This window comes from Balaenoptera ricei, unplaced genomic scaffold, assembly GCF_028023285.1.
Source record: "Balaenoptera ricei isolate mBalRic1 unplaced genomic scaffold, mBalRic1.hap2 scaffold_724, whole genome shotgun sequence".
Classification (NCBI taxonomy): Eukaryota; Metazoa; Chordata; class Mammalia; order Artiodactyla; family Balaenopteridae; genus Balaenoptera; species Balaenoptera ricei.
In genome coordinates this window covers 453-72,541 of record NW_026777911.1, presented here as the reverse complement: position 1 = coordinate 72,541, position 72,089 = coordinate 453, and the positions used below count along the sequence as shown (strand labels likewise).

The window sequence follows — 72,089 nt, the reverse complement described above, 5'->3', positions numbered from 1 at the left end:
AAAGTTTAGGGCTGCTCTGTTGACAAGAACCTCCACTTCATGACACCTTAAATATCCCTGGAAAGAGAAAAATGGATAAAGAAGTGGTGGTCCTTATGTACAATGGAATATCACTCAGCCATGAAATCAATGTCATAAGGCTAGTAGCAGCATGATGAGTAGATGTAGGCACGACGATTCTAACTGAAATAAGTCACACAGAAAAAGACACTTATCATAAGCTATCACTTATAGAGGGAATGTAAAAACCGCTACACTTGAACTGAATTACAAAACAGAACAGAGTCACACGTTTAGAAGACACACTATGGCTGCTTAACGGGAAAGGTGAGGTGGGGTGATGAATAAAACAAGGGTTTCAAATGAGCTCAGCTACCGTTCCATAAACCAAATATGTAATAGAAAGACCTACTCCTTGCTCAGTGAACTGGACTCAACACCCCCTATTCACCGCACAAGAATATATCTGACTAGTAAGAATCTTAAAACCTATGTATTGATATCTCTCTGGAAGTGAGTCAAGTGGGTGTAAAGCGGCATAAACACAGCCGTGAAAAGCAGCTAAACCCCAGTATAAAAATAAATTACTTTTAAAAGCCCGTGAAACAAAGACAGTGAAAGAGAGAGAAATTCTTACAAAATTCGTTCAGGGGCTGTGATGCAACCTGGATTGACCATATCTAGACCCACAGCTGTATGAGACATAAGGGTGGACACTCTCGGGGATGAGAGCTTTGGTGAGTTTGGGGGAGCAAACGCAGAGCCTTTAAAGTAATACTGCCTGTTACCCATCCCATGGGTCCCAAATCTCCAGGTTCAAGGGCATCTTCCTACATCGAAAACATGCATGAGAAACCCAGAAGGTGGTACACTGTGTGATCGGGAAAGCTTTCTAAAACGCACCTCATTTCTCAACTCCTTGTGCTCGGGTTCGCCATTCCAGCCGCTTTACTAGCAATCTCCCTCCTTGGAGAACCAGCACCTTTAACCTCCTGTTCCGTACAGCTTGCAATTTGTCCTGAGGATGAACGGGAAGAGGGGGAGCCAATGAGAGACTAGCTCTAGGTGTTGGGACAGGCACAGGTCACTCTATTTTCCCATCAGGAAGAAGAATTAACCACAGGCTCAGCCTGCCGCCCGGAACCAGAAGAGGGCATGAGGCAATCCTGCGCTTTTGCGGCCAGCTCCCAAAAAAGCGAGTTGAAAAATGGAGCTCAGGGGCACTGCAATTCACAAACCTGCAGAGTTATAAATGATAACTCTCGTCCACAAATATATTGAGGGAAGGCAACGAAGAGGATTTGAAAGCAAGGCAGAATTGCAGGAAACAGATTTCAGGAGGTCGATTCGAATCGCCTGTAAAGCACATGAAAAGCGGCAAAACGTCGACAATGATGCCCTTGGCCAAAAAGGGCGTATGCGTTTTTTCCTGAATATATTCAGGAAAAAACGCATACGCCCTTTTTGGCCAACCAAGCAACCTGGAAAGGCAAATCAGCGCTACAAAGAAGTCTCGCTGCCCATCGGTCAAAAGGGCCATGCTGAAAAAAGTGTCAAAACCAGAAATGCAGGACAGGCCATGGAGAAATGGGAGCCTTGCTACGCTGATGGGCGGGATGTAAATTGCCAACAGCCACTCTGGAGAAGTGTACGGTGTGTCCTGAAACATCGAAAAAACACAGCTTAGAGCGCATAGGGCACTTCCACTCATGGGCGTATAAATTGGGAAAACTAAAAATCAGCAAGACACAGGCACCCCAAAGTTTAGGGCTGCTCTGTTGACAAGAACCTCCACTTCATGTCACCTTAAATATCCCTGGAAAGAGAAAAATGGATAAAGAAGTGGTGGTCCTTATGTACAATGGAATATCACTCAGCCATGAAATCAATGTCATAAGGCTAGTAGCAGCATGATGAGTGGATTTAGGCACGACGATTCTAAGTGAAATAAGTCACACAGAAAAAGACACTTATCATAAGCTATCACTTATAGAGGGAATGTAAAAACCGTTACACTTGAACTGAATTACAAAACACAACAGAGTCACACGTTTAGAAAACACACTATGGCTGCTTAACGGGAAAGGAGAGGTGGGGTGATACATAAAACAAGGGTTTCAAATTAGCTCAGATACCGTTCCATAAACCCAATATGTAATAGACAAGACCTACTCCTTGCTCAGAGAACTGGACACAACACGCCCTATTCACCGCACAAGAATATATCTGACTAGTAATAATCTTAAAACCTATGTATTGATATCCCTCTGTTACTGTGTCCCGTGGGTGTAAAGTGGCATAAACACAGCAGTGAAAAGCAGCTAAACCCCATTATAAAAATAAATTAATTTGAAAAACAAATGAAACAAAGACAGTGAAAGAGAGAGAAATTCTTACACAATGCGTTCAGGGGCTGTGATGCAACCTGGATTGACCATATCTAGACCCACAGCTGGATGAGACATAAGGGTGGACACTCTTGGGGCTGAGAGGTTTGGTGAGGTTGGGTGAGCAAATGCAGACCCTTTAAAGTAATACTGCGTGGTACCCATCGCATGGGTCCCAAATCTCCAGGTTCAAGGGCATCTTCCTACATCGAAAACATGCATGAGAATCCCCGAAGATGGTACACCGTGTGATGGGGAAAGGTTTCTAAAACGCACCTAATTTCTCATCTCCTTGTGCCCGTGTTCACCATTCCAGCCACTTTACTAGCAATCTCCCTCCTTGGAGAATCAGCACCTTTAACCTCCTGTTCCATACAGCTTGCAATTTGTCCTGAGGATGAACGGGAAGAGGGGGAGCCAATGAGAGACTAGCTCTAGGTGTTGGGACAGGCACAGGTCACTCTATTTTCCCATCAGGAAGAAGAATTAACCACAGGCTCAGCCTGCCCCCCGGAACCAGAACAGGGCCTGAAGCCATCCTGCGCTTTTGCGGCCAGCTCCCAAAAAAGCAGGTTGTAAAATGGAGCTTCAGGGCACTGCAATTCACAAACCTGCAGAGTTATAAATGATAACTCTGGTCCACAAATATATTAAGGGAAGGCAAAGAAGAGGAATTGAAATCAAGGCAGAATTGGAGGAAACAGATTTCAGGAGGAAGATTCGAATCGCCTTTAAAGCACATGAAAAGCGGCAAAACGTTGACAATGATGCCCTTGGCCAAAAAGGGCGTATGCGTTTTTTCCTGAATATATTCAGGAAAAAACGCATACGCCCTTTTTGGCCAACCAAGCAACCTGGAAAGGCAAATCAGCGCTAAAAAGAAGTCTCGCTACCCATTGGTCAAAATGGCCATGCTGAAAAAAGTGTCAAAACCAGAAATGCAGGAAAGGCCATGGAGAAATGGGAGCCTTGCTACACTGATGGGCGGGATGTAAATTGCCAACAGCCACTCTGGAGAAGTGTACGGTGCGTCCTGAAACGTCTAAAAAGCAAAGCTTGGAGAGCATAGGGCACTTCCACTCATGGGGGTATACATTGGGAAAATTAAAAATCAGCAAGACACAAGCACCCCAACGTTTAGGGCTGCTCTGTTGACAAGGACCTCCACTTCATTCCACCTTCAATATCCCAGGAAAGAGAAAAATGGATAAAGAAGTTGTGGTCCTTATGTACAATGGAATATCACTCAGCCATGAAATCAATGTCATAAGGCTAGTAGCAGCATGATGAGTGGATTTAGGTACGACGATTCTAAGTGAAATAAGTCACACAGAAAAGGACACTTCTCATAAGGTATCACTTATAGAGGGAATGTAAAAACCGTTACACTTGAACTGAATTACAAAACAGAACAGAGTCACACATGCAGAAAACACACTATGGCTGCTTAACGGGAAAGGTGAGGCAGGGTGATACATAAAACAAGGGTTTCAAATTAGCTCAGATACCGTTCCATAAACCCAATATGTAATAGACAAGACCTACTCCTTGCTCAAAGTACTGGACTCAACACACCCTATTCACCGCACAAGAATATATCTGACTAGTAATAATCTTAAAACTTATGTATTGATATCTCTCTGTTAGTGTGTCAAGTGGGTGTAAAGCGGCATAAACACAGCAGTGAAAAGCAGCTAAATCCCATTATAAAAATAAATTACTTTGAAAAACACATGAAACAAAGACATTGAAAGAGAGCGAAATTCTTACACAATGCGTTCAGGGGCTGTGATGCAACCTGGATTGACCATATCTAGACCCACAGCTGGATGAGACATAAGGGTGGACACTCTTGGGGCTGAGAGGTTTGGTGAGGTTGGGTGAGCAAACGCAGACCCTTTAAAGTAATACTGCGTGGTACCCATCGCATGGGTCCCAAATCTCCAGGTTCAAGGGCATCTTGCTACATCGAAAACATGCATGAGAAACCCAGAAGATGGTACACCGTGTGATGGGGAAAGGTTTCTAAAACACACCTCATTTCTCATCTCCTTGTGCTCGGGTTCGCCATTCCAGCCAGATTACTAGCAATCTCCCTACTTGGAGCATCACCACCTTTAACCTCCTGTTCCGTACAGGTTGCAATTTGTCCTGAGGATGAACGGGAAGACATGGAACCAATGAGAGACTAGCTCTTGGTGTTGGGACACGCAGAGGTCACTCTATTTTCCCATCAGGAAGAAGAATTAACCACAGCATCAGCCTGCCCCCCAGAACCAGAACAGGGCCTGAAGCCATCCTGCGCTTTTGCGGCCAGCTCCCAAAAAGGCGAGCTGTAAAATGGAGGTTCAGGGCACTGCAATTCACAAACCTGCAGAGTTATAAATGATAACTCTCGTCCACAAATATATTGAGGGAAGGCAAAGAAGACGATTTGAAATCAAGGCAGAATTGCAGGAAACAGATTTCAGGAGGTAGATTCGAATCGCCTTTAAAGCACATGAAAAGCGGCAAAACGTTGACAATGATGCCCTTGGCCAAAAAGGGCGTATGCGTTTTTTCCTGAATATATTCAGGAAAAAACGCATACGCCCTTTTTGGCCAACCAAGCAACCTGGAAAGGCAAATCAGCGCTACAAAGAAGTCTCGCTTCCCATCGGTCAAAAGGGCCATGCTGAAAAAAGTGTCAAAACCAGAAATGCAGGACAGGCCATGCAGAAATGGGAGCCTTGCTACACTGATGAGCGGGATGTAAATTGCCAACAGCCACTCGGGAGAAGTGTACAGTGTGTCCTGAAACATCTAAAAAACACAGCTTAGAGAGCATATGGCACTTCCACTCATGGGGGTATAAATTGGGAAAATGAAAAATCAGCAAGACACAAGCACCCCAAAGTTTAGGGCTGCTCTCTTGACTAGGACCTCCACTTCATTCCACCTTCAATATCCCAGGAAAGAGAAAAATGGATAAAGGAGTTGTGGTCCTTATGTACAATGGAATATCACTCAGCCATGAAATCAATGTCATAAGGCTAGTAGCAGCATGATGAGTGGATTTAGGTACGACGATTCTAAGTGAAATAAGTCACACAGAAAAGGACATTTCTCATAAGGTATCACTTATAGAGGGAATGTAAAAACCATTACACTTGAACTGAATTGCAAAACAGAACAGAGTCACACATGCAGAAAACACACTATGGCTCCTTAACAGGAAAGGTGAGGTTGGGTGATACATAAAACAAGGGTTTCAAATTAGCTCAGATACCATTCCATAAACACAATATGTAATAGACAAGACCTACTCCTTGCTCAGAGAACTGGACTCAACACGCCCTATTCACCGCACAAGAATATATCTGACTAGTCATAATCTAAAAACCTATGTATTGATATCACTCTGTTAGTGTGTCATGTGGGTGTAAAGCGGCATAAACACAGCAGTGAAAAGCAGCTAAACCCCATTATAAAAATAAATTGCTTTTACAAACCCATGAAACAAAGACAGTGAAAGAGAGCGAATTTCTTACACAATGCGTTCAGGGGCTGTGATGCAACCTGGATTGACCATATCTAGACCCACAGCTGGATGAAACATAAGGGTGGACACTCTTGGGGCTGAGAGGTTTGATGAGGTTGGGTGAGCAAACGCAGACCCTTTAAAGTAATAGTGAATGGTGCCCATCCCATGGGCCCCAAATCTCCAGGTTCAAGGGCATCTTCCTACATCGAAAACATGCATGAGAAACCCAGAAGATGGTACACCGTGTGATGTGGAAAGGTTTCTAAAACGCACCTCATTTCTCATCTCCTTGTGCCCGGGTTCGCTATTCCAGCCGCTTTACTAGCAATCTCCCTACTTGGAGCATCAGCACCTTTAACCTCCTGTTCCAAACAGGTTGCAATTTGTCCTGAGGGTGAACGGGAAGACGTGGAACCAATGAGAGACTAGCTCTTGGTGTTGGGACAGGCACAGGTCACTCTATTTTCCCATCAGGAAGAAGAATTAACCACAGGCTCAGCCTTCCACCCGGAACCCGAACACGGCCTGAAGCCATCCAGCGCTTTTGCGGCCAGCTCCCTAAATAGCGAGTTGTAAAATGGAGCTTCAGGGCACTGCAATTCACAAACCTGCAGAGTTATAAATGATAACTCTCGTCCACAAATATATTGAGGGAAGGCAAAGAAGAGGATTTGAAATCAAGGCAGAATTGCAGGAAACAGATTGCAGGAGGTAGATTCGAATCGCCTTTAAAGCACATGAAAAGCGGCAAAACGTTGACAATGATGCCCTTGGCCAAAAAGGGCGTATGCGTTTTTTCCTGAATATATTCAGGGAAAACGCATACGCCCTTTTTGGTCGACCAAGCAACCTGGAAAGGAAAATCAGCGCTACAAAGAAGTCTCGCTTCCCATCGGTTAAAAGGGCCATGCTGAAAGAAGTGTCAAAACCAGAAATGCAGGACAGGCCATGGAGAAATGGGAGCCTTGCTACACTGATGGGCGGGATGTAAATTGCCAACAGCCACTCTGGAGAAGAGTACGGTGTGTCCTGAATCATCTAAAAAACACAGCTTAGAGAGCATAGGGCACTTCCACTCATGGGGGTATAAATTGGGAAAATGAAAAATCAGCAAGACACAAGCACCCCAAAGTTTAGGGCTGCTCTGTTGACAAGGACCTCCACTTCATTCCACCTTCAATATCCCAGGAAAGAGAAAAATGGATAAAGAAGTTGTGGTCCTTATGTACAATGGAATATCACTCAGCCATGAAATCAATGTCATAAGGCTAGTAGCAGCATGATGAGTGGATTTAGGTACGACGATTCTAAGTGAAATAAGTCACACAGAAAAGGACACTTCTCATAAGGTATCACTGATAGAGGGAATGTAAAAACCGTTACACTTGAACTGAATTACAAAACACAACAGAGTCACACATGCAGAAAACACACTATGGCTGCTTAACGGGAAAGGAGAGGTGGGGTGATACATAAAACAAGGGTTTCAAATTAGCTCAGATACCATTCCATAAACCCAATATGTAATAGACAAGACCTACTCCTTGCTCAGAGAACTGGACTCAACACGCCCTATTCACCGGACAAGAATATATCTGACTAGTAATAATCTTAAAACCTATGTATTGATATCCCTCTGTTACTGTGTCACGTGGGTGTAAAGTGGCATAAACACAGCAGTGAAAAGCAGCTAAACCCCATTATAAAAATAAATTACTTTGAAAAACCCTTGAAACAAAGACAGTGAAAGAGAGAAATTCTTACACAGTGCGTTCAGGGTCTGTGATGCAACCTGGATTGACCATATCTAGACCCACAGCTGGATGAGACATAAGGGTGGACACTCTTGGGTCTGAGAGGTTTGGTGAGGTTGGGTGAGCAAACGCAGACCCTTTAAAGTAATACGGCGTGGTACCCATCGCATGGGTCCCAAATCTCCAGGTTCAAGGGCATCTTGCTACATCGAAAACATGCATGAGAAACCCAGAAGATGGTACACCATGTGATGGGGAAAGGTTTCTAAAATGCACCTCATTTCTCATTTCCTTGTGCCTGTGTTCGCCATTCCAGCCACTTTACTAGCAATCTCCCTACTTGGAGCATCAGCACCTTTAACCTCCTGTTCTGTATAGGTTGCAATTTGTCCTGAGGATGAACGGGAAGATGGGGAACCAGTGAGAGACTGGCTCTTGGAGTTGGGACAGGCACAGTTCACTCTATTTTCCCATCAGGAAGAAGAATTAACCACAGGCTCATCCTGCCCCCCAGAAGCAGAACAGGGCCTGAAGCCATCCTGTGCTTTTGCGGCCAGCTCCCAAAAAAGCGAGTTGTAAAATGGAGCTTCAGGGCACTGCAATTCACAAACCTGCAGAGTTATAAATGATAACTCTCGTCCACAAATATATTGAGGGAAGGCAACGAAGAGGATTTGAAATCAAGGCAGAATTGCAGGAAACAGATTTCAGGAGGTCGATTCGAATCGCCTGTAAAGCACATGAAAAGCGGCAAAACGTCGACAATGATGCCCTTGGCCAAAAAGGGCGTATGCGTTTTTTCCTGAATATATTCAGGAAAAAACGCATACGCCCTTTTTGGCCAACCAAGCAACCTGGAAAGGCAAATCAGCGATACAAAGAAGTCTCGCTGCCCATCGGTCAAAAGGGCCATGCTGAAAAAAGTGTCAAAACCAGAAATGCAGGACAGGCCATGGAGAAATGGGAGCCTTGCTACGCTGATGGGCGGGATGTAAATTGCCAACAGCCACTCTGGAGAAGTGTACGGTGTGTCCTGAAACATCAAAAAAACACAGCTTAGAGCGCATAGGGCACTTCCACTCATGGGCGTATAAATTGGGAAAACTAAAAATCAGCAAGACACAGGCACCCCAAAGTTTAGGGCTGCTCTGTTGACAAGAACCTCCACTTCATGACACCTTAAATATCCCTGGAAAGAGAAAAATGGATAAAGAAGTGGTGGTCCTTATGTACAATGGAATATCACTCAGCCATGAAATCAATGTCATAAGGCTAGTAGCAGCATGATGAGTGGATTTAGGCACGACGATTCTAAGTGAAATAAGTCACACAGAAAAAGACACTTATCATAAGCTATCACTTATAGAGGGAATGTAAAAACCGCTACACTTGAACTGAATTACAAAACAGAACAGAGTCACACGTTTAGAAGACACACTATGGCTGCTTAACGGGAAAGGTGAGGTGGGGTGATGAATAAAACAAGGGTTTCAAATGAGCTCAGCTACCGTTCCATAAACCCAAAATGTAATAGAAAGACCTACTCCTTGCTCAGTGAACTGGACTCAACACCCCCTATTCACCGCACCAGAATATATCTGACTAGTAAGAATCTTAAAACCTATGTATTGATATCTCTCTGGAAGTGAGTCAAGTGGGTGTAAAGCGGCATAAACACAGCCGTGAAAAGCAGCTAAACCCCATTATAAAAATAAATTACTTTTAAAAGCCCGTGAAACAAAGACAGTGAAAGAGAGAGAAATTCTTACAAAATTCGTTCAGGCTCTGTGATGCAACCTGGATTGACCATATCTAGACCCACAGCTGGATGAGACATAAGGGTGGACACTCTCGGGGCTGAGAGCTTTGGTGAGGTTGGGGGAGCAAACGCAGAGCCTTTAAAGTAATACTGCCTGTTACCCATCCCATGGGTCCCAAATCTCCAGGTTCAAGGGCATCTTCCTACATCGAAAACATGCATGAGAAACCCAGAAGTTGGTACACTGTGTGATCGGGAAAGCTTTCTAAAACGCACCTCATTTCTCATCTCCTTGTGCTCGGGTTCGCCATTCCAGCCGCTTTACTAGTAATCTCCCTCCTTGGAGAATCAGCACCTTTAACCTCCTGTTCCGTACAGCTTGCAATTTGTCCTGAGGATGAACGGGAAGAGGGGGATCCAATGAGAGACTAGCTCTAGGTGTTGGGACAGGCACAGGTCACTCTATTTTCCCATCAGGAAGAAGAATTAACCACAGGCTCAGCCTGCCGCCCGGAACCAGAAGAGGGCCTGAGGCAATCCTGCGCATTTGCGGCCAGCTCCCAAAAAAGCGAGTTGAAAAATGGAGCTCAGGGGCACTGCAATTCACAAACCTGCAGAGTTATAAATGATAACTCTCGTCCACAAATATATTGAGGGAAGGCAACGAAGAGGATTTGAAAGCAAGGCAGAATTGCAGGAAACAGATTTCAGGAGGTCGATTCGAATCGCCTGTAAAGCACATGAAAAGCGGCAAAACGTCGACAATGATGCCCTTGGCCAAAAAGGGCGTATGCGTTTTTTCCTGAATATATTCAGGAAAAAACGCATACGCCCTTTTTGGCCAACCAAGCAACCTGGAAAGGCAAATCAGCGATACAAAGAAGTCTCGCTGCCCATCGGTCAAAAGGGCCATGCTGAAAAAAGTGTCAAAACCAGAAATGCAGGACAGGCCATGGAGAAATGGGAGCCTTGCTACGCTGATGGGCGGGATGTAAATTGCCAACAGCCACTCTGGAGAAGTGTACGGTGTGTCCTGAAACATCAAAAAAACACAGCTTAGAGCGCATAGGGCACTTCCACTCATGGGCGTATAAATTGGGAAAACTAAAAATCAGCAAGACACAGGCACCCCAAAGTTTAGGGCTGCTCTGTTGACAAGAACCTCCACTTCATGACACCTTAAATATCCCTGGAAAGAGAAAAATGGATAAAGAAGTGGTGGTCCTTATGTACAATGGAATATCACTCAGCCATGAAATCAATGTCATAAGGCTAGTAGCAGCATGATGAGTGGATTTAGGCACGACGATTCTAAGTGAAATAAGTCACACAGAAAAAGACACTTATCATAAGCTATCACTTATAGAGGGAATGTAAAAACCGCTACACTTGAACTGAATTACAAAACAGAACAGAGTCACACGTTTAGAAGACACACTATGGCTGCTTAACGGGAAAGGTGAGGTGGGGTGATGAATAAAACAAGGGTTTCAAATGAGCTCAGCTACCGTTCCATAAACCCAAAATGTAATAGAAAGACCTACTCCTTGCTCAGTGAACTGGACTCAACACCCCCTATTCACCGCACCAGAATATATCTGACTAGTAAGAATCTTAAAACCTATGTATTGATATCTCTCTGGAAGTGAGTCAAGTGGGTGTAAAGCGGCATAAACACAGCCGTGAAAAGCAGCTAAACCCCATTATAAAAATAAATTACTTTTAAAAGCCCGTGAAACAAAGACAGTGAAAGAGAGAGAAATTCTTACAAAATTCGTTCAGGCTCTGTGATGCAACCTGGATTGACCATATCTAGACCCACAGCTGTATGAGACATAAGGGTGGACACTCTCGGGGATGAGAGCTTTGGTGAGTTTGGGGGAGCAAACGCAGAGCCTTTAAAGTAATACTGCCTGTTACCCATCCCATGGGTCCCAAATCTCCAGGTTCAAGGGCATCTTCCTACATCGAAAACATGCATGAGAAACCCAGAAGGTGGTACACTGTGTGATCGGGAAAGCTTTCTAAAACGCACCTCATTTCTCAACTCCTTGTGCTCGGGTTCGCCATTCCAGCCGCTTTACTAGCAATCTCCCTCCTTGGAGAACCAGCACCTTTAACCTCCTGTTCCGTACAGCTTGCAATTTGTCCTGAGGATGAACGGGAAGAGGGGGAGCCAATGAGAGACTAGCTCTAGGTGTTGGGACAGGCACAGGTCACTCTATTTTCCCATCAGGAAGAAGAATTAACCACAGGCTCAGCCTGCCGCCCGGAACCAGAAGAGGGCCTGAGGCAATCCTGCGCTTTTGCGGCCAGCTCCCAAAAAAGCGAGTTGAAAAATGGAGCTCAGGGGCACTGCAATTCACAAACCTGCAGAGTTATAAATGATAACTCTCGTCCACAAATATATTGAGGGAAGGCAACGAAGAGGATTTGAAAGCAAGGCAGAATTGCAGGAAACAGATTTCAGGAGGTCGATTCGAATCGCCTGTAAAGCACATGAAAAGCGGCAAAACGTCGACAATGATGCCCTTGGCCAAAAAGGGCGTATGCGTTTTTTCCTGAATATATTCAGGAAAAAACGCATACGCCCTTTTTGGCCAACCAAGCAACCTGGAAAGGCAAATCAGCGCTACAAAGAAGTCTCGCTGCCCATCGGTCAAAAGGGCCATGCTGAAAAAAGTGTCAAAACCAGAAATGCAGGACAGGCCATGGAGAAATGGGAGCCTTGCTACGCTGATGGGCGGGATGTAAATTGCCAACAGCCACTCTGGAGAAGTGTACGGTGTGTCCTGAAACATCGAAAAAACACAGCTTAGAGCGCATAGGGCACTTCCACTCATGGGCGTATAAATTGGGAAAACTAAAAATCAGCAAGACACAGGCACCCCAAAGTTTAGGGCTGCTCTGTTGACAAGAACCTCCACTTCATGACACCTTAAATATCCCTGGAAAGAGAAAAATGGATAAAGAAGTGGTGGTCCTTATGCACAATGGAATATCACTCAGCCATGAAATCAATGTCATAAGGCTCGTAGCAGCATGATGAGTAGATTTAGGCACGACGATTCTAAGTGAAATAAGTCACACAGAAAAAGACACTTGTCATAAGCTATCACTTATAGAGGGAATGTAAAAACCGCTACACTTGAACTGAATTACAAAACAGAACAGAGTCACACGTTTAGAAGACACACTATGGCTGCTTAACGGGAAAGGTGAGGTGGGGTGATGAATAAAACAAGGGTTTCAAATGAGCTCAGCTACCGTTCCATAAACCCAATATGTAATAGAAAGACCTACTCCTTGCTCAGTGAACTGGACTCAACACCCCCTATTCACCGCACAAGAATATATCTGACTAGTAAGAATCTTAAAACCTATGTATTGATATCTCTCTGGAAGTGAGTCAAGTGGGTGTAAAGCGGCATAAACACAGCCGTGAAAAGCAGCTAAACCCCATTATAAAAATAAATTACTTTTAAAAGCCCGTGAAACAAAGACAGTGAAAGAGAGAGAAATTCTTACAAAATTCGTTCAGGGGCTGTGATGCAACCTGGATTGACCATATCTAGACCCACAGCTGGATGAGACATAAGGGTGGACACTCTCGGGGCTGAGAGCTTTGGTGAGGTTGGGGGAGCAAACGCAGAGCCTTTAAAGTAATACTGCCTGTTACCCATCCCATGGGTCCCAAATCTCCAGGTTCAAGGGCATCTTCCTACATCGAAAACATGCATGAGAAACCCAGAAGGTGGTACACCGTGTGATCGGGAAAGCTTTCTAAAACGCACCTCATTTCTCATCTCCTTGTGCTCGGGTTCTCCATTCCAGCCGCTTTACTAGCAATCTCCCTCCTTGGAGAATCAGCACCTTTAACCTCCTGTTCCGTACAGCTTGCAATTTGTCCTGAGGATGAACGGGAAGCTGGGGATCCAATGAGAGACTAGCTCTAGGTGTTGGGACAGGCACAGGTCACTCTATTTTCCCATCAGGAAGAAGAATTAACCACAGGCTCAGCCTGCCGCCCGGAACCAGAAGAGGGCCTGAGGCAATCCTGCGCATTTGCGGCCAGCTCCCAAAAAAGCGAGTTGAAAAATGGAGCTCAGGGGCACTGCAATTCACAAACCTGCAGAGTTATAAATGATAACTCTCGTCCACAAATATATTGAGGGAAGGCAACGAAGAGGATTTGAAAGCAAGGCAGAATTGCAGGAAACAGATTTCAGGAGGTCGATTCGAATTGCCTGTAAAGCACATGAAAAGCGGCAAAACGTCGACAATGATGCCCTTGGCCAAAAAGGGCGTATGCGTTTTTTCCTGAATATATTCAGGAAAAAACGCATACGCCCTTTTTGGCCAACCAAGCAACCTGGAAAGGCAAATCAGCGCTACAAAGAAGTCTCGCTGCCCATCGGTCAAAAGGGCCATGCTGAAAAAAGTGTCAAAACCAGAAATGCAGGACAGGCCATGGAGAAATGGGAGCCTTGCTACGCTGATGGGCGGGATGTAAATTGCCAACAGCCACTCTGGAGAAGTGTACGGTGTGTCCTGAAACATCGAAAAAACACAGCTTAGAGCGCATAGGGCACTTCCACTCATGGGCGTATAAATTGGGAAAACTAAAAATCAGCAAGACACAGGCACCCCAAAGTTTAGGGCTGCTCTGTTGACAAGAACCTCCACTTCATGACACCTTAAATATCCCTGGAAAGAGAAAAATGGATAAAGAAGTGGTGGTCCTTATGTACAATGGAATATCACTCAGCCATGAAATCAATGTCATAAGGCTCGTAGCAGCATGATGACTAGATTTAGGCACGACGATTCTAAGTGAAATAAGTCACACAGAAAAAGACACTTATCATAAGCTATCACTTATAGAGGGAATGTAAAAACCGCTACACTTGAACTGAATTACAAAACAGAACAGAGTCACACGTTTAGAAGACACACTATGGCTGCTTAACGGGAAAGGTGAGGTGGGGTGATGAATAAAACAAGGGTTTCAAATGAGCTCAGCTACCGTTCCATAAACCCAATATGTAATAGAAAGACCTACTCCTTGCTCAGTGAACTGGACTCAACACCCCCTATTCACCGCACAAGAATATATCTGACTAGTAAGAATCTTAAAACCTATGTATTGATATCTCTCTGGAAGTGAGTCAAGTGGGTGTAAAGCGGCATAAACACAGCCGTGAAAAGCAGCTAAACCCCATTATAAAAATAAATTACTTTTAAATGCCCGTGAAACAAAGACAGTGAAAGAGAGAGAAATTCTTACAAAATTCGTTCAGGGGCTGTGATGCAACCTGGATTGACCATATCTAGACCCACAGCTGGATGAGACATAAGGGTGGACACTCTCGGGGCTGAGAGCTTTGGTGAGGTTGGGGGAGCAAACGCAGAGCCTTTAAAGTAATACTGCCTGTTACCCATCCCATGGGTCCCAAATCTCCAGGTTCAAGGGCATCTTCCTACATCGAAAACATGCATGAGAAACCCAGAAGGTGGTACACCGTGTGATCGGGAAAGCTTTCTAAAACGCACCTCATTTCTCATCTCCTTGTGCTCGGGTTCTCCATTCCAGCCGCTTTACTAGCAATCTCCCTCCTTGGAGAATCAGCACCTTTAACCTCCTGTTCCGTACAGCTTGCAATTTGTCCTGAGGATGAACGGGAAGAGGGGGATCCAATGAGAGACTAGCTCTAGGTGTTGGGACAGGCACAGGTCACTCTATTTTCCCATCAGGAAGAAGAATTAACCACAGGCTCAGCCTGCCGCCCGGAACCAGAAGAGGGCCTGAGGCAATCCTGCGCATTTGCGGCCAGCTCCCAAAAAAGCGAGTTGAAAAATGGAGCTCAGGGGCACTGCAATTCACAAACCTGCAGAGTTATAAATGATAACTCTCGTCCACAAATATATTGAGGGAAGGCAACGAAGAGGATTTGAAAGCAAGGCAGAATTGCAGGAAACAGATTTCAGGAGGTCGATTCGAATCGCCTGTAAAGCACATGAAAAGCGGCAAAACGTCGACAATGATGCCCTTGGCCAAAAAGGGCGTATGCGTTTTTTCCTGAATATATTCAGGAAAAAACGCATACGCCCTTTTTGGCCAACCAAGCAACCTGGAAAGGCAAATCAGCGCTACAAAGAAGTCTCGCTGCCCATCGGTCAAAAGGGCCATGCTGAAAAAAGTGTCAAAACCAGAAATGCAGGACAGGCCATGGAGAAATGGGAGCCTTGCTACGCTGATGGGCGGGATGTAAATTGCCAACAGCCACTCTGGAGAAGTGTACGGTGTGTCCTGAAACATCAAAAAAACACAGCTTAGAGCGCATAGGGCACTTCCACTCATGGGCGTATAAATTGGGAAAACTAAAAATCAGCAAGACACAGGCACCCCAAAGTTTAGGGCTGCTCTGTTGACAAGAACCTCCACTTCATGACACCTTAAATATCCCTGGAAAGAGAAAAATGGATAAAGAAGTGGTGGTCCTTATGTACAATGGAATATCACTCAGCCATGAAATCAATGTCATAAGGCTAGTAGCAGCATGATGAGTGGATTTAGGCACGACGATTCTAAGTGAAATAAGTCACACAGAAAAAGACACTTATCATAAGCTATCACTTATAGAGGGAATGTAAAAACCGCTACACTTGAACTGAATTACAAAACAGAACAGAGTCACACGTTTAGAAGACACACTATGGCTGCTTAACGGGAAAGGTGAGGTGGGGTGATGAATAAAACAAGGGTTTCAAATGAGCTCAGCTACCGTTCCATAAACCCAAAATGTAATAGAAAGACCTACTCCTTGCTCAGTGAACTGGACTCAACACCCCCTATTCACCGCACCAGAATATATCTGACTAGTAAGAATCTTAAAACCTATGTATTGATATCTCTCTGGAAGTGAGTCAAGTGGGTGTAAAGCGGCATAAACACAGCCGTGAAAAGCAGCTAAACCCCATTATAAAAATAAATTACTTTTAAAAGCCCGTGAAACAAAGACAGTGAAAGAGAGAGAAATTCTTACAAAATTCGTTCAGGCTCTGTGATGCAACCTGGATTGACCATATCTAGACCCACAGCTGTATGAGACATAAGGGTGGACACTCTCGGGGATGAGAGCTTTGGTGAGTTTGGGGGAGCAAACGCAGAGCCTTTAAAGTAATACTGCCTGTTACCCATCCCATGGGTCCCAAATCTCCAGGTTCAAGGGCATCTTCCTACATCGAAAACATGCATGAGAAACCCAGAAGGTGGTACACTGTGTGATCGGGAAAGCTTTCTAAAACGCACCTCATTTCTCAACTCCTTGTGCTCGGGTTCGCCATTCCAGCCGCTTTACTAGCAATCTCCCTCCTTGGAGAACCAGCACCTTTAACCTCCTGTTCCGTACAGCTTGCAATTTGTCCTGAGGATGAACGGGAAGAGGGGGAGCCAATGAGAGACTAGCTCTAGGTGTTGGGACAGGCACAGGTCACTCTATTTTCCCATCAGGAAGAAGAATTAACCACAGGCTCAGCCTGCCGCCCGGAACCAGAAGAGGGCATGAGGCAATCCTGCGCTTTTGCGGCCAGCTCCCAAAAAAGCGAGTTGAAAAATGGAGCTCAGGGGCACTGCAATTCACAAACCTGCAGAGTTATAAATGATAACTCTCGTCCACAAATATATTGAGGGAAGGCAACGAAGAGGATTTGAAAGCAAGGCAGAATTGCAGGAAACAGATTTCAGGAGGTCGATTCGAATCGCCTGTAAAGCACATGAAAAGCGGCAAAACGTCGACAATGATGCCCTTGGCCAAAAAGGGCGTATGCGTTTTTTCCTGAATATATTCAGGAAAAAACGCATACGCCCTTTTTGGCCAACCAAGCAACCTGGAAAGGCAAATCAGCGCTACAAAGAAGTCTCGCTGCCCATCGGTCAAAAGGGCCATGCTGAAAAAAGTGTCAAAACCAGAAATGCAGGACAGGCCATGGAGAAATGGGAGCCTTGCTACGCTGATGGGCGGGATGTAAATTGCCAACAGCCACTCTGGAGAAGTGTACGGTGTGTCCTGAAACATCGAAAAAACACAGCTTAGAGCGCATAGGGCACTTCCACTCATGGGCGTATAAATTGGGAAAACTAAAAATCAGCAAGACACAGGCACCCCAAAGTTTAGGGCTGCTCTGTTGACAAGAACCTCCACTTCATGACACCTTAAATATCCCTGGAAAGAGAAAAATGGATAAAGAAGTGGTGGTCCTTATGCACAATGGAATATCACTCAGCCATGAAATCAATGTCATAAGGCTCGTAGCAGCATGATGAGTAGATTTAGGCACGACGATTCTAAGTGAAATAAGTCACACAGAAAAAGACACTTATCATAAGCTATCACTTATAGAGGGAATGTAAAAACCGCTACACTTGAACTGAATTACAAAACAGAACAGAGTCACACGTTTAGAAGACACACTATGGCTGCTTAACGGGAAAGGTGAGGTGGGGTGATGAATAAAACAAGGGTTTCAAATGAGCTCAGCTACCGTTCCATAAACCCAATATGTAATAGAAAGACCTACTCCTTGCTCAGTGAACTGGACTCAACACCCCCTATTCACCGCACAAGAATATATCTGACTAGTAAGAATCTTAAAACCTATGTATTGATATCTCTCTGGAAGTGAGTCAAGTGGGTGTAAAGCGGCATAAACACAGCCGTGAAAAGCAGCTAAACCCCATTATAAAAATAAATTACTTTTAAAAGCCCGTGAAACAAAGACAGTGAAAGAGAGAGAAATTCTTACAAAATTCGTTCAGGGGCTGTGATGCAACCTGGATTGACCATATCTAGACCCACAGCTGGATGAGACATAAGGGTGGACACTCTCGGGGCTGAGAGCTTTGGTGAGGTTGGGGGAGCAAACGCAGAGCCTTTAAAGTAATACTGCCTGTTACCCATCCCATGGGTCCCAAATCTCCAGGTTCAAGGGCATCTTCCTACATCGAAAACATGCATGAGAAACCCAGAAGGTGGTACACCGTGTGATCGGGAAAGCTTTCTAAAACGCACCTCATTTCTCATCTCCTTGTGCTCGGGTTCTCCATTCCAGCCGCTTTACTAGCAATCTCCCTCCTTGGAGAATCAGCACCTTTAACCTCCTGTTCCGTACAGCTTGCAATTTGTCCTGAGGATGAACGGGAAGCTGGGGATCCAATGAGAGACTAGCTCTAGGTGTTGGGACAGGCACAGGTCACTCTATTTTCCCATCAGGAAGAAGAATTAACCACAGGCTCAGCCTGCCGCCCGGAACCAGAAGAGGGCCTGAGGCAATCCTGCGCATTTGCGGCCAGCTCCCAAAAAAGCGAGTTGAAAAATGGAGCTCAGGGGCACTGCAATTCACAAACCTGCAGAGTTATAAATGATAACTCTCGTCCACAAATATATTGAGGGAAGGCAACGAAGAGGATTTGAAAGCAAGGCAGAATTGCAGGAAACAGATTTCAGGAGGTCGATTCGAATTGCCTGTAAAGCACATGAAAAGCGGCAAAACGTCGACAATGATGCCCTTGGCCAAAAAGGGCGTATGCGTTTTTTCCTGAATATATTCAGGAAAAAACGCATACGCCCTTTTTGGCCAACCAAGCAACCTGGAAAGGCAAATCAGCGCTACAAAGAAGTCTCGCTGCCCATCGGTCAAAAGGGCCATGCTGAAAAAAGTGTCAAAACCAGAAATGCAGGACAGGCCATGGAGAAATGGGAGCCTTGCTACGCTGATGGGCGGGATGTAAATTGCCAACAGCCACTCTGGAGAAGTGTACGGTGTGTCCTGAAACATCGAAAAAACACAGCTTAGAGCGCATAGGGCACTTCCACTCATGGGCGTATAAATTGGGAAAACTAAAAATCAGCAAGACACAGGCACCCCAAAGTTTAGGGCTGCTCTGTTGACAAGAACCTCCACTTCATGACACCTTAAATATCCCTGGAAAGAGAAAAATGGATAAAGAAGTGGTGGTCCTTATGTACAATGGAATATCACTCAGCCATGAAATCAATGTCATAAGGCTCGTAGCAGCATGATGAGTAGATTTAGGCACGACGATTCTAAGTGAAATAAGTCACACAGAAAAAGACACTTATCATAAGCTATCACTTATAGAGGGAATGTAAAAACCGCTACACTTGAACTGAATTACAAAACAGAACAGAGTCACACGTTTAGAAGACACACTATGGCTGCTTAACGGGAAAGGTGAGGTGGGGTGATGAATAAAACAAGGGTTTCAAATGAGCTCAGCTACCGTTCCATAAACCCAATATGTAATAGAAAGACCTACTCCTTGCTCAGTGAACTGGACTCAACACCCCCTATTCACCGCACAAGAATATATCTGACTAGTAAGAATCTTAAAACCTATGTATTGATATCTCTCTGGAAGTGAGTCAAGTGGGTGTAAAGCGGCATAAACACAGCCGTGAAAAGCAGCTAAACCCCATTATAAAAATAAATTACTTTTAAATGCCCGTGAAACAAAGACAGTGAAAGAGAGAGAAATTCTTACAAAATTCGTTCAGGGGCTGTGATGCAACCTGGATTGACCATATCTAGACCCACAGCTGGATGAGACATAAGGGTGGACACTCTCGGGGCTGAGAGCTTTGGTGAGGTTGGGGGAGCAAACGCAGAGCCTTTAAAGTAATACTGCCTGTTACCCATCCCATGGGTCCCAAATCTCCAGGTTCAAGGGCATCTTCCTACATCGAAAACATGCATGAGAAACCCAGAAGGTGGTACACTGTGTGATCGGGAAAGCTTTCTAAAACGCACCTCATTTCTCAACTCCTTGTGCTCGGGTTCGCCATTCCAGCCGCTTTACTAGCAATCTCCCTCCTTGGAGAACCAGCACCTTTAACCTCCTGTTCCGTACAGCTTGCAATTTGTCCTGAGGATGAACGGGAAGAGGGGGAGCCAATGAGAGACTAGCTCTAGGTGTTGGGACAGGCACAGGTCACTCTATTTTCCCATCAGGAAGAAGAATTAACCACAGGCTCAGCCTGCCGCCCGGAACCAGAAGAGGGCATGAGGCAATCCTGCGCTTTTGCGGCCAGCTCCCAAAAAAGCGAGTTGAAAAATGGAGCTCAGGGGCACTGCAATTCACAAACCTGCAGAGTTATAAATGATAACTCTCGTCCACAAATATATTGAGGGAAGGCAACGAAGAGGATTTGAAAGCAAGGCAGAATTGCAGGAAACAGATTTCAGGAGGTCGATTCGAATCGCCTGTAAAGCACATGAAAAGCGGCAAAACGTCGACAATGATGCCCTTGGCCAAAAAGGGCGTATGCGTTTTTTCCTGAATATATTCAGGAAAAAACGCATACGCCCTTTTTGGCCAACCAAGCAACCTGGAAAGGCAAATCAGCGCTACAAAGAAGTCTCGCTGCCCATCGGTCAAAAGGGCCATGCTGAAAAAAGTGTCAAAACCAGAAATGCAGGACAGGCCATGGAGAAATGGGAGCCTTGCTACGCTGATGGGCGGGATGTAAATTGCCAACAGCCACTCTGGAGAAGTGTACGGTGTGTCCTGAAACATCGAAAAAACACAGCTTAGAGCGCATAGGGCACTTCCACTCATGGGCGTATAAATTGGGAAAACTAAAAATCAGCAAGACACAGGCACCCCAAAGTTTAGGGCTGCTCTGTTGACAAGAACCTCCACTTCATGACACCTTAAATATCCCTGGAAAGAGAAAAATGGATAAAGAAGTGGTGGTCCTTATGCACAATGGAATATCACTCAGCCATGAAATCAATGTCATAAGGCTCGTAGCAGCATGATGAGTAGATTTAGGCACGACGATTCTAAGTGAAATAAGTCACACAGAAAAAGACACTTATCATAAGCTATCACTTATAGAGGGAATGTAAAAACCGCTACACTTGAACTGAATTACAAAACAGAACAGAGTCACACGTTTAGAAGACACACTATGGCTGCTTAACGGGAAAGGTGAGGTGGGGTGATGAATAAAACAAGGGTTTCAAATGAGCTCAGCTACCGTTCCATAAACCCAATATGTAATAGAAAGACCTACTCCTTGCTCAGTGAACTGGACTCAACACCCCCTATTCACCGCACAAGAATATATCTGACTAGTAAGAATCTTAAAACCTATGTATTGATATCTCTCTGGAAGTGAGTCAAGTGGGTGTAAAGCGGCATAAACACAGCCGTGAAAAGCAGCTAAACCCCATTATAAAAATAAATTACTTTTAAAAGCCCGTGAAACAAAGACAGTGAAAGAGAGAGAAATTCTTACAAAATTCGTTCAGGGGCTGTGATGCAACCTGGATTGACCATATCTAGACCCACAGCTGGATGAGACATAAGGGTGGACACTCTCGGGGCTGAGAGCTTTGGTGAGGTTGGGGGAGCAAACGCAGAGCCTTTAAAGTAATACTGCCTGTTACCCATCCCATGGGTCCCAAATCTCCAGGTTCAAGGGCATCTTCCTACATCGAAAACATGCATGAGAAACCCAGAAGGTGGTACACCGTGTGATCGGGAAAGCTTTCTAAAACGCACCTCATTTCTCATCTCCTTGTGCTCGGGTTCTCCATTCCAGCCGCTTTACTAGCAATCTCCCTCCTTGGAGAATCAGCACCTTTAACCTCCTGTTCCGTACAGCTTGCAATTTGTCCTGAGGATGAACGGGAAGCTGGGGATCCAATGAGAGACTAGCTCTAGGTGTTGGGACAGGCACAGGTCACTCTATTTTCCCATCAGGAAGAAGAATTAACCACAGGCTCAGCCTGCCGCCCGGAACCAGAAGAGGGCCTGAGGCAATCCTGCGCATTTGCGGCCAGCTCCCAAAAAAGCGAGTTGAAAAATGGAGCTCAGGGGCACTGCAATTCACAAACCTGCAGAGTTATAAATGATAACTCTCGTCCACAAATATATTGAGGGAAGGCAACGAAGAGGATTTGAAAGCAAGGCAGAATTGCAGGAAACAGATTTCAGGAGGTCGATTCGAATTGCCTGTAAAGCACATGAAAAGCGGCAAAACGTCGACAATGATGCCCTTGGCCAAAAAGGGCGTATGCGTTTTTTCCTGAATATATTCAGGAAAAAACGCATACGCCCTTTTTGGCCAACCAAGCAACCTGGAAAGGCAAATCAGCGCTACAAAGAAGTCTCGCTGCCCATCGGTCAAAAGGGCCATGCTGAAAAAAGTGTCAAAACCAGAAATGCAGGACAGGCCATGGAGAAATGGGAGCCTTGCTACGCTGATGGGCGGGATGTAAATTGCCAACAGCCACTCTGGAGAAGTGTACGGTGTGTCCTGAAACATCGAAAAAACACAGCTTAGAGCGCATAGGGCACTTCCACTCATGGGCGTATAAATTGGGAAAACTAAAAATCAGCAAGACACAGGCACCCCAAAGTTTAGGGCTGCTCTGTTGACAAGAACCTCCACTTCATGACACCTTAAATATCCCTGGAAAGAGAAAAATGGATAAAGAAGTGGTGGTCCTTATGTACAATGGAATATCACTCAGCCATGAAATCAATGTCATAAGGCTCGTAGCAGCATGATGAGTAGATTTAGGCACGACGATTCTAAGTGAAATAAGTCACACAGAAAAAGACACTTATCATAAGCTATCACTTATAGAGGGAATGTAAAAACCGCTACACTTGAACTGAATTACAAAACAGAACAGAGTCACACGTTTAGAAGACACACTATGGCTGCTTAACGGGAAAGGTGAGGTGGGGTGATGAATAAAACAAGGGTTTCAAATGAGCTCAGCTACCGTTCCATAAACCCAATATGTAATAGAAAGACCTACTCCTTGCTCAGTGAACTGGACTCAACACCCCCTATTCACCGCACAAGAATATATCTGACTAGTAAGAATCTTAAAACCTATGTATTGATATCTCTCTGGAAGTGAGTCAAGTGGGTGTAAAGCGGCATAAACACAGCCGTGAAAAGCAGCTAAACCCCATTATAAAAATAAATTACTTTTAAATGCCCGTGAAACAAAGACAGTGAAAGAGAGAGAAATTCTTACAAAATTCGTTCAGGGGCTGTGATGCAACCTGGATTGACCATATCTAGACCCACAGCTGGATGAGACATAAGGGTGGACACTCTCGGGGCTGAGAGCTTTGGTGAGGTTGGGGGAGCAAACGCAGAGCCTTTAAAGTAATACTGCCTGTTACCCATCCCATGGGTCCCAAATCTCCAGGTTCAAGGGCATCTTCCTACATCGAAAACATGCATGAGAAACCCAGAAGGTGGTACACCGTGTGATCGGGAAAGCTTTCTAAAACGCACCTCATTTCTCATCTCCTTGTGCTCGGGTTCTCCATTCCAGCCGCTTTACTAGCAATCTCCCTCCTTGGAGAATCAGCACCTTTAACCTCCTGTTCCGTACAGCTTGCAATTTGTCCTGAGGATGAACGGGAAGAGGGGGATCCAATGAGAGACTAGCTCTAGGTGTTGGGACAGGCACAGGTCACTCTATTTTCCCATCAGGAAGAAGAATTAACCACAGGCTCAGCCTGCCGCCCGGAACCAGAAGAGGGCATGAGGCAATCCTGCGCATTTGCGGCCAGCTCCCAAAAAAGCGAGTTGAAAAATGGAGCTCAGGGGCACTGCAATTCACAAACCTGCAGAGTTATAAATGATAACTCTCGTCCACAAATATATTGAGGGAAGGCAACGAAGAGGATTTGAAAGCAAGGCAGAATTGCAGGAAACAGATTTCAGGAGGTCGATTCGAATCGCCTGTAAAGCACATGAAAAGCGGCAAAACGTCGACAATGATGCCCTTGGCCAAAAAGGGCGTATGCGTTTTTTCCTGAATATATTCAGGAAAAAACGCATACGCCCTTTTTGGCCAACCAAGCAACCTGGAAAGGCAAATCAGCGCTACAAAGAAGTCTCGCTGCCCATCGGTCAAAAGGGCCATGCTGAAAAAAGTGTCAAAACCAGAAATGCAGGACAGGCCATGGAGAAATGGGAGCCTTGCTACGCTGATGGGCGGGATGTAAATTGCCAACAGCCACTCTGGAGAAGTGTACGGTGTGTCCTGAAACATCAAAAAAACACAGCTTAGAGCGCATAGGGCACTTCCACTCATGGGCGTATAAATTGGGAAAACTAAAAATCAGCAAGACACAGGCACCCCAAAGTTTAGGGCTGCTCTGTTGACAAGAACCTCCACTTCATGACACCTTAAATATCCCTGGAAAGAGAAAAATGGATAAAGAAGTGGTGGTCCTTATGTACAATGGAATATCACTCAGCCATGAAATCAATGTCATAAGGCTCGTAGCAGCATGATGAGTGGATTTAGGCACGACGATTCTAAGTGAAATAAGTCACACAGAAAAAGACACTTATCATAAGCTATCACTTATAGAGGGAATGTAAAAACCGCTACACTTGAACTGAATTACAAAACAGAACAGAGTCACACGTTTAGAAGACACACTATGGCTGCTTAACGGGAAAGGTGAGGTGGGGTGATGAATAAAACAAGGGTTTCAAATGAGCTCAGCTACCGTTCCATAAACCCAAAATGTAATAGAAAGACCTACTCCTTGCTCAGTGAACTGGACTCAACACCCCCTATTCACCGCACCAGAATATATCTGACTAGTAAGAATCTTAAAACCTATGTATTGATATCTCTCTGGAAGTGAGTCAAGTGGGTGTAAAGCGGCATAAACACAGCCGTGAAAAGCAGCTAAACCCCATTATAAAAATAAATTACTTTTAAATGCCCGTGAAACAAAGACAGTGAAAGAGAGAGAAATTCTTACAAAATTCGTTCAGGGGCTGTGATGCAACCTGGATTGACCATATCTAGACCCACAGCTGGATGAGACATAAGGGTGGACACTCTCGGGGCTGAGAGCTTTGGTGAGGTTGGGGGAGCAAACGCAGAGCCTTTAAAGTAATACTGCCTGTTACCCATCCCATGGGTCCCAAATCTCCAGGTTCAAGGGCATCTTCCTACATCGAAAACATGCATGAGAAACCCAGAAGGTGGTACACCGTGTGATCGGGAAAGCTTTCTAAAACGCACCTCATTTCTCATCTCCTTGTGCTCGGGTTCTCCATTCCAGCCGCTTTACTAGCAATCTCCCTCCTTGGAGAATCAGCACCTTTAACCTCCTGTTCCGTACAGCTTGCAATTTGTCCTGAGGATGAACGGGAAGAGGGGGATCCAATGAGAGACTAGCTCTAGGTGTTGGGACAGGCACAGGTCACTCTATTTTCCCATCAGGAAGAAGAATTAACCACAGGCTCAGCCTGCCGCCCGGAACCAGAAGAGGGCCTGAGGCAATCCTGCGCATTTGCGGCCAGCTCCCAAAAAAGCGAGTTGAAAAATGGAGCTCAGGGGCACTGCAATTCACAAACCTGCAGAGTTATAAATGATAACTCTCGTCCACAAATATATTGAGGGAAGGCAACGAAGAGGATTTGAAAGCAAGGCAGAATTGCAGGAAACAGATTTCAGGAGGTCGATTCGAATCGCCTGTAAAGCACATGAAAAGCGGCAAAACGTCGACAATGATGCCCTTGGCCAAAAAGGGCGTATGCGTTTTTTCCTGAATATATTCAGGAAAAAACGCATACGCCCTTTTTGGCCAACCAAGCAACCTGGAAAGGCAAATCAGCGCTACAAAGAAGTCTCGCTGCCCATCGGTCAAAAGGGCCATGCTGAAAAAAGTGTCAAAACCAGAAATGCAGGACAGGCCATGGAGAAATGGGAGCCTTGCTACGCTGATGGGCGGGATGTAAATTGCCAACAGCCACTCTGGAGAAGTGTACGGTGTGTCCTGAAACATCAAAAAAACACAGCTTAGAGCGCATAGGGCACTTCCACTCATGGGCGTATAAATTGGGAAAACTAAAAATCAGCAAGACACAGGCACCCCAAAGTTTAGGGCTGCTCTGTTGACAAGAACCTCCACTTCATGACACCTTAAATATCCCTGGAAAGAGAAAAATGGATAAAGAAGTGGTGGTCCTTATGTACAATGGAATATCACTCAGCCATGAAATCAATGTCATAAGGCTAGTAGCAGCATGATGAGTGGATTTAGGCACGACGATTCTAAGTGAAATAAGTCACACAGAAAAAGACACTTATCATAAGCTATCACTTATAGAGGGAATGTAAAAACCGCTACACTTGAACTGAATTACAAAACAGAACAGAGTCACACGTTTAGAAGACACACTATGGCTGCTTAACGGGAAAGGTGAGGTGGGGTGATGAATAAAACAAGGGTTTCAAATGAGCTCAGCTACCGTTCCATAAACCCAAAATGTAATAGAAAGACCTACTCCTTGCTCAGTGAACTGGACTCAACACCCCCTATTCACCGCACCAGAATATATCTGACTAGTAAGAATCTTAAAACCTATGTATTGATATCTCTCTGGAAGTGAGTCAAGTGGGTGTAAAGCGGCATAAACACAGCCGTGAAAAGCAGCTAAACCCCATTATAAAAATAAATTACTTTTAAAAGCCCGTGAAACAAAGACAGTGAAAGAGAGAGAAATTCTTACAAAATTCGTTCAGGCTCTGTGATGCAACCTGGATTGACCATATCTAGACCCACAGCTGTATGAGACATAAGGGTGGACACTCTCGGGGATGAGAGCTTTGGTGAGTTTGGGGGAGCAAACGCAGAGCCTTTAAAGTAATACTGCCTGTTACCCATCCCATGGGTCCCAAATCTCCAGGTTCAAGGGCATCTTCCTACATCGAAAACATGCATGAGAAACCCAGAAGGTGGTACACTGTGTGATCGGGAAAGCTTTCTAAAACGCACCTCATTTCTCAACTCCTTGTGCTCGGGTTCGCCATTCCAGCCGCTTTACTAGCAATCTCCCTCCTTGGAGAACCAGCACCTTTAACCTCCTGTTCCGTACAGCTTGCAATTTGTCCTGAGGATGAACGGGAAGAGGGGGAGCCAATGAGAGACTAGCTCTAGGTGTTGGGACAGGCACAGGTCACTCTATTTTCCCATCAGGAAGAAGAATTAACCACAGGCTCAGCCTGCCGCCCGGAACCAGAAGAGGGCATGAGGCAATCCTGCGCTTTTGCGGCCAGCTCCCAAAAAAGCGAGTTGAAAAATGGAGCTCAGGGGCACTGCAATTCACAAACCTGCAGAGTTATAAATGATAACTCTCGTCCACAAATATATTGAGGGAAGGCAACGAAGAGGATTTGAAAGCAAGGCAGAATTGCAGGAAACAGATTTCAGGAGGTCGATTCGAATCGCCTGTAAAGCACATGAAAAGCGGCAAAACGTCGACAATGATGCCCTTGGCCAAAAAGGGCGTATGCGTTTTTTCCTGAATATATTCAGGAAAAAACGCATACGCCCTTTTTGGCCAACCAAGCAACCTGGAAAGGCAAATCAGCGCTACAAAGAAGTCTCGCTGCCCATCGGTCAAAAGGGCCATGCTGAAAAAAGTGTCAAAACCAGAAATGCAGGACAGGCCATGGAGAAATGGGAGCCTTGCTACGCTGATGGGCGGGATGTAAATTGCCAACAGCCACTCTGGAGAAGTGTACGGTGTGTCCTGAAACATCAAAAAAACACAGCTTAGAGCGCATAGGGCACTTCCACTCATGGGCGTATAAATTGGGAAAACTAAAAATCAGCAAGACACAGGCACCCCAAAGTTTAGGGCTGCTCTGTTGACAAGAACCTCCACTTCATGACACCTTAAATATCCCTGGAAAGAGAAAAATGGATAAAGAAGTGGTGGTCCTTATGTACAATGGAATATCACTCAGCCATGAAATCAATGTCATAAGGCTCGTAGCAGCATGATGAGTAGATTTAGGCACGACGATTCTAAGTGAAATAAGTCACACAGAAAAAGACACTTATCATAAACTATCACTTATAGAGGGAATGTAAAAACCGCTACACTTGAACTGAATTACAAAACAGAACAGAGTCACACGTTTAGAAGACACACTATGGCTGCTTAACGGGAAAGGTGAGGTGGGGTGATGAATAAAACAAGGGTTTCAAATGAGCTCAGCTACCGTTCCATAAACCCAATATGTAATAGAAAGACCTACTCCTTGCTCAGTGAACTGGACTCAACACCCCCTATTCACCGCACAAGAATATATCTGACTAGTAAGAATCTTAAAACCTATGTATTGATATCTCTCTGGAAGTGAGTCAAGTGGGTGTAAAGCGGCATAAACACAGCCGTGAAAAGCAGCTAAACCCCATTATAAAAATAAATTACTTTTAAAAGCCCGTGAAACAAAGACAGTGAAAGAGAGAGAAATTCTTACAAAATTCGTTCAGGAGCTGTGATGCAACCTGGATTGACCATATCTAGACCCACAGCTGGATGAGACATAAGGGTGGACACTCTCGGGGCTGAGAGCTTTGGTGAGGTTGGGGGAGCAAACGCAGAGCCTTTAAAGTAATACTGCCTGTTACCCATCCCATGGGTCCCAAATCTCCAGGTTCAAGGGCATCTTCCTACATCGAAAACATGCATGAGAAACCCAGAAGGTGGTACACCGTGTGATCGGGAAAGCTTTCTAAAACGCACCTCATTTCTCATCTCCTTGTGCTCGGGTTCGCCATTCCAGCCGCTTTACTAGCAATCTCCCTCCTTGGAGAATCAGCACCTTTAACCTCCTGTTCCGTACAGCTTGCAATTTGTCCTGAGGATGAACGGGAAGAGGGGGATCCAATGAGAGACTAGCTCTAGGTGTTGGGACAGGCACAGGTCACTCTATTTTCCCATCAGGAAGAAGAATTAACCACAGGCTCAGCCTGCCGCCCGGAACCAGAAGAGGGCCTGAGGCAATCCTGCGCTTTTGCGGCCAGCTCCCAAAAAAGCGAGTTGAAAAATGGAGCTCAGGGGCACTGCAATTCACAAACCTGCAGAGTTATAAATGATAACTCTCGTCCACAAATATATTGAGGGAAGGCAACGAAGAGGATTTGAAAGCAAGGCAGAATTGCAGGAAACAGATTTCAGGAGGTCGATTCGAATCGCCTGTAAAGCACATGAAAAGCGGCAAAACGTCGACAATGATGCCCTTGGCCAAAAAGGGCGTATGCGTTTTTTCCTGAATATATTCAGGAAAAAACGCATACGCCCTTTTTGGCCAACCAAGCAACCTGGAAAGGCAAATCAGCGCTACAAAGAAGTCTCGCTGCCCATCGGTCAAAAGGGCCATGCTGAAAAAAGTGTCAAAACCAGAAATGCAGGACAGGCCATGGAGAAATGGGAGCCTTGCTACGCTGATGGGCGGGATGTAAATTGCCAACAGCCACTCTGGAGAAGTGTACGGTGTGTCCTGAAACATCGAAAAAACACAGCTTAGAGCGCATAGGGCACTTCCACTCATGGGCGTATAAATTGGGAAAACTAAAAATCAGCAAGACACAGGCACCCCAAAGTTTAGGGCTGCTCTGTTGACAAGAACCTCCACTTCATGACACCTTAAATATCCCTGGAAAGAGAAAAATGGATAAAGAAGTGGTGGTCCTTATGTACAATGGAATATCACTCAGCCATGAAATCAATGTCATAAGGCTAGTAGCAGCATGATGAGTAGATTTAGGCACGACGATTCTAAGTGAAATAAGTCACACAGAAAAAGACACTTATCATAAGCTATCAGTTATAGAGGGAATGTAAAAACCGCTACACTTGAACTGAATTACAAAACAGAACAGAGTCACACTTTTAGAAAACACACTATGGCTGCTTAACGGGAAAGGTGAGGTGGGGTGATGCATAAAACAAGGGTTTCAAATTAGCTCAGATACCGTTCCGTAAACCCAATATGTAATAGAAAGACCTACTCCTTGCCCAGTGAACTGGACTCAACACCCCCTATTCACCGCACAAGAATATATCTGACTAGTAAGAATCTTAAAACCTATGTATTGATATCTCTCTGGAAGTGAGTCAAGTGGGTGTAAAGCGGCGTAAACTCAGCTGTGAAAAGCAGCTAAACCCCAGTATAAAAATAAATTACTTTTAAAAGCCCGTGAAACAAAGACAGTGAAAGAGAGAGAAATTCTTACAAAATTCGTTCAGGCTCTGTGATGCAACCTGGATTGACCATATCTAGACCCACAGCTGGATGAGACATAAGGGTGGACACTCTCGGGGCTGAGAGCTTTGGTGAGGTTGGGGGAGCAAACGCAGAGCCTTTAAAGTAATACTGCCTGTTACCCATCCCATGGGTCCCAAATCTCCAGGTTCAAGGGCATCTTCCTACATCGAAAACATGCATGAGAAACCCAGAAGGTGGTACACCGTGTGATCGGGAAAGCTTTCTAAAACGCACCTCATTTCTCATCTCCTTGTGCTCGGGTTCGCCATTCCAGCCGCTTTACTAGCAATCTCCCTCCTTGGAGAATCAGCACCTTTAACCTCCTGTTCCGTACAGCTTGCAATTTGTCCTGAGGATGAACGGGAAGAGGGGGATCCAATGAGAGACTAGCTCTAGGTGTTGGGACAGGCACAGGTCACTCTATTTTCCCATCAGGAAGAAGAATTAACCACAGGCTCAGCCTGCCGCCCGGAACCAGAAGAGGGCCTGAGGCAATCCTGCGCATTTGCGGCCAGCTCCCAAAAAAGCGAGTTGAAAAATGGAGCTCAGGGGCACTGCAATTCACAAACCTGCAGAGTTATAAATGATAACTCTCGTCCACAAATATATTGAGGGAAGGCAACGAAGAGGATTTGAAAGCAAGGCAGAATTGCAGGAAACAGATTTCAGGAGGTCGATTCGAATCGCCTGTAAAGCACATGAAAAGCGGCAAAACGTCGACAATGATGCCCTTGGCCAAAAAGGGCGTATGCGTTTTTTCCTGAATATATTCAGGAAAAAACGCATACGCCCTTTTTGGCCAACCAAGCAACCTGGAAAGGCAAATCAGCGCTACAAAGAAGTCTCGCTGCCCATCGGTCAAAAGGGCCATGCTGAAAAAAGTGTCAAAACCAGAAATGCAGGACAGGCCATGGAGAAATGGGAGCCTTGCTACGCTGATGGGCGGGATGTAAATTGCCAACAGCCACTCTGGAGAAGTGTACGGTGTGTCCTGAAACATCGAAAAAACACAGCTTAGAGCGCATAGGGCACTTCCACTCATGGGCGTATAAATTGGGAAAACTAAAAATCAGCAAGACACAGGCACCCCAAAGTTTAGGGCTGCTCTGTTGACAAGAACCTCCACTTCATGACACCTTAAATATCCCTGGAAAGAGAAAAATGGATAAAGAAGTGGTGGTCCTTATGTACAATGGAATATCACTCAGCCATGAAATCAATGTCATAAGGCTAGTAGCAGCATGATGAGTGGATTTAGGCACGACGATTCTAAGTGAAATAAGTCACACAGAAAAAGACACTTATCATAAGCTATCACTTATAGAGGGAATGTAAAAACCGCTACACTTGAACTGAATTACAAGACAGAACAGAGTCACACGTTTAGAAGACACACTATGGCTGCTTAACGGGAAAGGTGAGGTGGGGTGATGAATAAAACAAGGGTTTCAAATGAGCTCAGCTACCGTTCCATAAACCCAAAATGTAATAGAAAGACCTACTCCTTGCTCAGTGAACTGGACTCAACACCCCCTATTCACCGCACCAGAATATATCTGACTAGTAAGAATCTTAAAACCTATGTATTGATATCTCTCTGGAAGTGAGTCAAGTGGGTGTAAAGCGGCATAAACACAGCCGTGAAAAGCAGCTAAACCCCATTATAAAAATAAATTACTTTTAAAAGCCCGTGAAACAAAGACAGTGAAAGAGAGAGAAATTCTTACAAAATTCGTTCAGGCTCTGTGATGCAACCTGGATTGACCATATCTAGACCCACAGCTGGATGAGACATAAGGGTGGACACTCTCGGGGCTGAGAGGTTTGGTGAGGTTGGGGGAGCAAACGCAGAGCCTTTAAAGTAATACTGCGTGGTACCTATCGCATGGGTCCCAAATCTCCAGGTTCAAGGGCATCTTGCTACATCGAAAACATGCATGAGAAACCCAGAAGATGGTACACCGTGTGATGGGGAAAGGTTTCTAAAACACACCTCATTTCTCATCTCCTTGTGCTCGGGTTCGCCATTCCAGCCAGATTACTAGCAATCTCCCTACTTGGAGCATCACCACCTTTAACCTCCTGTTCCGTACAGGTTGCAATTTGTCCTGAGGATGAACGGGAAGACATGGAACCAATGAGAGACTAGCTCTTGGTGTTGGGACACGCAGAGGTCACTCTATTTTCCCATCAGGAAGAAGAATTAACCACAGCATCAGCCTGCCCCCCAGAACCAGAACAGGGCCTGAAGCCATCCTGCGCTTTTGCGGCCAGCTCCCAAAAAGGCGAGCTGTAAAATGGAGGTTCAGGGCACTGCAATTCACAAACCTGCAGAGTTATAAATGATAACTCTCGTCCACAAATATATTGAGGGAAGGCAAAGAAGACGATTTGAAATCAAGGCAGAATTGCAGGAAACAGATTTCAGGAGGTAGATTCGAATCGCCTTTAAAGCACATGAAAAGCGGCAAAACGTTGACAATGATGCCCTTGGCCAAAAAGGGCGTATGCGTTTTTTCCTGAATATATTCAGGAAAAAACGCATACGCCCTTTTTGGCCAACCAAGCAACCTGGAAAGGAAAATCAGCGCTACAAAGAAGTCTCGCTTCCCATCGGTTAAAAGGGCCATGCTGAAAGAAGTGTCAAAACCAGAAATGCAGGACAGGCCATGGAGAAATGGGAGCCTTGCTACACTGATGGGCGGGATGTAAATTGCCAACAGCCGCTCTGGAGAAGAGTACGGTGTGTCCTGAAACATCTAAAAAACCCAGCTTGAAGAGCATAGGGCACTTCCACTCATGGGGGTATAAATTGGGAAAATGAAAAATCAGCAAGACACAAGCACCCCAAAGTTTAGGGCTGCTCTGTTGACAAGGACCTCCACTTCATTCCACCTTCAATATCCCAGGAAAGAGAAAAATGGATAAAGAAGTTGTGGTCCTTATGTACAATGGAATATCACTCAGCCATGAAATCAATGTCATAAGGCTAGTAGCAGCATGATGAGTGGATTTAGGTACGACGATTCTAAGTGAAATAAGTCACACAGAAAAGGACACTTCTCATAAGGTATCACTGATAGAGGGAATGTAAAAACCGTTACACTTGAACTGAATTACAAAACACAACAGAGTCACACATGCAGAAAACACACTATGGCTGCTTAACGGGAAAGGAGAGGTGGGGTGATACATAAAACAAGGGTTTCAAATTAGCTCAGATACCGTTCCATAAACCCAATATGTAATAGACAAGACCTACTCCTTGCTCAGAGAACTGGACTCAACACGCCCTATTCACCGCACAAGAATATATCTGACTAGTAATAATCTTAAAACCTATGTATTGATATCCCTCTGTTACTGTGTCACGTGGGTGTAAAGTGGCATAAATACAGCAGTGAAAAGCAGCTAAACCCCATTATAAAAATAAATTACTTTGAAAAACCCTTGAAACAAAGACAGTGAAAGAGAGAAATTCTTACACAGTGCGTTCAGGGTCTGTGATGCAACCTGGATTGACCATATCTAGACCCACAGCTGGATGAGACATAAGGGTGGACACTCTTGGGTCTGAGAGGTTTGGTGAGGTTGGGTGAGCAAACGCAGACCCTTTAAAGTAATACGGCGTGGTACCCATCGCATGGGTCCCAAATCTCCAGGTTCAAGGGCATCTTGCTACATCGAAAACATGCATGAGAAACCCAGAAGATGGTACACCATGTGATGGGGAAAGGTTTCTAAAATGCACCTCATTTCTCATTTCCTTGTGCCCGTGTTCGCCATTCCAGCCGCTTTACTAGCAATCTCCCTACTTGGAGCATCAGCACCTTTAACCTCCTCTTCTGTATAGGTTGCAATTTGTCCTGAGGATGAACGGGAAGATGGGGAACCAGTGAGAGACTGGCTCTTGGAGTTGGGACAGGCACAGTTCACTCTATTTTCCCATCAGGAAGAAGAATTAACCACAGGCTCATCCTGCCCCCCAGAAGCAGAACAGGGCCTGAAGCCATCCTGTGCTTTTGCGGCCAGCTCCCAAAAATGCGAGTTGTAAAATGGAGCTTCAGGGCACTGCAATTCACAAACCTGCAGAGTTATAAATGATAACTCTCGTCCACAAATATATTGAGGGAAGGCAAAGAAGAGGATTTGAAATCAAGGCAGAATTGCAGGAAACAGATTTCAGGAGGTAGATTCGAATCGCCTTTAAAGCACATGAAAAGCGGCAAAACGTTGACAATGATGCCCTTGGCCAAAAAGGGCGTATGCGTTTTTTCCTGAATATATTCAGGAAAAAACGCATACGCCCTTTTTGGCCAAAAAAGCAAACTGGAAAGGCAAATCAGCGCTACAAAGAAGACTCGCTACCCATCGGTCAAAAGTGCCATGGGGAAAAAAGTGTCAAAACCAGAAATGCAGGACAGGCCATGGAGAAATGGGAGCCTTGCTACACTGATGGGCGGGATGTAAATTGCCAACAGCCACTCTGGAGAAGTGTACGGTGTGTCCTGAAACATCTAAAAAACACAGCTTAGAGAGCATAGGGCACTTCCACTCATGGGGGTATAAATTGGGAAAATGAAAAATCAGCAAGACACAAGCACCCCAAAGTTTAGGGCTGCTCTGTTGACAAGGACCTCCACTTCATTCCACCTTCAATATCCCAGGAAAGAGAAAAATGGATAAAGAAGTTGTGGTCCTTATGTACAATGGAATATCACTCAGCCATGAAATCAATGTCATAAGGCTAGTAGCAGCATGATGAGTGGATTTAGGTACGACGATTCTAAGTGAAATAAGTCACACAGAAAAGGACACTTCTCATAAGGTATCACTTATAGAGGGAATGTAAAAACCGTTACACTTGAACTGAATTACAAAACAGAACAGAGTCACACATGCAGAAAACACACTATGGCTGCTTAACGGGAAAGGTGAGGTGGGGTGATACATAAAACAAGGGTTTCAAATTAGCTCAGATACCGTTTCATAAACCCAATATGTAATAGACAAGACCTACTCCTTGCTCAGAGAACTGGACTCAACACACCCTATTCACCGCACAAGCATATATCTGACTAGTAATAATCTAAAAACCTATGTATTGATTTCTCTCTGTGAGTGTGTCATGTGGGTGTAAAGCGGCATAAACACAGCAGTGAAAAGCAGCTAAACCCCATTATAAAAATAAACTACTTTTACAAACCCATGAAACAAAGACAGTGAAAGAGAGCGAAATTCTTACACAATGCGTTCAGGGGCTGTGATGCAACCTGGATTGACCATATCTAGACCCACAGCTGGATGAAACATAAGGGTGGACACTCTTGGGGCTGAGAGGTTTGATGAGGTTGGGTGAGCAAACGCAGACCCTTTAAAGTAATAGTGAGTGGTGCCCATCCCATGGGCCCGAAATCTCCAGGTTCTAGGGCATCTTCCTACATCGAAAACATGCATGAGAAACCCAGAAGATGGTACACCGTGTGATGTGGAAAGGTTTCTAAAACGCACCTCATTTCTCATCTCCTTGTGCCCGGGTTCGCTATTCCAGCCGCTTTACTAGCAATCTCCCTACTTGGAGCATCAGCACCTTTAACCTCCTGTTCCAAACAGTTTGCAATTTGTCCTGAGGGTGAACGGGAAGACGTGGAACCAATGAGAGACTAGCTCTTGGTGTTGGGACAGGCACAGGTCACTCTATTTTCCCATAAGGAAGAAGAATTTACCACAGGCTCAGCCTGCCACCCGGAACCCGAACACGGCCTGAAGCCATCCAGTGCTTTTGCGGCCAGCTCCCTAAATAGCGAGTTGTAAAATGGAGCTTCAGGGCACTGCAATTCACAAACCTGCAGAGTTATAAATGATAACTCTCGTCCACAAATATATTGACGGAAGGCAAAGAAGAGGATTTGAAATCAAGGCAGAATTGCAGGAAACAGATTGCAGGAGGTAGATTCGAATCGCCTTTAAAGCACATGAAAAGCGGCAAAACGTTGACAATGATGCCCTTGGCCAAAAAGGGCGTATGCGTTTTTTCCTGAATATATTCAGGAAAATCGCATACGCCCTTTTTGGTCGACCAAGCAACCTGGAAAGGCAAATCAGCGCTACAAAGAGGTCTCGCTTCCCATCGGTTAAAAGGGCCATGCTGAAAGAAGTGTCAAAACCAGAAATGCAGGACAGGCCATGGAGAAATGGGAGCCTTGCTACACTGATGGGCAGGATGTAAATTGCCAACAGCCACTCTGGAGAAGAGTACGGTGTGTCCTGAAACATCTAAAAAACACAGCTTAGAGAGCATAGGGCACTTCCACTCATGGGGGTATAAATTGGGAAAATGAAAAATCAGCAAGACACAAGCACCCCAAAGTTTAGGGCTGCTCTGTTGACAAGGACCTCCACTTCATTCCACCTTCAATATCCCAGGAAAGAGGAAAATGGATAAAGAAGTTGTGGTCCTTATGTACAATGGAATATCACTCAGCCATGAAATCAATGTCATAAGGCTAGTAGCAGCATGATGAGTGGATTTAGGTACGACGATTCTAAGTGAAATAAGTCACACAGAAAAGGACACTTCTCATAAGGTATCACTTATAGAGGGAATGTAAAAACCGTTACACTTGAACTGAATTACAAAACACAACAGAGTCACACATGCAGAAAACACACTATGGCTGCTTAACGGGAAAGGAGAGGTGGGGTGATACATAAAACAAGGGTTTCAAATTAGCTCAGATACCGTTCCATAAACCCAATATGTAATAGACAAGACCTACTCCTTGCTCAGAGAACTGGACACAACACGCCCTATTCACCGCACAAGAATATATCTGACTAGTAATAATCTTAAAAGCTATGTATTGATATCTCTCTGTTAGTGTGTCAAGTGGGTGTAAAGCGGCATAAACACAGCAATGAAAAGTAGCTAAACCCCATTATAAAAATAAATTAATTTGAAAAACAAATGAAACAAAGACAGTGAAAGAGAGAGAAATTCTTACACAATGCGTTCAGGGGCTGTGATGCAACCTGGATTGACCATATCTAGACCCACAGCTGGATGAGACATAAGGGTGGACACTCTTGGGGCTGAGAGGTTTGGTGAGGTTGGGTGAGCAAACGCAGACCCTTTAAAGTAATACTGCGTGGTACCCATCGCATGGGTCCCAAATCTCCAGGTTCAAGGGCGTCTTCCTACATCGAAAACATGCATGAGAATCCCCGAAGATGGTACACCGTGTGATGGGGAAAGGTTTCTAAAACGCACCTAATTTCTCATCTCCTTGTGCCCGTGTTCACCATTCCATCCACTTTACCAGCAATCTCCCTCCTTGGAGCATCAGCACCTTTAACCTTCTCTTCCTTACAGGTTGCAATTTGTCCTGCAGATGAACGGGAAGACGGGGAACCAATGAGAGACTAGCTCTTGGTGTGGGGACAGGCACAGGTCACTCTATTTTCCCATCAGGAAGAAGAATTAACCACAGGCTCAGCCTGCCCCCCGGAACCAGAACAGGGCCTGAAGCCATCCTGCGCTTTTGCGGCCAGCTCCCAAAAAAGCAGGTTGTAAAATGGAGCTTCAGGGCACTGCAATTCACAAACCTGCAGAGTTATAAATGATAACTCTGGTCCACAAATATATTAAGGGAAGGCAAAGAAGAGGAATTGAAATCAAGGCCGAATTGGAGGAAACAGATTTCAGGAGGAAGATTCGAATCGCCTTTAAAGCACATGAAAAGCGGCAAAACGTTGACAATGATGCCCTTGGCCAAAAAGGGCGTATGCGTTTTTTCCTGAATATATTCAGGAAAAAACGCATACGCCCTTTTTGGCCAACCAAGCAACCTGGAAAGGCAAATCAGCGCTAAAAAGAAGTCTCGCTACCCATTGGTCAAAATGGCCATGCTGAAAAAAGTGTCAAAACCAGAAATGCAGGAAAGGCCATGGAGAAATGGGAGCCTTGCTACACTGATGGGCGGGATGTAAATTGCCAACAGCCACTCTGGAGAAGTGTACGGTGCGTCCTGAAACGTCTAAAAAGCAAAGCTTGGAGAGCATAGGGCACTTCCACTCATGGGGGTATACATTGGGAAAATTAAAAATCAGCAAGACACAAGCACCCCAACGTTTAGGGCTGCTCTGTTGACAAGGACCTCCACTTCATTCCACCTTCAATATCCCAGGAAAGAGAAAAATGGATAAAGAAGTTGTGGTCCTTATGTACAATGGAATATCACTCAGCCATGAAATCAATGTCATAAGGCTAGTAGCAGCATGATGAGTGGATTTAGGTACGACGATTCTAAGTGAAATAAGTCACACAGAAAAGGACACTTCTCATAAGGTATCACTTATAGAGGGAATGTAAAAACCGTTACACTTGAACTGAATTACAAAACAGAACAGAGTCACACATGCAGAAAATACACTATGGCTGCTTAACGGGAAAGGTGAGGCAGGGTGATACATAAAACAAGCGTTTCAAATTAGCTCAGATACCGTTCCATAAACCCAATATGTAATAGACAAGACCTACTCCTTGCTCAAAGTACTGGACTCAACACACCCTATTCACCGCACAAGAATATATCTGACTAGTAATAATCTTAAAACTTATGTATTGATATCTCTCTGTTAGTGTGTCAAGTGGGTGTAAAGCGGCATAAACAGAGCAGTGAAAAGCAGCTAAATCCCATTATAAAAATAAATTACTTTGAAAAACCCATGAAACAAAGACAGTGAAAGAGAGCGAAATTCTTACACAATGCGTTCAGGGGCTGTGATGCAACCTGGATTGACCATATCTAGACCCACAGCTGGATGAGACATAAGGGTGGACACTCTTGGGGCTGAGAGGTTTGGTGAGGTTGGGTGAGCAAACGCAGACCCTTTAAAGTAATACTGCGTGGTACCCATCTCATGGGTCCCAAATCTCCAGGTTCAAGGGCATCTTCCTACATCGAAAACATGCATGAGAAACCCAGAAGATGGTTCACCGTGTGATGGGGAAAGGTTTCTAAAACACACCTCATTTCTCATCTCCTTGTGCTCGGGTTCGCCATTCCAGCCAGATTACTAGCAATCTCCCTACTTGGAGCATCACCACCTTTAACCTCCTGTTCCGTACAGGTTGCAATTTGTCCTGAGGATGAACGGGAAGACATGGAACCAATGAGAGACTAGCTCTTGGTGTTGGGACACGCAGAGGTCACTCTATTTTCCCATCAGGAAGAAGAATTAACCACAGGATCAGCCTGCCCCCCAGAACCAGAACAGGGCCTGAAGCCATCCTGTGCTTTTGCGGCCAGCTCCCAAAAAGGCGAGTTGAAAAATGGAGGTTCAGGGCACTGCAATTCACAAACCTGCAGAGTTATAAATGATAACTCTCGTCCACAAATATATTGAGGGAAGGCAAAGAAGACGATTTGAAATCAAGGCAGAATTGCAGGAAACAGATTTCAGGAGGTAGATTCGAATCGCATTTAAAGCACATGAAAAGCGGCAAAACGTTGACAATGATGCCCTTGGCCAAAAAGGGCGTATGCGTTTTTTCCTGAATATATTCAGGAAAAAACGCATACGCCCTTTTTGGCCAACCAAGCAACCTGGAAAGGCAAATCAGCGCTACAAAGAAGTCTCGCTTCCCATGGGTCAAAAGGGCCATGCTGAAAAAAGTGTCAAAACCAGAAATGCAGGACAGGCCATGCAGAAATGGGACCCTTGCTACACTGATGAGCGGGATGTAAACTGCCAACCGCCACTCTGGAGAAGTGTACAGTGTGTCCTGAAACATCTAAAAAACACAGCTTAGAGAGCATAGGGCACTTCCACTCATGGGGGTATAAATTGGGAAAATGAAAAATCAGCAAGACACAAGCACCCCAAAGTTTAGGGCTGCTCTCTTGACAAGGACCTCCACTTCATTCCACCTTAAATATCCCAGGAAAGAGAAAAATGGATAAAGGAGTTGTGGTCCTTATGTACAATGGAATATCACTCAGCCATGAAATCAATGTCATAAGGCTAGTAGCAGCATGATGAGTGGATTTAGGTACGACGATTCTAAGTGAAATAAGTCACACAGAAAAGGACATTTCTCATAAGGTATCACTTATAGAGGGAATGTAAAAACCATTACACTTGAACTGAATTGCAAAACAGAACAGAGTCACACATGCAGAAAACACACTATGGCTCCTTAACAGGAAAGGTGAGGTTGGGTGATACATAAAACAAGGGTTTCAAATTAGCTCAGATACCGTTCCATAAACACAATATGTAATAGACAAGACCTACTCCTTGCTCAGAGAACTGGACTCAACACGCCCTATTCACCGCACAAGAATATATCTGACTAGTAATAATCTAAAAACCTATGTATTGATATCTCTCTGTTAGTGTGTCATGTGGGTGTAAAGCGGCATAAACACAGCAGTGAAAAGCAGCTAAACCCCATTATAAAAATAAATTGCTTTTACAAACCCATGAAACAAAGACAGTGAAAGAGAGCGAAATTCTTACACAATGCGTTCAGGGGCTGTGATGCAACCTGGATTGACCATATCTAGACCCACAGCTGGATGAAACATAAGGGTGGACACTCTTGGGGCTGAGAGGTTTGATGAGGTTGGGTGAGCAAACGCAGACCCTTTAAAGTAATAGTGAGTGGTGCCCATCCCATGGGCCCCAAATCTCCAGGTTCAAGGGCATCTTCCTACATCGAAAACATGCATGAGAAACCCAGAAGATGGTACACCATGTGATGTGGAAAGTTTTCTAAAACGCACCTCATTTCTCATCTCTTTGTGCCCGGGTTCGCTATTCCAGCCGCTTTACTAGCAATCTCCCTACTTGGAGCATCAGCACCTTTAACCTCCTGTTCCGTACAGGTTGCAATTTGTCCTGAGGGTGAACGGGAAGACATGGAACCAATGAGAGACTAGCTCTTGGTGTTGGGACAGGCACAGGTCACTCTATTTTCCCATCAGGAAGAAGAATTAACCACAGGCTCAGCCTGCCACCCGGAACCCGAACAGGGCCTGAAGCCATCCAGCGCTTTTGCGGCCAGCTCCATAAAAAGCGAGTTGTAAAATGGAGGTTCAGGGCACTGCAATTCACAAACCTGCAGAGTTATAAATGATAACTCTCGTCCACAAATATATTGAGGGAAGGCAAAGAAGAGGATTTGAAATCAAGGCAGAATTGCAGGAAACAGATTGCAGGAGGTAGATTCGAATCGCCTTTAAAGCACATGAAAAGCGGCAAAACGTTGACAATGATGCCCTTGGCCAAAAAGGGCGTATGCGTTTTTTCCTGAATATATTCAGGAAAAACGCATACGCCCTTTTTGGTCGACCAAGCAACCTGGAAAGGCAAATCAGCGCTACAAAGAAGTCTCGCTTCCCATCGGTCAAAAGGGCCATGCTGAAAAAAGTGTCAAAACGAGAAATGCAGGAAAGGCCATGGAGAAATGAGAGCCTTGCTACACTGATGGGCGGGATGTAAATTGCCAACAGCCACTCTGGAGAAGTGTATGGTGTGTCCTGAAACATCTAAAAAACACAGCTTAGAGAGCATAGGGCACTTCCACTCATGGGGGTATAAATTGGGAAAATGAAACATCAGCAAGACACAAGCACCCCAAAGTTTAGGGCTGCTCTGTTGACAAGGACCTCCACTTCATTCCACCTTCAATATCCCAGGAAAGAGAAAAATGGATAAAGAAGTTGTGGTCCTTATGTACAATGGAATATCACTCAGCCATGAAATCAATGTCATAAGGCTAGTAGCAGCATGATGAGTGGATTTAGGTACGACGATTCTAAGTGAAATAAGTCACACAGAAAAGGACACTTCTCATAAGGTATCACTTATAGAGGGAATGTAAAAACCGTTACACTTGAACTGAATTACAAAACAGAACAGAGTCACACATGCAGAAAACACACTATGGCTGCTTAACGGGAAAGGTGAGGTGAGGTGATAAATAAAACAAGGGTTTCAAATTAGCTCAGATACCGTTCCATAAACCCAATATGTAATAGACAAGACCTACTCCTTGCTCAGAGAACTGGACTCAACACGCCCTATTCACCACACAAGAATATATCTGACTAGTAAGAATCTTAAAACCTATGTATTGATATCTCTCTGTTAGTGTGTCAAGTGGGTGTAAAGTGGCATAAACACAGCAATGAAAAGCAGCTAAACCTCATTATAAAAAAAAATTACTTTGAAAAACCAATGAAACAAAGACAGTGAAAGAGAGAGAAATTCTTACACAATGCGTTCAGGGGCTGTGATGCAACCTGGATTGACCATATCTAGACCCACAGCTGGATGAGACATAAGGGTGGACACTCTTGGGTCTGAGAGGTTTGGTGAGGTTGGGTGAGCAAACGCAGACCCTTTAAAGTAATACTGCGTGGTACCCATCGCATGGGTCCCAAATCTCCAGGTTCAAGGGCATCTTCCTACATCGAAAACATGCATGAGAATCCCCGAAGATGGTACACCGTGTGATGGGGCAAGGTTTCTAAAACGCACCTAATTTCTCATCTCCTTGTGCCTGTGTTCGCCATTCCAGCCGCTTTACTAGCAATCTCCCTCCTTGGAGCATCAGCATCTTTAACCTCCTCTTCCGTACAGGTTGCAATTTGTCCTCAGGATGAACGGGAAGACGGGGAACCAATGAGAGACTAGCTCATGGTGTTGGGACAGGCACAGGTCACTCTATTTTCCCATCAGGAAGAAGAATTAACCACAGGCTCAGCCTGCCCCCCGGAACCAGAACAGGGCCTGAAGCCATCCTGCGCTTTTACGGCCAGCTCCCAAAAAAGCAGGTTGTAAAATGGAGCTTCAGGGCACTGCAATTCACAAACCTGCAGAGTTATAAATGATAACTCTGGTCCACAAATATATTAAGGGAAGGCAAAGAAGAGGATTTGAAATCAAGGCAGAATTGGAGGAAACAGATTTCAGGAGGAAGATTCGAATCGCCTTTAATGCATATGAAAAGCGGCAAAACGTTGACAATGATGCCCTTGGCCAAAAAGGGCGTATGCGTTTTTTCCTGAATATATTCAGGAAAAAACGCATACGCACTTTTTGGCCAACCAAGCAACCTGGAAAGGCAAATCAGCGCTACAAAGAAGACTCGCTTCACATCGGTCAAAAGGGCCATGCTGAAAAAAGTGTCAAAACCAGAAATGGAGGACAAGCCATGGAGAAATGGGAGCCTTACTACACTGATGGGCAGGATGTAAATTGCCAACAGCCACTCTGGAGAAGTGTACGGTGTGTCCTGAAACATCTAAAAAACACAGCTTAGAGAGCGTAGGGCACTTCCACTCATGGGGGTATAAATTGGGAAAATGAAAAATCAGCAAGACACAAGCACGCCAAAGTTTAGGGCTGCTCTCTTGACAAGGACCTCCACTTCATTCCACCTTCAATATCCCAGGAAAGAGAAAAATGGATAAAGAAGTTGTGGTCCTTATGTACAATGGAATATCACTCAGCCATGAAATCAATGTCATAAGGCTAGTAGCAGCATGATGAGTGGATTTAGGTACGACGATTCTAAGTGAAATAAGTCACACAGAAAAGGACATTTCTCATAAGGTATCACTTATAGAGGGAATGTAAAAACCATTACACTTGAACTGAATTGCAAAACAGAACAGAGTCACACATGCAGAAAACACACTATGGCTGCTTAACAGGAAAGGTGAGGTTGGGTGATACATAAAACAAGGGTTTCAAATTAGCTCAGATACCGTTTCATAAACCCAATATGTAATAGGCAAGACCTACTCCTTGCTCAGTGAACTGGACTCAACACGCCCTATTCACCGCACAAGAATATATCTGACTAGTAATAATCTAAAAACCTATTTATTGATTTCTCTCTGTTAGTGTGTCATGTGGGTGTAAAGCGGCATAAACACAGCAGTGAAAAGCAGCTAAACCCCATTATAAAAATAAATTACTTTTAAAAACCCATGAAAGAAAGACAGTGAAAGAGAGAGAAATTATTACACAAATCGTTCAGGGGCTGTGATGCAACCTGGATTGACCATATCTAGACCCACAGCTGGATGAGACATAAGGGTGGACACTCTTGGGGCTGAGAGGTTTGGTTAGGCTGGGTGAGCAAACGCAGACCCTTTAAAGTAATACTGCGTGGTACCCATTGCATGGGTCCCAAATCTCCAGGTTCAAGGGCATCTTCCTACATCGAAAACATGCATGAGAATCCCCGAAGATGGTACACCGTGTGATGGGGAAAGGTTTTTAAACGCACCTAATTTCTCATCTCCTTGTGCCCGTGTTCACCATTCCAGCCGCTTTACTAGCAATCTCCCTCCTTGGAGCATCAGCACCTTTAACCTCCTCTTCTGTACAGGTTGCAATTTGTCCTGAGGATGAACGGGAAGACGGGGAACCAATGAGAGACTAGCTCTTGGTGTTGGGACAGGCACAGGTCACTCTAATTTCCCATCAGGAAGAAGAATTAACCACAGGCTCAGCCTGCTCCCCGGAACAATAACAGGGCCTGAAGCCATCCTGCGCTTTTGCGGCCAGCTCCCTAAAAAGCGAGTTGTAAAATGGAGGTTCAGGGCACTGCAATTCACAAAGCTGCAGAGTTATAAATGATAACTCTCGTCCACAAATATATTGAGGGAAGGCAAAGAAGAGGATTTGAAATCAAGGCAGAATTGCAGGAAACAGATTTCAGGAGGAAGATTCGAATCGCCTTTAAAGCACATGAAAAGCGGCAAAACGTTGACAATGATGCCCTTGGCCAAAAAGGGCGTATGCGTTTTTTCCTGAATATATTCAGGAAAAAACGCATACGCCCTTTTTGGCCAACCAAGCAACCTGGAAAGGCAAATCAGCGCTAAAAAGAAGTCTCGCTACCCATTGGTCAAAATGGCCATGCTGAAAAAAGTGTCAAAACCAGAAATGCAGGAAAGGCCATGGAGAAATGGGAGCCTTGCTACACTGATGGGCGGGATGTAAATTGCCAACAGCCACTCTGGAGAAGTGTACGGTGCGTCCTGAAACGTCTAAAAAGCAAAGCTTGGAGAGCATAGGGCACTTCCACTCATGGGTGTATAAATTGGGAAAATGAAAAATCAGCAAGACACAAGCACCCCAAAGTTTAGGGCTGCTCTGTTGACAAGAACCTCCACTTCATGACACCTTAAATATCCCTGGAAAGAGAAAAATGGATAAAGAAGTGGTGGTCCTTATGTACAATGGAATATCACTCAGCCATGAAATCAATGTCATAAGGCTAGTAGCAGCATGATGAGTAGATTTAGGCACGACGATTCTAAGTGAAATAAGTCACACAGAAAAAGACACTTATCATAAGCTATCACTTATAGAGGGAATGTAAAAACCGCTACACTTGAACTGAATTACAAAACAGAACAGAGTCACACGTTTAGAAGACACACTATGGCTGCTTAACGGGAAAGGTGAGGTGGGGTGATGAATAAAACAAGGGTTTCAAATGAGCTCAGCTACCGTTCCATAAACCCAATATGTAATAGAAAGACCTACTCCTTGCTCAGTGAACTGGACTCAACACCCCCTATTCACCGCACAAGAATATATCTGACTAGTAAGAATCTTGAAACCTATGTATTGATATCTCTCTGGAAGTGAGTCAAGTGGGTGTAAAGCGGCAAAAACACAGCCGTGAAAAGCAGCTAAACCCCATTATAAAAATAAATTACTTTTAAAAGCCCGTGAAATAAAGACAGTGAAAGAGAGAGAAATTCTTACAAAATTCGTTGAGGGGCTGTGATGCAACCTGGATTGACCATATCTAGACCCACAGCTGGATGAGACATAAGGGTGGACACTCTCGGGGCTGAGAGGTTTGGTGAGTTTCAGGGAGCAAACGCAGAGCCTTTAAAGTAATACTGCCTGTTACCCATCACATGGGTCCCAAATCTCCAGGTTCAAGGGCATCTTCCTACATCGAAAACATGCATGAGAAACCCAGAAGGTGGTACACCATGTGATCGGGAAAGCTTTCTAAAACGCACCTCATTTCTCAACTCCTTGTGCTCGGGTTCACCATTCCAGCCGCTTTACTAGCAATCTCCCTCCTTGGAGAACCAGCACCTTTAACCTCCTGTTCCGTACAGCTTGCAATTTGTCCTGAGGATGAACGAGAAGAGGGGGAGCCAATGAGAGACTAGCTCTAGGTGTTGGGACAGGCACAGGTCACTCTATTTTCCCATCAGGAAGAAGAATTAACCACAGGCTCAGCCTGCCGCCCGGAACCAGAAGAGGGCCTGAGGCAATCCTGCACTTTTGTGGCCAGCTCCCAAAAAAGCGAGTTGAAAAATGGAGCTCAGGGGCACTGCAATTCACAAACCTGCAGAGTTATAAATGATAACTCTCGTCCACAAATATATTGAGGGAAGTCAACGAAGAGGATTTGAAAGCAAGGCAGAATTGCAGGAAACAGATTTCAGGAGGTCGACTCGAATCGCCTGTAAAGCACATGAAAAGCGGCAAAACGTCGACAATGATGCCCTTGGCCAAAAAGGGCGTATGCATTTTTTCCTGAATATATTCAGGAAAAAACGCATACGCCCTTTTTGGCCAACCAAGCAACCTGGAAAGGCAAATCAGCGCTACAAAGAAGTCTCGCTGCCCATCGGTCAAAAGGGCCATGCTGAAAAAAGTGTCAAAACCAGAAATGCAGGACAGGCCATGGAGAAATGGGAGCCTTGCTACGCTGATGGGCGGGATGTAAATTGCCAACAGCCACTCTGGAGAAGTGTACGGTGTGTCCTGAAACATCGAAAAAACACAGCTTAGAGCGCATAGGGCACTTCCACTCATGGGCGTATAAATTGGGAAAACTAAAAATCAGCAAGACACAGGCACCCCAAAGTTTAGGGCTGCTCTGTTGACAAGAACCTCCACTTCATGACACCTTAAATATCCCTGGAAAGAGAAAAATGGATAAAGAAGTGGTGGTCCTTATGTACAATGGAATATCACTCAGCCATGAAATCAATGTCATAAGGCTAGTAGCAGCATGATGAGTAGATTTAGGCACGACGATTCTAAGTGAAATAAGTCACACAGAAAAAGACACTTATCATAAGCTATCACTTATAGAGGGAATGTAAAAACCGCTACACTTGAACTGAATTACAAAACAGAACAGAGTCACACGTTTAGAAGACACACTATGGCTGCTTAACGGGAAAGGTGAGGTGGGGTGATGAATAAAACAAGGGTTTCAAATGAGCTCAGCTACCGTTCCATAAACCCAATATGTAATAGAAAGACCTACTCCTTGCTCAGTGAACTGGACTCAACACCCCCTATTCACCGCACAAGAATATATCTGACTAGTAAGAATCTTGAAACCTATGTATTGATATCTCTCTGGAAGTGAGTCAAGTGGGTGTAAAGCGGCGTAAACTCAGCCGTGAAAAGCAGCTAAACCCCAGTATAAAAATAAATTACTTTTAAAAGCCCGTGAAACAAAGACAGTGAAAGAGAGAGAAATTCTTACAAAATTCGTTCAGGCTCTGTGATGCAACCTGGATTGACCATATCTCGACCCACAGCTGGATGAGACATAAGGGTGGACACTCTCGTTGCTGAGAGCTTTGGTGAGGTTGGGGGAGCAAACGCAGAGCCTTTAAAGTAATACTGCCTGTTACCCATCCCATGGGTCCCAAATCTCCAGGTTCAAGGGCATCTTCCTACATCGAAAACATGCATGAGAAACCCAGAAGGTGGTACACCGTGTGATCGGGAAAGCTTTCTAAAACGCACCTCATTTCTCATCTCCTTGTGCTCGGGTTCGCCATTCCAGCTGCTTTACTAGCAATCTCCCTCCTTGGAGAATCAGCACCTTTAACCTCCTGTTCCGTACAGCTTGCAATTTGTCCTGAGGATGAACGGGAAGAGGGGGATCCAATGAGAGACTAGCTCTAGGTGTTGGGACAGGCACAGGTCACTCTATTTTCCCATCAGGAAGAAGAATTAACCACAGGCTCAGCCTGCCGCCCGGAACCAGAAGAGGGCCTGAGGCAATCCTGCGCATTTGCGGCCAGCTCCCAAAAAAGCGAGTTGAAAAATGGAGCTCAGGGGCACTGCAATTCACAAACCTGCAGAGTTATAAATGATAACTCTCGTCCACAAATATATTGAGGGAAGGCAACGAAGAGGATTTGAAAGCAAGGCAGAATTGCAGGAAACAGATTTCAGGAGGTCGATTCGAATCGCCTGTAAAGCACATGAAAAGCGGCAAAACGTCGACAATGATGCCCTTGGCCAAAAAGGGCGTATGCGTTTTTTCCTGAATATATTCAGGAAAAAACGCATACGCCCTTTTTGGCCAACCAAGCAACCTGGAAAGGCAAATCAGCGCTACAAAGAAGTCTCGCTACCCATTGGTCAAAATGGCCATGCTGAAAAAAGTGTCAAAACCAGAAATGCAGGAAAGGCCATGGAGAAATGGGAGCCTTGCTACACTGATGGGCGGGATGTAAATTGCCAACAGCCACTCTGGAGAAGTGTACGGTGCGTCCTGAAACGTCTAAAAAGCAAAGCTGGGAGAGCATAGGGCACTTCCACTCATGGGGGTATACATTGGGAAAATTAAAAATCAGCAAGACACAAGCACCCCAACGTTTAGGGCTGCTCTGTTGACAAGGACCTCCACTTCATTCCACCTTCAATATCCCAGGAAAGAGAAAAATGGATAAAGAAGTTGTGGTCCTTATGTACAATGGAATATCACTCAGCCATGAAATCAATGTCATAAGGCTAGTAGCAGCATGATGAGTGGATTTAGGTACGACGATTCTAAGTGAAATAAGTCACACAGAAAAGGACACTTCTCATAAGGTATCACTTATAGAGGGAATGTAAAAACCGTTACACTTGAACTGAATTACAAAACACAACAGAGTCACACATGCAGAAAACACACTATGGCTGCTTAACGGGAAAGGTGAGGTGGGGTGATACATAAAACAAGGGTTTCAAATTAGCTCAGATACCGTTTCATAAACCCAATATGTAATAGACAAGACCTACTCCTTGCTCAGAGAACTGGACTCAACACGCCCTATTCACCGCACAAGAATATATCTGAGTAGTAATAATCTAAAAACCTATTTATTGATTTCTCTCTGTGAGTGTGTCATGTGGGTGTAAAGCGGCATAAGCACAGCAGTGAAAAGCAGCTAAACCCCATTATAAAAATAAATTACTTTTAAAAACCCATGAAACAAAGACAGTGAAAGAGAACGAAATTCTAACACAATGCGTTCAGGGGCTGTGATGCAACCTGGATTGACCATATATAGACCCACAGCTGGATGAGACATAAGGGTGGACACTCTTGGGTCTGAGAGGTTTGGTGAGGTTGGGTGAGCAAACGCAGACCCTTTAAAGTAATACGGCGTGGTACCCATCGCATGGGTCCCAAATCTCCAGGTTCAAGGGCATCTTGCTACATCGAAAACATGCATGAGAAACCCAGAAGATGGTAAACCATGTGATGGGGAAAGGTTTCTAAAATGCACCTCATTTCTCATTTCCTTGTGCCCATGTTCGCCATTCCAGCCGCTTTACTAGCAATCTCCCTATTTGGAGCATCAGCACCTTTAACCTCCTGTTCTGTATAGGTTGCAATTTGTCCTGAGGATGAACGGGAAGATGGGGAACCAGTGAGAGACTGGCTCTTGGAGTTGGGACAGGCACAGGTCACTCTATTTTCCCATCAGGAAGAAGAATTAACCACAGGCTCAGCCTGCCCCCCGGAACAAGAACAGGGCCTGAAGCCATCCTGCGCTTTTGCGGCCAGCTCCCTAAAAAGCGAGTTGTAAAATGGAGGTTCAGGGCACTGCAATTCACAAAGCTGCAGAGTTATAAATGATAACTCTCGTCCACAAATATATTGAGGGAAGGCAAAGAAGAGGATTTGAAATCAAGGCAGAATTGCAGGAAACAGATTTCAGGAGGTAGATTCGAATCGCCTTTAAAGCACGTGAAAAGCGGCAAAACGTTGACAATGATGCCCTTGGCCAAAAAGGGCGTATGCGTTTTTTCCTGAATATATTCAGGAAAAAACGCATACGCCCTTTTTGGCCAACCAAGCAACCTGGAAAGGCAAATCAGCGCTACAAAGAAGTCTCGCTGCCCATCGGTCAAAAGGGCCATGCTGAAAAAGTGTCAAAACCAGAAATGCACTACAGGCCATGCAGAAATGGGAGCCTTGCTACACTGATGAGCGGGATGTAAATTGCCAACAGCCACTCTGGAGAAATGTACAGTGTGTCCTAAAACATCTAAAAAACACAGCTTAGAGAGCATAGGGCACTTCCACTCATGGGTGTATAAATTGGGAAAATGAAAAATCAGCAAGACACAAGCACCCCAAAGTTTAGGGCTGCTCTGTTGACAAGGACCTCCACTTCATTCCACCTTCAATATCCCAGGAAAGAGAAACATGGATAAAGAAGTTGTGGTCCTTATGTACAATGGAATATCACTCAGCCATGAAATCAATGTCATAAGGCTAGTAGCAGCATGATGAGTGGATTTAGGTACGACGATTCTAAGTGAAATAAGTCACACAGAAAAGGACACTTCTCATAAGGTATCACTGATAGAGAGAATGTAAAAACCGTTACACTTGAACTGAATTACAAAACAGAACAGAGTCACACATGCAGAAAACACACTATGGCTGCTTAACGGGAAAGGTGAGGTGGGGTGATACATAAAACAAGGGTTTCAAATTAGCTCAGATACCGTTCCATAAACCCAATATGTAATAGACAAGACCTACTCCTTGCTCAGAGAACTGGACTCAACACGCCCTATTCACCGCACAGGAATATATCTGACTAGTAATAATCTTAAAACCTATGTATTGATATCTCTCTGTTAGTGTGTCAAGTGGGTGTAAAGCGGCATAAACACAGCAATGAAAAGCAGCTAAACCCCATTATAAAAATAAATTACTTTGAAAAACCAATGAAACAAAGACAGTGAAAGAGAGAGAAATTCTTACACAATGCGTTCAGGGGCTGTGATGCAACCTGGATTGACCATATCTAGACCCACAGCTGGATGAGACATAAGGGTGGACACTCTTGGGTCTGAGAGGTTTGGTGAGGTTGGGTGAGCAAACGCAGACCCTTTAAAGTAATACTGCGTGGTACCCATCGCATGGGTCCCAAATCTCCAGGTTCAAGGGCATCTACCTACATCGAAAACATGCATGAGAAACCCAGAAGATGGTACACCGTGTGATGGGGAAAGGTTTCTAAAACGCACCTCATTTCTCATCTCCTTGTGCTCGGGTTCGCCATTCCAGCCACTTTACTAGCAATCTCCCTCCTTGGAGCATCAGCACCTTTAACCTCCTGTTCCGTACAGGTTGCAATTTGTCCTGAGGATGAACGGGAAGACGTGGAACCAATGAGAGACTAGCTCTTGGTGTTGGGACAGGCACAGGTCACTCTATTTTCCCATCAGGAAGAAGAATTAACCACAGGCTCAGCCTGCCCCCCGGAACAAGAACAGGGCCTGAAGCCATCCTGCGCTTTTGCGGCCAGCTCCCTAAAAAGCGAGTTGTAAAATGGAGGTTCAGGGCACTGCAATTCACAAAGCTGCAGAGTTATAAATGACAACTCTCGTCCACAAATATATTGAGGGAAGGCAAAGAAGAGGATTTGAAATCAAGGCAGAATTGCAGGAAACAGATTTCAGGAGGTAGATTCGAATCGCCTTTAAAGCACGTGAAAAGCGGCAAAACGTTGACAATGATGCCCTTGGCCAAAAAGGGCGTATGCGTTTTTTCCTGAATATATTCAGGAAAAAACGCATACGCCCTTTTTGGCCAACCAAGCAACCTGGAAAGGCAAATCAGCGCTACAAAGAAGTCTCGCTTCCCATCGGTCAAAAGGGCCATGATGAAAAAAGTGTCAAAACCAGAAATGCAGGACAGGCCATGGAGAAATGGGAGCCTTACTACACTGATGGGCAGGATGTAAATTGCCAACAGCCACTCTGGAGAAGTGTACGGTGTGTCCTGAAACATCTAAAAAACACAGCTTAGAGAGCATAGGGCACTTCCACTCATGGGGGTATAAATTGGGAAAATGAAAAATCAGCAAGACACAAGCACCCCAAAGTTTAGGGCTGCTCTGTTGACAAGGACCTCCACTTCATTCCACCTTCAATATCCCAGGAAAGAGAAAAATGGATAAAGAAGTTGTGGTCCTTATGTACAATGGAATATCACTCAGCCATGAAATCAATGTCATAAGGCTAGTAGCAGCATGATGAGTGGATTTAGGTACGACGATTCTAAGTGAAGTAAGTCACACAGAAAAGGACACTTCTCATAAGGTATCACTTATAGAGGGAATGAAAAAACCGTTACACTTGAACTGAATTACAAAACAGAACAGAGTCACACATGCAGAAAACACACTATGGCTGCTTAACGGGAAAGGTGAGGTGGGGTGATACATAAAACAAGGGTTTCAAATTAGCTCAGATACCGTTCCATAAACCCAATATGTAATAGACAAGACCTACTCCTTGCTCAGAGAACTGGACTCAACACGCCCTATTCACCGCACAAGAATATATCTGACTAGTAATAATCTTAAAACCTATGTATTGATATCTCTCTGTTAGTGTGTCAAGTGGGTGTAAAGCGGCATAAACACAGCAATGAAAAGCAGCTAAACCCCATTATAAAAATAAATTACTTTGAAAAACCAATGAAACAAAGACAGTGAAAGAGAGAGAAATTCTTACACAATGCGTTCAGGGGCTGTGATGCAACCTGGATTGACCATATCTAGACCCACAGCTGGATGAGACATAAGGGTGGACACTCTTGGGTCTGAGAGGTTTGGTGAGGTTGGGTGAGCAAACGCAGACCCTTTAAAGTAATACTGCGTGGTACCCATCGCATGGGTCCCAAATCTCCAGGTTCAAGGGCATCTTCCTACACCGAAAACATGCATGAGAATCCCCGAAGATGGTACACCGTGTGATGGGGAAAGGTTTCTAAAACGCACCTAATTTCTCATCTCCTTGTGCCCGTGTTCACCATTCCAGCCGCTTTACTAGCAATCTCCCTCCTTGGAGCATCAGGACCTTTAACCTCCTCTTCCGTACAGGTTGCAATTTGTCCTGAGGATGAACGGGAAGACGGGGAACCAATGAGAGACTAGCTCTTGGTGTTGGGACAGGCACAGGTCACTCTAATTTCCCATCAGGAAGAAGAATTAACCACAGGCTCAGCCTGCCCCCCGGAACCAGAACAGGGCCTGAAGCCATCCTGCGCTTTTGCGGCCAGCTCCCAAAAAAGCAGGTTGTATAATGGAGCTTCAGGGCACTGCAATTCACAAACCTGCAGAGTTATAAATGATAACTTTGGTCCACAAATATATTAAGGGAAGGCAAAGAAGAGGATTTGAAATCAAGGCAGAATTGGAGGAAACAGATTTCAGGAGGAAGATTCGAATCGCCTTTAAAGCATATGAAAAGTGGCAAAACGCTGACAATGATGCCCTTGGCCAAAAAGGGCGTATGTGTTTTTTCCTGAATATATTCAGGAAAAAACGCATACGCCCTTTTCGGCTAACCAAGCAACCTGGAAAGGCAAATCAGCGCTACAAAGAAGACTCGCTTCCCATCGGTCAAAACGGCCATGCTGAAAAAAGTGTCAAAACCAGAAATGGAGGACAGGCCATGGAAAAATGGGAGCCTTACTACACTGATGGGCAGGATGTAAATTGCCAACAGCCACTCTGGAGAAGTGTACGGTGTGTCCTGAAACATCTAAAAAACACAGCTTAGAGAGCATAGGGCACTTCAACTCATGGGGGTATAAATTGGGAAAATGAAAAATCAGCTAGACACAAGCACCCCAAAGTTTAGGGCTGCTCTGTTGACAAGGACCTCCACTTCATTCCACCTTCAATATCCCAGGAAAGAGAAAAATGGATAAAGAAGTTGTGGTCCTTATGTACAATGGAATATCACTCAGCCATGAAATCAATGTCATAAGGCTAGTAGCAGCATGATGAGTGGATTTAGGTACGACGATTCTAAGTGAAATAAGTCACACAGAAAAGGACACTTCTCATAAGGTATCACTTATAGAGGGAATGAAAAAACCGTTACACTTGAACTGAATTACAAAACAGAACAGAGTCACACATGCAGAAAACACACTATGGCTGCTTAACGGGAAAGGTGAGGTCGGGTGATACATAAAACAAGGGTTTCAAATTAGCTCAGATACCGTTCCATAAACCCAATATGTAATAGACAAAACCTACTCCTTGCTCAGAGAACTGGACTCAACACGCCCTATTCACCGCACAAGAATATATCTGACTAGTAATAATCTTAAAACCTATGTATTGATATCTCTCTGTTAGTGTGTCAAGTGGGTGTAAAGCGGAATAAACACAGCAGTGAAAAGCAGCTAAACCCCATTACAAAAATAAATTACTTTGAAAAACCCATGAAACAAAGAGAGTGAAAGAGAGCGAAATTCTTACACAATGCGTTCAGGGGCTGTGATGCAACCTGGATTGACCATATCTAGACCCACAGCTGGATGAGACATAAGGGTGGACACTCTTGGGGCTGAGAGGTTTGGTGAGGTTGGGTGAGCAAACGCAGACCCTTTAAAGTAATACTGCGTGGTACCCATCGCATGGGTCCCAAATCTCCAGGTTCAAGGGCATCTTCCTACATCGAAAACATGCATGAGAATCCCCGAAGATGGTACACCGTGTGATGGGGAAAGGTTTCTAAAACGCACCTATTTTCTCATCTCCTTGTGCTCGGGTTCGCCATTCCAGCCGCTTTACTAGCAATCTCCCTCCTTGGAGCATCAGCACCTTTAACCTCCTGTTCCGTACAGGTTGCAATTTGTCCTGAGGATGAACGGGAAGACGTGGAACCAATGAGAGACTAGCTCTTGGTGTTGGGACAGGCACAGGTCACTCTATTTTCCCATCAGGAAGAAGAATTAACCACAGGCTCAGCCTGCCCCCCGGAACAAGAACAGGGCCTGAAGCCATCCTGTGCTTTTGCGGCCAGCTCCCTAAAAAGCGAGTTGTAAAATGGAGGTTCAGGGCACTGCAATTCACAAAGCTGCAGAGTTATAAATGATAACTCTGGTCCACAAATATATTAAGGGAAGGCAAAGAAGAGGATTTGAAATCAAGGCAGAATTGCAGGAAACAGATTTCAGGAGGTAGATTCGAATCGCCTTTAAAGCACATGAAAAGCGGCAAAACGTTGACAATGATGCCCTTGGCCAAAAATGGCGTATGCGTTTTTTCCTGAATATATTCAGGAAAATACGCATACGCCATTTTTGGCCAACCAAGCAACCTGGAAAGGCAAATCAGCGCTAAAAAGAAGTCTCGCTACCCATTGGTCAAAATGGCCATGCTGAAAAAAGTGTCAAAACCAGAAATGCAGGAAAGGCCATGGAGAAATGGGAGCCTTGCTACACTGATGGGCAGGATGTAAATTGCCAACAGCCACTCTGGAGAAGTGTACGGTGTGTCCTGAAACGTCTAAAAAGCAAAGCTTGGAGAGCATAGGGCACTTCCACTCATGGGGGTATACATTGGGAAAATTAAAAATCAGCAAGACACAAGCACCCCAACGTTTAGGGCTGCTCTGTTGACAAGGACCTCCACTTCATTCCACCTTCAATATCCCAGGAAAGAGAAAAATGGATAAAGGAGTTGTGGTCCTTATGTACAATGGAATATCACTCAGCCATGAAATCAATGTCATAAGGCTAGTAGCAGCATGATGAGTGGATTTAGGTACGACGATTCTAAGTGAAATAAGTCACACAGAAAAGGACACTTCTCATAAGGTATCACTTATAGAGGGAATGTAAAAACCGTTACACTTGAGCTGAATTACAAAACAGAACAGAGTCACACATGCAGAAAACACACTATGGCTGTTTAACAGGAAAGGTGAGGTTGGGTGATACATAAAACAAGGGTTTCAAATTAGCTCAGATACCGTTCCATAAACCCAATATGTAATAGACAAGACCTACTCCTTGCTCAGAGAACTGGACTCAACACGCCCTATTCACCGCACAAGAATATATCTGACTAGTAATAATCTAAAAACCTATGTATTGACATCTCTCTGTTAGTGTGTCATGTGGGTGTAAAGCGGCATAAACACAGCAGTGAAAAGCAGCTAAACCCCATTATAAAAATAAATTACTTTTAAAAACCCATGAAACAAAGACAGTGAAAGAGAGCGAAATTCTTACACAATGCATTCCGGGGGTGTGATGCAACCTGGATTGACCATATCTAGACCCACAGCTGGATGAAACATAAGGGTGGACACTCTTGGGGCTGAGAGGTTTGATGAGGTTGGGTGAGCAAACGCAGACCCTTTAAAGTAATAGTGAGTGGTGCCCATCCCATGGGCCCCAAATCTCCAGGTTCAAGGGCATCTTCCTACATCGAAAACATGCATGAGAAACCCAGAAGATGGTAAACCGTGTGATGGGGAAAGGTTTCTAAAACGCACCTCATTTCTCATCTCCTTGTGCCCGGGTTCGCTATTCCAGCCGCTTTACTAGCAATCTCCCTCCTTGGAGCATCAGCACCTTTAACCTCCTGTTCCGTACAGGTTGCAATTTGTCCTGAGGGTGAACGGGAAGACGTGGAACCAATGAGAGACTAGCTCTTGGTGTTGGGACAGGCACAGGTCACTCTATTTTCCCATCAGGAAGAAGAATTTACCACAGGCTCAGCCTGCCACCCGGAACCCGAACAGGGCCTGAAGCCATCCAGCGCTTTTACGGCCAGCTCCCTAAAAAGCGAGTTGTAAAATGGAGCTTCAGGGCACTGCAATTCACAAACCTGCAGAGTTATAAATGATAACTCTCGTCCACAAATATATTGAGGGAAGGCAAAGAAGAGGATTTGAAATCAGGGCAGAATTGCAGGAAACAGATTGCAGGAGGTAGATTCGAATCGCCTTTAAAGCACATGAAAAGCGGCAAAACGTTGACAATGATGCCCTTGGCCAAAAAGGGCGTATGCGTTTTTTCCTGAATATATTCAGGAAAAACTCATACGCCCTTTTTGGTCGACCAAGCAACCTGGAAAGGCAAATCAGCGCTACAAAGAAGTCTCGATTCCCATCGGTTAAAAGGGCCATGCTGAAAGAAGTGTCAAAACCAGAAATGCAGGACAGGCCATGGAGAAATGGGAGCCTTGCTACACTGATGGGCGGGATGTAAATTGCCAACAGCCACTCTGGAGAAGAGTACGGTGTGTCCTGAAACATCTAAAAAACACAGCTTAGAGAGCATAGGGCACTTCCACTCATGGGGGTATAAATTGGGAAAATGAAAAATCAGCAAGACACAAGCACGCCAAAGTTTAGGGCTGCTCTCTTGACAAGGACCTCCACTTCATTCCACCTTCAATATCCCAGGAAAGAGAAAAATGGATAAAGAAGTTGTGGTCCTTATGTACAATGGAATATCACTCAGCCATGAAATCAATATCATAAGGCTAGTAGCAGCATGATGAGTGGATTTAGGTACGACGATTCTAAGTGAAATAAGTCACACAGAAAAGGACACTTCTCATAAGGTATCACAGATAGAGGGAATGTAAAAACCGTTACACTTGAACTGAATTACAAAACACAACAGAGTCACACATGCAGAAAACACACTATGGCTGCTTAACGGGAAAGGAGAGGTGGGGTGATACATAAAACAAGGGTTTCAAATTAGCTCAGATACCGTTCCATAAACCCAATATGTAATAGACAAGACCTACTCCTTGCTCAGAGAACTGGACTCAACACGCCCTATTCACCGCACAAGAATATATCTGACTAGTAATAATCTTAAAACCTATGTATTGATATCTCTCTGTTACTGTGTCACGTGGGTGTAAAGTGGCATAAACACAGCAGTGAAAAGCAGCTAAACCCCATTATAAAAATAAATTACTTTGAAAAACCCTTGAAACAAAGACAGTGAAAGAGAGAAATTCTTACACAATGCGTTCAGGGTCTGTGATGCAACCTGGATTGACCATATCTAGACCCACAGCTGGATGAGACATAAGGGTGGACACTCTTGGGTCTGAGAGGTTTGGTGAGGTTGGGTGAGCAAACGCAGACCCTTTAAAGTAATACGGCGTGGTACCCATCGCATGGGTCCCAAATCTCCAGGTTCAAGGGCATCTTGCTACATCGAAAACATGCATGAGAAACCCAGAAGATGGTACACCATGTGATGGGGAAAGGTTTCTAAAATGCACCTCATTTCTCATTTCCTTGTGCCCGTGTTCGCCATTCCAGCCGCTTTACTAGCAATCTCCCTACTTGGAGCATCAGCACCTTTAACCTCCTCTTCTGTATAGGTTGCAATTTGTCCTGAGGATGAACGGGAAGATGGGGAACCAGTGAGAGACTGGCTCTTGGAGTTGGGACAGGCACAGTTCACTCTATTTTCCCATCAGGAAGAAGAATTAACCACAGGCTCATCCTGCCCCCCAGAAGCAGAACAGGGCCTGAAGCCATCCTGCGCTTTTGCGGCCAGCTCCCAAAAAAGCGAGTTGTAAAATGGAGCTTCAGGGCACTGCAATTCACAAACCTGCAGAGTTATAAATGATAACTCTCGTCCAAAAATATATTGAGGGAAGGCAAAGAAGAGGATTTGAAATCAAGGCAGAATTGCAGGAAACAGATTTCAGGAGGTAGATTCGAATCGCCTTTAAAGCACATGAAAAGCGGCAAAACGTTGACAATGATGCCCTTGGCCAAAAAGGGCGTATGCGTTTTTTCCTGAATATATTCAGGAAAAAACGCATACGCCCTTTTTGGCCAACCAAGCAACCTGGAAAGGCAAATCAGCGCTACAAAGAAGTCTCGCTTCCCATCGGTCAAAAGGGCCATGATGAAAAAAGTGTCAAAACCAGAAATGGAGGACAGGCCATGGAGAAATGGGAGCCTTACTACACTGATGGGCAGGATGTAAATTGCCAACAGCCACTCTGGAGAAGTGTACGGTGTGTCCTGAAACATCTAAAAAACACAGCTTAGAGAGCATAGGGCACTTCCACTCATGGGGGTATAAATTGGGAAAATGAAAAATCAGCAAGACACAAGCACCCCAAAGTTTAGGGCTGCTCTGTTGACAAGGACCTCCACTTCATTCCACCTTCAATATCCCAGGAAAGAGAAAAATGGATAAAGAAGTTGTGGTCCTTATGTACAATGGAATATCACTCAGCCATGAAATCAATGTCATAAGGCTAGTAGCAGCATGATGAGTGGATTTAGGTACGACGATTCTAAGTGAAGTAAGTCACACAGAAAAGGACACTTCTCATAAGGTATCACTTATAGAGGGAATGAAAAAACCGTTACACTTGAACTGAATTACAAAACAGAACAGAGTCACACATGCAGAAAACACACTATGGCTGCTTAACGGGAAAGGTGAGGTCGGGTGATACATAAAACAAGGGTTTCAAATTAGCTCAGATACCGTTCCATAAACCCAATATGTAATAGACAAAACCTACTCCTTGCTCAGAGAACTGGACTCAACACGCCCTATTCACCGCACAAGAATATATCTGACTAGTAATAATCTTAAAACCTATGTATTGATATCTCTCTGTTAGTGTGTCAAGTGGGTGTAAAGCGGAATAAACACAGCAGTGAAAAGCAGCTAAACCCCATTACAAAAATAAATTACTTTGAAAAACCCATGAAACAAAGAGAGTGAAAGAGAGCGAAATTCTTACACAATGCGTTCAGGGGCTGTGATGCAACCTGGATTGACCATATCTAGACCCACAGCTGGATGAGACATAAGGGTGGACACTCTTGGGGCTGAGAGGTTTGGTGAGGTTGGGTGAGCAAACGCAGACCCTTTAAAGTAATACTGCGTGGTACCCATCGCATGGGTCCCAAATCTCCAGGTTCAACGGCATCTTCCTACATCGAAAACATGCATGAGAATCCCCGAAGATGGTACACCGTGTGATGGGGAAAGGTTTCTAAAACGCACCTATTTTCTCATCTCCTTGTGCTCGGGTTCGCCATTCCAGCCGCTTTACTAGCAATCTCCCTCCTTGGAGCATCAGCACCTTTAACCTCCTGTTCCGTACAGGTTGCAATTTGTCCTGAGGATGAACGGGAAGACGTGGAACCAATGAGAGACTAGCTCTTGGTGTTGGGACAGGCACAGGTCACTCTATTTTCCCATCAGGAAGAAGAATTAACCACAGGCTCAGCCTGCCCCCCGGAACAAGAACAGGGCCTGAAGCCATCCTGTGCTTTTGCGGCCAGCTCCCTAAAAAGCGAGTTGTAAAATGGAGGTTCAGGGCACTGCAATTCACAAAGCTGCAGAGTTATAAATGATAACTCTGGTCCACAAATATATTGAGGGAAGGCAAAGAAGAGGATTTGAAATCAAGGCAGAATTGCAGGAAACAGATTTCAGGAGGTAGATTCGAATCGCCTTTAAAGCACATGAAAAGCGGCAAAACGTTGACAATGATGCCCTTGGCCAAAAATGGCGTAAGCGTTTTTTCCTGAATATATTCAGGAAAATACGCATACGCCATTTTTGGCCAACCAAGCAACCTGGAAAGGCAAATCAGCGCTAAAAAGAAGTCTCGCTACCCATTGATCAAAATGGCCATGCTGAAAAAAGTGTCAAAACCAGAAATGCAGGAAAGGCCATGGAGAAATGGGAGCCTTGCTACACTGATGGGCGGGATGTAAATTGCCAACAGCCACTCTGGAGAAGTGTACGGTGCGTCCTGAAACGTCTAAAAAGCAAAGCTTGGAGAGCATAGGGCACTTCCACTCATGGGGGTATACATTGGGAAAATTAAAAATCAGCAAGACACAAGCACCCCAACGTTTAGGGCTGCTCTGTTGACAAGGACCTCCACTTCATTCCACCTTCAATATCCCAGGAAAGAGAAAAATGGATAAAGGAGTTGTGGTCCTTATGTACAATGGAATATCACTCAGCCATGAAATAAATGTCATAAGGCTAGTAGCAGCATGATGAGTGGATTTTGGTACGACGATTCTAAGTGAAATAAGTCACACAGAAAAGGACACTTCTCATAAGGTATCACTTATAGAGGGAATGTAAAAACCGTTACACTTGAACTGAATTACAAAACAGAACAGAGTCACACATGCAGAAAACACACTATGGCTGTTTAACAGGAAAGGTGAGGTTGGGTGATACATAAAACAAGGGTTTCAAATTAGCTCAGATACCGTTCCATAAACCCAATATGTAATAGACAAAACCTACTCCTTGCTCAGAGAACTGGACTCAACACGCCCTATTCACCGCACAAGAATATATCTGAGTAGTAATAATCTAAAAACCTATGTATTGACATCTCTCTGTTAGTGTGTCATGTGGGTGTAAAGCGGCATAAACACAGCAGTGAAAAGCAGCTAAACCCCATTATAAAAATAAATTACTTTTAAAAACCCATGAAACAAAGACAGTGAAAGAGAGCGAAATTCTTACACAATGCGTTCAGGGGCTGTGATGCAACCTGGATTGACCATATCTAGACCCACAGCTGGATGAAACATAAGGGTGGACACTCTTGGGGCTGAGAGGTTTGATGAGGTTGGGTGAGCAAACGCAGACCCTTTAAAGTAATAGTGAGTGGTGCCCATCCCATGGGCCCCAAATCTCCAGGTTCAAGGGCATCTTCCTACATCGAAAACATGCATGAGAAACCCAGAAGATGGTAAACCGTGTGATGGGGTAATGTTTCTAAAACGCACCTCATTTCTCATCTCCTTGTGCCCGGGTTCGCTATTCCAGCCGCTTTACTAGCAATCTCCCTACTTGGAGCATCAGCACCTTTAACCTCCTGTTCCGTACAGGTTGCAATTTGTCCTGAGGGTGAACGGGAAGACGTGGAACCAATGAGAGACTACCTCTTGGTGTTGGGACAGGCACAGGTCAATCTATTTTCCCATCAGGAAGAAGAATTTACCACAGGCTCAGCCTGCCACCCGTAACCCGAACAGGGCCTGAAGCCATCCAGCGCTTTTGCGGCCAGCTCCCTAAAAAGCGAGTTGTAAAATGGAGCTTCAGGGCACTGCAATTCACAAACCTGCAGAGTTATAAATGATAACTCTCGTCCACAAATATATTGAGGGAAGGCAAAGAAGAGGATTTGAAATCAGGGCAGAATTGCAGGAAACAGATTGCAGGAGGTAGATTCGAATCGCCTTTAAAGCACATGAAAAGCGGCAAAACGTTGACAATGATGCCCTTGGCCAAAAAGGGCGTATGCGTTTTTTCCTGAATATATTCAGGAAAAACTCATACGCCCTTTTTGGTCGACCAAGCAACCTGGAAAGGCAAATCAGCGCTACAAAGAAGACTCGATTCCCATCGGTTAAAAGGGCCATGCTGAAAGAAGTGTCAAAACCAGAAATGCAGGACAGGCCATGGAGAAATGGGAGCCTTGCTACACTGATGGGCGGGATGTAAATTGCCAACAGCCACTCTGGAGAAGAGTACGGTGTGTCCTGAAACATCTAAAAAACACAGCTTAGAGAGCATAGGGCACTTCCACTCATGGGGGTATAAATTGGGAAAATGAAAAATCAGCAAGACACAAGCACGCCAAAGTTTAGGGCTGCTCTCTTGACAAGGACCTCCACTTCATTCCACCTTCAATATCCCAGGAAAGAGAAAAATGGATAAAGAAGTTGTGGTCCTTATGTACAATGGAATATCACTCAGCCATGAAATCAATTTCATAAGGCTAGTAGCAGCATGATGAGTGGATTTAGGTACGACGATTCTAAGTGAAATAATCACACAGAAAAGGACACTTCTCATAAGGTATCACTGATAGAGGGAATGTAAAAACCGTTACACTTGAACTGAATTACAAAACACAACAGAGTCACACATGCAGAAAACACACTATGGCTGCTTAACGGGAAAGGAGAGGTGGGGTGATACATAAAACAAGGGTTTCAAATTAGCTCAGATACCGTTCCATAAACCCAATATGTAATAGACAAGACCTACTCCTTGCTCAGAGAACTGGACTCAACACGCCGTATTCACCGCACAAGAATATATCTGACTAGTAATAATCTTAAAACCTATGTATTGATATCTCTCTGTTACTGTGTCACGTGGGTGTAAAGTGGCATAAACACAGCAGTGAAAAGCAGCTAAACCCCATTATAAAAATAAATTACTTTGAAAAACCCTTGAAACAAAGACAGTGAAAGAGAGAAATTCTTACACAATGCGTTCAGGGTCTGTGATGCAACCTGGATTGACCATATCTAGACCCACAGCTGGATGAGACATAAGGGTGGACACTCTTGGGTCTGAGAGGTTTGGTGAGGTTGGGTGAGCAAACGCAGACCCTTTAAAGTAATACGGCGTGGTACCCATCGCATGGGTCCCAAATCTCCAGGTTCAAGGGCATCTTGCTACATCGAAAACATGCATGAGAAACCCAGAAGATGGTACACCATGTGATGGGGAAAGGTTTCTAAAATGCACCTCATTTCTCATTTCCTTGTGCCCGTGTTCGCCATTCCAGCCGCTTTACTAGCAATCTCCCTACTTGGAGCATCAGCACCTTTAACCTCCTCTTCTGTATAGGTTGCAATTTGTCCTGAGGATGAACGGGAAGATGGGGAACCAGTGAGAGACTGGCTCTTGGAGTTGGGACAGGCACAGTTCACTCTATTTTCCCATCAGGAAGAAGAATTAACCACAGGCTCATCCTGCCCCCCAGAAGCAGAACAGGGCCTGAAGCCATCCTGCGCTTTTGCGGCCAGCTCCCAAAAAAGCGAGTTGTAAAATGGAGCTTCAGGGCACTGCAATTCACAAACCTGCAGAGTTATAAATGATAACTCTCGTCCAAAAATATATTGAGGGAAGGCAAAGAAGAGGATTTGAAATCAAGGCAGAATTGCAGGAAACAGATTTCAGGAGGTAGATTCGAATCGCCTTTAAAGCACATGAAAAGCGGCAAAACGTTGACAATGATGCCCTTGGCCAAAAAGGGCGTATGCGTTTTTTCCTGAATATATTCAGGAAAAACGCATACGCCCTTTTTGGCCAAAAAAGCAAACTGGAAAGGCAAATCAGCGCTACAAAGAAGAATCGCTACCCATCGGTCAAAAGTGCCATGGGGAAAAAAGTGTCAAAACCAGAAATGCAGGAAAGGCCATGGAGAAATGGGAGCCTTGCTACACTGATGGGCGGGATGTAAATTGCCAACAGCCACTCTGGAGAAGAGTACGGTGTGTCCTGAAACATCTAAAAAACACAGCTTAGAGAGCATAGGGCACTTCCACTCATGGGGGTATAAATTGGGAAAATGAAAAATCAGCAAGACACAAGCACGCCAAAGTTTAGGGCTGCTCTCTTGACAAGGACCTCCACTTCATTCCACCTTCAATATCCCAGGAAAGAGAAAAATGGATAAAGAAGTTGTGGTCCTTATGTACAATGGAATATCACTCAGCCATGAAATCAATATCATAAGGCTAGTAGCAGCATGATGAGTGGATTTAGGTACGACGATTCTAAGTGAAATAAGTCACACAGAAAAGGACTCTTCTCATAAGGTATCACTGATAGAGGGAATGTAAAAACCGTTACACTTGAACTGAATTACAAAACACAACAGAGTCACACATGCAGAAAACACACTATGGCTGCTTAACGGGAAAGGAGAGGTGGGGTGATACATAAAACAAGGGTTTCAAATTAGCTCAGATACCGTTCCATAAACCCAATATGTAATAGACAAGACCTACTCCTTGCTCAGAGAACTGGACTCAACACGCCCTATTCACCGCACAAGAATATATCTGACTAGTAATAATCTTAAAACCTATGTATTGATATCTCTCTGTTACTGTGTCACGTGGGTGTAAAGTGGCATAAACACAGCAGTGAAAAGCAGCTAAACCCCATTATAAAAATAAATTACTTTGAAAAACCCTTGAAACAAAGACAGTGAAAGAGAGAAATTCTTACACAATGCGTTCAGGGTCTGTGATGCAACCTGGATTGACCATATCTAGACCCACAGCTGGATGAGACATAAGGGTGGACACTCTTGGGTCTGAGAGGTTTGGTGAGGTTGGGTGAGCAAACGCAGACCCTTTAAAGTAATACGGCGTGGTACCCATCGCATGGGTCCCAAATCTCCAGGTTCAAGGGCATCTTGCTACATCGAAAACATGCATGAGAAACCCAGAAGATGGTACACCATGTGATGGGGAAAGGTTTCTAAAATGCACCTCATTTCTCATTTCCTTGTGCCCGTGTTCGCCATTCCAGCCGCTTTACTAGCAATCTCCCTACTTGGAGCATCAGCACCTTTAACCTCCTCTTCTGTATAGGTTGCAATTTGTCCTGAGGATGAACGGGAAGATGGGGAACCAGTGAGAGACTGGCTCTTGGAGTTGGGACAGGCACAGTTCACTCTATTTTCCCATCAGGAAGAAGAATTAACCACAGGCTCATCCTGCCCCCCAGAAGCAGAACAGGGCCTGAAGCCATCCTGCGCTTTTGCGGCCAGCTCCCAAAAAAGCGAGTTGTAAAATGGAGCTTCAGGGCACTGCAATTCACAAACCTGCAGAGTTATAAATGATAACTCTCGTCCACAAATATATTGAGGGAAGGCAAAGAAGAGGATTTGAAATCAAGGCAGAATTGCAGGAAACAGATTTCAGGAGGTAGATTCGAATCGCCTTTAAAGCACATGAAAAGCGGCAAAACGTTGACAATGATGCCCTTGGCCAAAAAGGGCGTATGCGTTTTTTCCTGAATATATTCAGGAAAAAACGCATACGCCCTTTTTGGCCAAAAAAGCAAACTGGAAAGGCAAATCAGCGCTACAAAGAAGAATCGCTACCCATCGGTCAAAAGTGCCATGGGGAAAAAAGTGTCAAAACCAGAAATGCAGGAGAGGCCATGGAGAAATGGGAGCCTTGCTACACTGATGGGCGAGATGTAAATTGCCAACAGCCACTCTGGAGAAGTGTACGGTGAGTCCTGAAACATCTAAAAAACCCAGCTTGGAGAGCATAGGGCACTTCCACTCATGGGGGTATAAATTGGGAAAATTAAAAATCAGCAAGACACAAGCACCCCAAAGTTTAGGGCTGCTCTGTTGACAAGGACCTCCACTTCATTCCACCTTCAATATCCCAGGAAAGAGAAAAATGGATAAAGAAGTTGTGGTCCTTATGTACAATGGAATATCACTCAGCCATGAAATCAATGTCATAAGGCTACTAGCAGCATGATGAGTGGATTTAGGTACGACGATTCTAAGTGAATTAAGTCACACAGAAAAGGACACTTCTCATAAGGTACCACTGATAGAGGGAATGTAAAAACCGTTACAGTTGAACTGAATTACAAAACAGAACAGAGTCACACATGCAGAAAACACATTATGGCTGCTTAACGGGAAAGATGAGGTTGGGTGATACATAAAACAAGGGTTTCAAATTAGCTCAGATACCGTTTCATAAACCCAATATGTAATAGACAAGACCTACTCCTTGCTCAGAGAACTGGACTCAACACGCCCTATTCACTGCACAAGAATATATCTGACTAGTAATAATCTAAAAACCTATTTATTGATTTCTCTCTGTTAGTGTGTCATGTGGGTGTAAAGCGGCATAAACACAGCAGTGAAAAGCAGCTAAACCCCTTTATAAAAATAAATTACTTTTAAAAACCCATGAAACAAAGACAGTGAAAGAGAGAGAAATTCTTACACAATTCGTTCAGGGGCTGTGATGCAACCTGGATTGACCATATCTAGACCCACAGCTGGATGAGACATAAGGGTGGACACTCTTGGGGCTGAGAGGTTTGGTGAGGTTGGGTGAGCAAACGCAGACCCTTTAAAGTAATACTGCGTGGTACCCATCGCATGGGGCCCAAATTTCCAGGTTCAAGGGCATCTTCCTACATCGAAAACATGCATGAGAATCCCCGAAGATGGTACACCGTGTGATGGGGAAAGGTTTCTAAAACGCACCTCATTTCTCATCTCCTTGTCCCCGGGTTCGCCATTCCAGCCGCTTTACTAACAATCTCCCTACTTGGAGCATCAGCACCTTTAACCTCCTCTTCCGTACAGGTTGCAATTTGTCCTGAGGATGAACGGGAAGACGTGGAACCAATGAGAGACTAGCTCTTGGTGTAGGGACAGGCACAGGTCACTCTATTTTCCCATCAGGAAGAAGAATTAACAACAGGCTCAGCCTGCCCCCCGGAACAAGAACAGGGCCTGAAGCCATCCTGCGCTTTTGCGGCCAGCTCCCTAAAAAGCAAGTTGTACAATGGAGCTTCAGGGCACTGCAATTCACAAACCTGCAGAGTTATTAATGATAACTCTCGTCCACAAATATATTGAGGGAAGGCAAAGAAGAGGATTTGAAATCAAGGCAGAATTGGAGGAAACAGATTTCAGGAGGAAGATTCGAATCGCCTTTAAAGCACATGAAAAGCGGCAAAACGTTGACAATGATGCCCTTGGCCAAAAAGGGCGTATGCGTTTTTTCCTGAATATATTCAGGAAAAAACGCATACGCCCTTTTTGGCCAACCAAGCAACCTGGAAAGGCAAATCAGCGCTACAAAGAAGTCTCGCTTCCCATCGGTCAAAAGGGCCATGATGAAAAACGTGTCAAAAGCAGAAATGCAGGACAGGCCATGGAGAAATGGGAGCTTTACTACACTGATGGGCAGGATGTAAATTGCCAAAAGCCACTCTGGAGAAGTGTACGGTGTGTCCTGAAACATCTAAAAAACACAGCTTAGAGAGCATAGGGCACTTCCACTCATGGGGGTATAAATTGGGAAAATGAAAAATCAGCAAGACACAAGCACCCCAAAGTTTAGGGCTGCTCTGTTGACAAGGACCTCCACTTCATTCCACCTTCAATATCCCAGGAAAGAGAAAAATGGATAAAGAAGTTGTGGTCCTTATGTACAATGGAATATCACTCAGCCATGAAATCAATGTCATAAGGCTAGTAGCAGCATGATGAGTGGATTTAGGTACGACGATTCTAAGTGAAGTAAGTCACACAGAAAAGGACACTTCTCATAAGGTGTCACTTATAGAGGGAATGAAAAAACCGTTACACTTGAACTGAATTACAAAACAGAACAGAGTCACACATGCAGAAAACACACTATGGCTGCTTAACGGCAACGGTGAGGTGGGGTGATACATAAAACAAGGGTTTCAAATTACCTCAGATACCGTTCCATAAACCCAATATGTAATAGACAAGACCTACTCCTTGCTCAGAGAACTGGACTCAACACGCCCTATTCACCGCACAAGAATATATCTGACTAGTAATAATCTTAAAACCTATGTATTGATATCTCTCTGTTAGTGTGTCAAGTGGGTGTAAAGCGGCATAAACACAGCAATGAAAAGCAGCTAAACCCCATTATAAAAATAAATTACTTTGAAAAACCAATGAAACAAAGACTGTGAAAGAGAGAGAAATTCTTACACAATGCGTTCAGGGGCTGTGATGCAACCTGGATTGACCATATCTAGACCCACAGCTGGATGAGACATAAGGGTGGACACTCTTGGGTCTGAGAGGTTTGGTGAGGTTGGGTGAGCAAACGCAGACCCTTTAAAGTAATACTGCGTGGTACCCATCGCATGGGTCCCAAATCTCCAGGTTCAAGGGCATCTTCCTACATCGAAAACATGCATGAGAATCCCCGAAGATGGTACACCGTGTGATGGGGAAAGGTTTCTAAAACGCACCTATTTTCTCATCTCCTTGTGCTCGGGTTCGCCATTCCAGCCGCTTTACTAGCAATCTCCCTCCTTGGAGCATCAGCACCTTTAACCTCCTGTTCCGTACAGGTTGCAATTTGTCCTGAGGATAAACGGGAAGACGTGGAACCAATGAGAGACTAGCTCTTGGTGTTGGGACAGGCACAGGTCACTCTATTTTCCCATCAGGAAGAAGAATTAACCACAGGCTCAGCCTGCCCCCCGGAACAAGAACAGGGTCTAAAGCCATCCTGTGCTTTTGCGGCCAGCTCCCTAAAAAGCGAGTTGTAAAATGGAGGTTCAGCGCACTGCAATTCACAAAGCTGCAGAGTTATAAATGATAACTCTGGTCCACAAATATATTGAGGGAAGGCAAAGAAGAGGATTTGAAATCAAGGCAGAATTGCAGGAAACAGATTTCAGGAGGTAGATTCGAATCGCCTTTAAAGCACATGAAAAGCGGCAAAACGTTGACAATGATGCCCTTGGCCAAAAATGGCGTAAGCGTTTTTTCCTGAATATATTCAGGAAAATACGCATACGCCATTTTTGGCCAACCAAGCAACCTGGAAAGGCAAATCAGCGCTAAAAAGAAGTCTCGCTACCCATTGATCAAAATGGCCATGCTGAAAAAAGTGTCAAAACCAGAAATGCAGGAAAGGCCATGGAGAAATGGGAGCCTTGCTACACTGATGGGCGGGATGTAAATTGCCAACAGCCACTCTGGAGAAGTGTACGGTGCGTCCTGAAACGTCTAAAAAGCAAAGCTTGGAGAGCATAGGGCACTTCCACTCATGGGGGTATACATTGGGAAAATTAAAAATCAGCAAGACACAAGCACCCCAACGTTTAGGGCTGCTCTGTTGACAAGGACCTCCACTTCATTCCACCTTCAATATCCCAGGAAAGAGAAAAATGGATAAAGGAGTTGTGGTCCTTATGTACAATGGAATATCACTCAGCCATGAAATAAATGTCATAAGGCTAGTAGCAGCATGATGAGTGGATTTTGGTACGACGATTCTAAGTGAAATAAGTCACACAGAAAAGGACACTTCTCATAAGGTATCACTTATAGAGGGAATGTAAAAACCGTTACACTTGAACTGAATTACAAAACAGAACAGAGTCACACATGCAGAAAACACACTATGGCTGCTTAACGGGAAAGGAGAGGTGGGGTGATACATAAAACAAGGGTTTCAAATTAGCTCAGATACCGTTCCATAAACCCAATATGTAATAGACAAGACCTACTCCTTGCTCAGAGAACTGGACTCAACACACCCTATTCACCGCACAAGAATATATCTGACTAGTAATAATCTTAAAACCTATGTATTGATATCTCTCTGTTAGTGTGTCAAGTGGGTGTAAAGCGGCATAAACACAGCAGTGAAAAGCAGCTAAACCCCATTATAAAAATAAATTACTTTTAAAAACCCATGAAACAAAGACAGTAAAAGAGAGCGAAATTCTTACACAATGCGTTCAGGGGCTGTGATGCAACCTGGATTGACCATATCTAGACCCACAGCTGGATGAAACATAAGGGTGGACACTCTTGGGGCTGAGAGGTTTGATGAGGTTGGGTGAGCAAACGCAGACCCTTTAAAGTAATAGTGAGTGGTGCCCATCCCATGGGCCCCAAATCTCCAGGTTCAAGGGCATCTTCCTACATCGAAAACATGCATGAGAAACCCAGAAGATGGTAAACCGTGTGATGGGGAAAGGTTTCTAAAACGCACCTCATTTCTCATCTCCTTGTGCCCGGGTTCGCTATTCCAGCCGCTTTACTAGCAATCTCCCTACTTGGAGCATCAGCACCTTTAACCTCCTGTTCCGTACAGGTTGCAATTTGTCCTGAGGGTGAACGGGAAGACGTGGAACCAATGAGAGACTAGCTCTTGGTGTTGGGACAGGCACAGGTCAATCTATTTTCCCATCAGGAAGAAGAATTTACCACAGGCTCAGCCTGCCACCCGGAACCCGAACAGGGCCTGAAACCATCCAGCGCTTTTGCGGCCAGCTCCCTAAAAAGCGAGTTGCAAAATGGAGCTTCAGGGCACTGCAATTCACAAACCTGCAGAGTTATAAATGATAACTCTCGTCCACAAATATATTGAGGGAAGGCAAAGAAGAGGATTTGAAATCAGGGCAGAATTGCAGGAAACAGATTGCAGGAGGTAGATTCGAATCGCCTTTAAAGCACATGAAAAGCGGCAAAACGTTGACAATGATGCCCTTGGCCAAAAAGGGCGTATGCGTTTTTTCCTGAATATATTCAGGAAAAACTCATACGCCCTTTTTGGTCGACCAAGCAACCTGGAAAGGCAAATCAGCGCTACAAAGAAGTCTCGATTCCCATCGGTTAAAAGGGCCATGCTGAAAGAAGTGTCAAAACCAGAAATGCAGGACAGGCCATGGAGAAATGGGAGCCTTGCTACACTGATGGGCGGGATGTAAATTGCCAACAGCCACTCTGGAGAAGAGTACGGTGTGTCCTGAAACATCTAAAAAACACAGCTTAGAGAGCATAGGGCACTTCCACTCATGGGGGTATAAATTG

The 72,089-nt window shown here is 44.7% G+C and overlaps 1 long non-coding RNA gene across 1 annotated transcript; it reads right to left on the bottom strand.

Annotated features, from left to right (window-relative positions):
- Positions 1–13,221: 13,221 nt before the first annotated feature.
- LOC132358944 (uncharacterized) lies at positions 13,222–30,918 on the bottom strand. The gene is made up of 8 exons (XR_009500634.1): positions 30,808–30,918; positions 29,049–29,163; positions 25,531–25,645; positions 23,772–23,886; positions 22,013–22,127; positions 18,495–18,609; positions 14,977–15,091; positions 13,222–13,332 (listed from the first exon to the last, which is right to left on the bottom strand). It is a non-coding gene; the product is annotated as an uncharacterized LOC132358944 (long non-coding RNA).
- Between the last annotated feature and the right edge of the window lie 41,171 nt (positions 30,919–72,089).